We start from the raw sequence: 65,368 nt of genomic DNA on the forward strand, positions 1-65,368 counted from the left end.
AATAATAATAATAATAATAATAATAATAATAATAATAATAATAATAATAATACAATTTTTAAGAGGCTAGGTGTAGAGTACTTGCATCATGTGTGAGGTCCTAGGTTCAATTACCAGAACAGCTAAAAGAAAGGAATAAGCAAATCACAACAAAAAGCAACAGAACACCAATTTATGTTTACAGAATTGGAAGAGTTGAATGGATATAAAACATTAGCCAATAAACAGCGCATCAGCTGAGAACAAGTTGTCAGAGTAAGGCATTCACAGTCTTTGCAGTTCCCAAAGGAACCTAAACATTAATTATCTTTAGCCTTTGAAGTAATAATAGATTACATAACTTCCATATAGACATGGAATATAAACATGGAAGTTATACTTTTTTCAAAATTTTTTGTTTGTTTGTTTTTGGAAACAAAACAGGGTTTCTCTGTGTAGCCCTGGCTGTCCTTGACTCGCTTTGTAGACAGGCTAGCCTAGAACTCACAGAGATCTGCCTGCCTCTGCCTCCCAAGTGCTCAGATTAAAGGCATAAACTACCATGCACAGCTTTAAAAAGATTTTCAACTTAGAATATAACTATATACAGATAAAAATCTTGTCCCAAGAAATCAAAGCGACACATATTTTCAAAGACAGGGGGGCCACTTAGAAAAACTGTTCAAATGGTAAACCAAAACCTAGGCAACAAGCTTCATGCCATAATCAGAGAAATCAGAGAACAAATTTTGTGGCAGCTTGCAAGCTTTACGCAAACAAACTGAAATCTGTATGTGTGCACATGTGCATGCTTGTTTGTATCTGTGAGTGCAGATGATGTGTGCTCAAGTGTGTGTGTAGGTCGGCAGAACCTCAGAGATTGGTCCTCACCTTTAACCTGTTTGAGACATTCTCATTTGCTACACACCCCCAGAAATACACACCAGTCAAGGTAAGTTCTATTATTAAACTTCTATTATTAAGTTCTATTATTTACAGGCAAGTTCTATTATTAAAGAGCAAATAATTTTACACTATGTCAATGTATAGGAAATTTTAAAAGCTTTCAGCAAGTTTGCACATACCTATTTCTTTAAGTGGCAGGACTTTTTCCGCTCTTGGAGTCTGAGAGCCCTGCCCTCCTTTCTGGACATCCGTAGAGTACAACTTGACTCGCTTTGAAATAGAAATATGTGGGTGACTGTTGGGAACCATGTATGTAATGCTCCCAAATGTCATTAAATTCTTCCATCCTAAAAGAAAAAAAAAAGTCATTTTAATTTCAAACATTTAACAAATCACATGCTTAAATTTCCTAATTTATATTGATATGGAAACTTTTTCCTAATTTATATTGATATGGAAAAATATATATGAGACCAAGCAAAACCCTTGATATTCAATTATTCCAAAAGGCATTTCACAGTACATAAGAGATATTCTTATTTTGTATGCTTGTTGCATTTAGGAAAAAAAGAGAGAGAAAAAAAGGCTGGTATAATATATTTTTAGAATAGTAGACTCTGAGTCAACTTTGGTCAGAAGGGATACTCGAAATTATCCCATGAGCTGAAGATTTAGTTCTTTCATATTACAATCAATAAATGATTCCTATTAGCAGTCAATCCTGTTGTCTCTGATTTTTAATCAGATAATTAGATCACAATTTGGTGAATGCCCCAGTATATGGAACTTTTAATTGAGAGAATAAAAGACACAAAGCACTTTAAGTATTGCATCTTGGTTGACAGTGGCTTTTAGACTGACACAGAAGGAAAAGGGACTCCATAATTAAACTGAAATGACAGAAAAAGTAGTGTCTACTCTCCTAATCTTTTATGTATTACTGTGTATTCTCAAAATTCCAGTTTTTCAAAGAACTCAAGAACTATTTAGATAAAATTTATACTTTCTAAGGTTTTATATGAAACCAACTATGTCATTAGAGATAATCCAGTTTTTCCAAGAGTGAGTGAGTGGGCACTGAAGAGCTGACACTTGGTCAGGAGACACAGCTCAGCCCTATGGGGTGTGGAGGCGCCAGTGTCTACCTGCTGACAACTGAATTTCCCAAACACAAACTGATTTATGCCATATGCATGAAGAAGGCTTGTAAAATAAAGTCTCTTCTTACGGTTCAGGGATTCTGGCAAGAAGAAGTCACTGTGAGCAGTGTAGGTAACTTGAAAGCACGAGGGATATGACGCATAAGCTCTCAGCCAAGCTATAGGCTGCTCATTTATTTTGGAGGGAAACTTTCTGATGTCCATTTATTCTTAGTTTATTTGGCAAATTGCTGAGGATCCGATGCGGTTTTGCTTATGAGTATCTATTTCTAAAAGCTAAGTGAGGAAAATAACAGAAGAGGGTTCCTACACATTGAGACATGTAATGGACCAACCTGTCTTCTTCACTGTGGCCACTGGTGTTCCTGAGGCAGAATAGGAAGACTAAGGAAATAGGAAGGGAAATTAAGGGTACAGGAGATCACACCACTGATTCCAGTACTTGGGGAGGCAGAGGCAGGTGGATCTCTGTAAGGTTGAGGACAGCCTGGTCTAAATACCAAATTCCAGGCCAGCCAAGGTTGCATACTGAAACCCTGTCCTAAAAATAATAGTAGTAGTCGTAATAACAACAATAATAAAATTAAGGGCTCATAAGGGACTAAAGCCCTGTACCCTGAGATCTACTTTGCCTTTCCTGCTGACTGAGAATTAAAAGAAAATTTTCAGCACAACTGATGTCAAAATTGCCTATAATTTGTGTTTACCTAAAAACATCTCAAAATACTAAAACAACAAAGTGCCTAAACACATTTCGGGCCAAATGTTTGTAACCTCAAGTTTTAGCACTCCTCTCATCCCTAAATCTGAACAGTAAACCTCAGCACCACTTAGGAAGGGAGGCTGACCCGAGAGGACAAGATGGCTCAACAGAGAAGAGCACTAAGAAGCATCGGCAGAGTGCTGTCCCCTAACCTCCGTGAGTGTGCCACGCATGCTCTGATATTTACACACGTCAGACACAGCCGCATGGGAACAGTAACAACACATAACTTTCTAAAAAAGAATTCTTTAACCAGTTGTCACAAACATAATTTTTTTATATGTGCATAGACCCAAACAAGGTCCATATACTGTGCCTGAGACCTCTCCTCTCTTGATCATTTTTAAAACTATTTTTTTAATTTAAATTCTTTAAATATTGAATAAACTAAGCTGTTCCTCTTTATTTCTGCCCTAGTAGTCTTCCTATCTTGACTTTATTAACTGAATTCCCATGGCAGTATTTAACTTATCCTATGTGTCCCGCAAGTGGGTGTGTGTAAAGGCTTTTTCTGAACTCAGCTGATGAGAACACCTTGGAGTGTTCGCTTATTCTGGACTGGGATTGTATCTCAGTAGCAGGGCTCTGGGCCCTGGGTTTGGTCACTAGCAGAGTTTAAACTCTAATTATCTATTTTTCTGTATTTATGACAATGTTTACTGTTGCTCAATGCTAGAGAGATTATTCATTAGGTAGTTTTAAAACTGGAGCATTCTGATTTTATCACCTCTTCTCACAGTCGGAATACCTTCACAGAGATGATTCCCACTCTGTGGTCACTAGCAGTACAGCTGAAGTCAGCCTTGGAGCTTCATTCTCCCCTTTTATGCAGCAACTCTCAAAACAGTGAGTGTACTGCCTGGCATACTGCAGTGGTGGCACAGTTTTAGCTTGCGTGTATCATTACAATTCCAGATTTCAGTGAGATTTCAGTCACCGGCTTGAGTAACACTTAAACGGCCTTTTTTCTGGCCAGCAGAGGTCTCTTCAAACCCTTCTAACATTATACAGTTATCTTAGATAGCTCCTTTGCTAGCTGTCTGAAAACATTTAACATGTCAGGTACTAACAGCTTTCAGTACACCTTCAGCATTAACACACAACTGAAAACTGCTTACAGGTCCACATCTCACTCAAGAAAACCAATATAATACCTAACACAGCAACAAAAAAAAATATAATCAATCATCTCTAGCAGGCAAAAATAGAGTAAAACATATTCCTAATCTTAACACCCTTTCTTCAAGGTGACATCTAAAATTAGCTACAAATGGAATGTTAGTTTTTTGTTTGGCACTGACTGCTCTACCAGCCTGAATAGAGTTTCCTCATTGCTACACACCTAAGAGTTGTTTTCATCTAGGTTGTAGCTACTGGTATCTTCCCAGTTTAGTCACAACAGTCAGGAGCCTGGTCACAAGTGTGTCTTCACTTTGCTGTCACTGCTTGCCCTCTCTCAATCTAGTTTCTCATCTACTTATTTACTTTGGCTTTCAGAGAGAACATGACTTCCATTTGAGACTAAGAGCAACAAAAAGCAACTATTCTCTTCCCTGCAAACTTATAATGCAGTCTCTCTGATGTATGTTTCATCTGCACTAAAAGGATATCTTGTGGTTTGGGTTCATCTCTAGCTCATTTTAGGGCTTGAGTCAAGGTTGCAGCCCATTGACTATAGGTCAGTCTCCTTACCTAAGAGACTATTTCAGTACTTTCTTCCCTCCAAATTCTAAAGCACTGACATATCTAATTGCATGGCTGGAGGGATAGCTCCATGATTAAGAATACTAGCTGCTCCACAGAATCAACTGCCTCAAGGGATTTACAGAGATCAGGGAGCCTGCAGCAGTCTGACCTAGGTCCTCTACATATATATTATGGCTGAGTAGTTTGGTGTTCAGTGTGGGACTCCTAACATAGGAGCTGGGGCTGTCCCTGACTCTTTCTCCTGCTTGTGGAACCCTTTTCATCCTATTGGGTTGCCTCATCCAGCCTTGATGTGATGGTATGTGACTGATCTTATTGAAGCTTGTTGTGTCCTATTTGGTTGATGTCCATGGGAGGCCTGCTCTTTTCTGAGGGAATATGGAGGTAGGTGGATCTGGGGGAGAGAGGAAGTTGGGGGGGGGGAAGACTAGGGGGAGGAAAGGAAAGGATGTAATTTGAGAGAATTAAAAAAAAAAAAAAACCTTTGCTTGTCAGATGAGGAAAATTTTCCACCTTACAATGTTACATGAATAAGACTAACTCAATATGGTTTCAATCACTAAAAATGTACTTGGTAAACTACAGAAATTACATTTAATTTTTATACTACTTTCTCCTTTTCTATATTTTAAAAATTTGCACAATAGGCTAGGTGTGGTGGTGCATGCCTGTTATCCCAACACTTGGGGAGGCAGAAGCAGGCAGATCTCTATGAGTTCAAGGCCAGTGTGGTCTACAAAGTGACTTCCAGGACAGCCAAGACTATGTAGAGAGTCCCTACCTTGAAAAATCTTTTTTTTTTTTTAACTTTTAGCTTTATTTATTTAGTTGTTCCCTTTATATCCTAATCATAGCCCCCATCTTCCTCTCCTCCTGGTCCCACCGGGGGAGGGGGAGGGTCTTAAAGGGGATGAAGAGTGGGTCAGTGGTTAGGAGCACTTACAGAGGACTGGGGTTAATTCTCAGCATCCACATGGCAGCTAACAATCTCTGCAACTCCAATTCCAGAGCATCTCATATCCTCTTCCAGCTTCCATGAGCATTGCACACATGATGCACAGACATACAGGCAGGCAAAACATTCATATACATGAAACTTTAAAAATAATGATTTATGGGGCTGGAGAGATGGTTCAGTGATTAAGAGCACTGCCTGCTCTTCCAAAGGACCTGAGTTCAATTCCCAGCACCCACATGGCAGCTTGTAACTGTCTATAACTCGAGTGCTAGGGGATCTGACAACCTCACATCAATTCATAGAAAATGAAATTAAATAAATTATCAAAAAATAATGGATTTATTTTAGAAAAGATCTTATTAACAGCACTGTCAATTTGTGACAGTTGGTGTAATATCACACTCACCAATCCTAGTTTACTTGTATCCTTTTTGCTAAGCAACACTGTAGGAAAATTCTGCCTACTCATCTAGCAAGCAAAGGTATGAGTAAGGCAGAGTAGCCCAACCCAGGAGGATGTGACTGATACGGTTTTAGTACACAGTACAAAAAAGGCCACCCTTTACTTTTTTTTTTTTTTTTTTTTTTTTGTAAAGCAACAAAAGCACACACAGACAACTCCCTGCATTACATCTTAGATTTTATCTCTACTATCATACTTAATTACTTCAACATTTGCTAAGAAAAAGTAAAAACAGCCTGCAACCCCAAGACTTGGGGATAGAGACAGAAGGATCACAAGTTTGAGGTCAGCCTAGGTTGAGAACCCATCACAACAAATACTATACAAATACTATAACTACAAGTAAGTTTGTAATTGATTAGTATAGTAACAAACTGAGATACACACAATTCTGCTGCCAATCAGTACGAAAATCTTAAGAGGCTGAAAATAAGGCTCAGCAGCTTAGTACTGCATATGCCAATAATCCCAGTTCCATGTGATTCAATGCCCTCTGTCGGCTTCATGTGCACAAATACCAGCAAATACATGGGCATATACTTATGAACACACACATAAACAAACAAAATCATTAAACAAAAAATGAGAAAACTTAGCCAATGCAAGATAGGCAGTGAGCAGTGAAGTCCTTTAAACATACATAACTATACTTTTTCATGTTTGTACAACATTTCTGCACCTCTGTATGCTATTCAACCGTCAATCATTTTCTTGGCCCATTATTGTATTGCTATGTATGCTATCCAATAGTCATATTGATGGGCTGTGTGACTACACACTGGATTCTGCAGACAACACAAAATGGGAAAAAGCTTAATATTAAAAAAATATTAAGAATATTAAAATATTGTAGGTTAATAATATTGATCTATTGTTACTTTTTAAAATATGGCTACCGCATAATGCAAAACTACACTATATATTTTGACTCTTGAATACTGTTTTTTTTTTCTTTGCCTTCACAGAGATTTCTAATTTTTAAGTATTTATAACAGTCAATGTTCTCCTCTTCTGTTTATTCTCTTTTGTTGTTTTGTTTTTCAAGATAGGGTTTTCCTGTGAAGCCCTGGCTGTCCTGGAACTCACTCTGTAGAGAGCAGACTGGTCTCAAACTCAGAGATCCTCCTGCCTCTGCTGGGACCACCATGCCTGGCTTCCTCTCTTTATCCTTTAGAAGCCTTAACTAGACAGGTAAGCGTTCTAGAAGCAGAAACTAAACTTTATTTCTTCTCAAAGAAAATTATCTGGTCTTGGATCCCTGCTCCCCCTCCTCCAAACAAAACAAAACAAAACAAAACAAAACAACACAACAAAGCAAAACAAAAAAAAGAGCTTCAAATAGTTTTTCTTGTAGCATGCAACTTAAATAGCACACTTCCTCCAAAAGAGTTCTAAATTTAACCATAGTTTTGATTGCTCTTTCAAATACTGCAACAAAACTTCCACAAAGAAGGTGACTTTTGAAATCTAGAAGGGTTTTAAGGGTAAAAACATTCAATTTTTTTTTTTTTTGTAGTAACAAACATCCTAAAGAACTCTGCAAAGTAATCCTAAATGGAGAGATAGGTAATTATTATCTGTGTTGCACAGATGAGACAAAGAACATATCATATTTGGCACGGTGACAGGAACACAGAATAAGAATTACAAATTACACTACTTCAACTCATTTTACCAACACTGAAAGTGCAGTCTGGACAACCTTCAACAACCACCCTGTGAACTTCGGTGTAATATGCCAAAGTTTACTTGGGGGTTTTAGAATAGAGTATATAAACAGGCGATTCATTCTGTTCATGATACATAAGATAACCAGGCATACTGCCAATATGGGAAAACTCCATAGCTAGTTTTCTGTCACTAACGAAAAAAAAAAGAAAGAGAGAAAAGAAAAACAAAACAAAACAAAACAAAAAACCTGTAACAGTGTTATTGCAATAAATTCATTTGCAATCTTAAGAGCCAGCTTTTATATTTATTACAAGATATGAATATATTCTACTTTTATCTGTACAGCACAGCAGTCTGTTACAGCTTTTACCACTCAAAAGCCTGAATGGCTGCAGCTTTCGACTTCCACTCAAAAGTTTCTGAAGCCTGAATGTTTGAGAAACGTTTCCGTGAACACTCCTGGCAACTCCCAAGAATCTGGGGGGGGATTTAGTTATTAGTGGATTTGGTCCTGTTCTCTCCTGAGCTGTGCTATGACATGCCAAGCTATGGCAACAGGAGAGGTAGGTAAACAAGAAGACAGCCTACAGGTTTCGTGCTATTTCAGAAATTCTCCAACCACTTTGACTAAGGAATGGTGAAGGTGAAGAAAACTGTCAATTATCGTTCCGCCCAGTTTCAGGAAACCCTTTTTTTTTTTTTTTTTTCACAACTAGAGAATTCAATGAAACTGCAAAGTTCTTTGGGCTTCCAGTCCCCACACTAGGCTCCTCTGGTAACTGTGAAAAGCCCTCAACCTAAGCAGCAGGTAGAACTGCGAAAGGGAGTTCAAGCGAGCCTCGAAACTGGTGGACTCTGTCATTTCCCACGGCCTGTTTGGGTCACCGTGATGGACGCTCAGACCTCCGGGTCTGGTGGTCCGCCTCAGGGTGTCCCCACGCCTGCTGGCCCCCGAGGGGACTCTGTTGCGGCCGCCGCTGGCGGGGACGCCGTATGGGGACCCTGCGAGACCGGCAGGCTCGGGGCTGGGGAAGGGCAAGCTGGCCAACTGCCGAGGCCAGGCGCGGCCTCCGCCGCTCGGTCACTCACCCTGGCTGCGGCCACGGGCCGCCGCCCGGCCGCCACCGAGCCTGCCCAGCGCCGCCCGGCTGCACCTGTGCGCCGCGACGGCGGCGGCCAAGCCCGGAAACATCCTAGCGGGGCCCAGGCCCCCACTGGGACACCGCCTCCTGCCTCCGAGCCTCCGGCCGCGCCAACTGACTCCATAGACTGGATCCCAGCGAACACGGCTGTGTGCGCCGCGGCCGGCGGCCTCGGCGACCCGGAAGTCGGGGCGCGTCGGCGGAAGTGACGGAATACGGCCGCTGGGTCGGGGTGCCGCGGGCGGCCGGGTTCGGGTGGCCGCCGTGCGCTCTCCTGCCTGTGGTCGGAAGTCTGCGTCCCGCTGTTGGCGGGAGAAACAGTCTTCCGCCGAGCTGCCCGACCCCGCGGCGAGGGGAGCGGGAGGAGAAGTGTGGGTCTAAGTTTCTGCCCCCGTGCCTTCTGAACCCGCGGCGCCGCGCCTACCGGTACTGCGGCCGCCTCGCCGATCCCCCCCCCCCCCCCCAACCTCCGCTTCTCCGCTGTGCTATAACGAAATTAGAGGCGTGTGTAAAATGAGAGATCCTGAGACTGTGGGTACTCGAAGATGGGGCAATTTTGAAACGGCCTGGTGTCAGAAAGGAAGAAACCCGAACGCCGTTCGCGTGTTTTAACTATTCCCATGTCAATCAAGTTCATTCGGGTCTTAGTTTAAGCCTTTGACCACTCTAAATATTAAATTAGCGTGGTTATTTTATTCTAAGGCGTTGCCCTGTATACTTTTCTTCAGAACACCACTACCGAAATTACTGTCCCTCGGAATAGAGACTATGTATGTGGATACTACAGCCTGTGCAGTTTTACACCACTATATTCCAGGGGCTCAGGCAATACCTGCCCGACCAATTAAACAGAATGGGATACATGTCCATTTGTTTTAAAGATTATTAACCTAAGTCGCTTAATTAAAGTGCTACAAAATCAAATTTAAATTGGAAATTAGTGCATTAATAATTTTAATTACTACTTTGTAATAGTAGCAAATAGTAAAGGGGGAAGCCAACCACTTTGATCCGGTTTGCGGGAATCCCTCACAGGGGGAAATCCACCTTTGATAAGGTTTAACAGATCAAAGGCCCATGGTATCAAGATCGGAGGCTCTAGTGAAAAACTATTTTGGATTGCAGCTGTGCAGGTAAATGGACAGGATATTCTGGTTAAATTGCCTTCTAAAATAAGTCTGTATGCCCACAGACTAGTACTACTGTCAGCGTTGAATAAAGCAGTTTTTTTTTTTTTCTTTTGCAATGGTCAATGCCATGGTGACTGCAGAAACTTGTAACTGATCAAATAACTGAGAATCAATGACTATTGAATGTGTAGCCATAGATTGAAACATGTGTATCACTCCTTCCAAGTCCCAGTGAACATTCTAGAAGAAAGGGTGGATTAAAGCTTCCTCCAGAAGAAGAGGGAAGCCGTGGGAAATCTTGACTTCCAGCATGACATTGTTGTTGCCCTCTTCAGCTCACACTTGGTGTGATTACTTGAACAAGACTGAGGCCCTCAACACCCTATCATGGAAGGAGAAGGAGCTCCTGGTGTCCTGCCCTTCCCTGAGAATTTATACACAGTGGTTGATGGGGGGGGGGGGAGGGCATTTGAAAGCAAACCTTCACCCAGGTACCTGTAAACAACCCTAAAGAGACTCATTAGATGCCATACATAGGCATAAGCACATGTAAGCAGAATGGAAAGCTCCGTGGAAAAGGGATTGGCGGCAGTGGGCAGAGGACACGACAGAGTACTAGGTATGTAAATATGATCGTAATACTCTATAAAAGTAAATATAAGACCCTGCATTATTAATGTGTGCTCATAAAGGCTAAATAATGAGAATCAGCATCAGCACACGGTTTTTGTTGTTTGGATTGGGGGTTTTGTTTTCAGACAGGATCTCACATTGTAGCCCAGGCTAGCTTGGCACTCACTGTGAACCTGGAGTCACTGCACCCTATGGTCCTTCTACCTTTCACTTTCTAGATCGGTGATTAACTCTTCTTTGGAAGAAAGTGTAAAGTATTTCAAAAGACATTGACATTGTAGTCTTTATTTTCTGGAATGTAAGTCACAAGTGAACATATTTCCCTCTAGATTATTTTTTTGACATTTTATGTGTGGTTATGATTTTAGACTAAATTAAGGATTTATAAGTTGATGCTTAAATGTGGACAACTATCATATCAGGTAGACAAAAATAGAAGTGGAAAATGATGAAGTGTCATTTCATGATTCTCACACACCATAATTCCTGCAAGGTTTTTCCATCGAAGTTCCTGGATTTATCAAACACTTTAAAATTGAGCTGGCTATTCTTGCTTTCATCCTCTCTAGTTCCGGGATAATAATGATTCATTAGACAAACCTAGCTAGCTATCTGGAAAATGGACTTAGATGACTCATTACAAAATAAAGGGTATGGTTCTACCCTGAGGCTTTCCAAGGCTATATATTTAATTCTGAGTACACATATATCTGCTGGAATTTTGTTCTTTTCCCCTTTAGGATTAGTGGTGAAGGACCTTACCCACCTGAACATCTTTTAAAGGCTTACACATGGCTATATAAAGAGAGCATCACACCACAGCCAAGGGTGTTGGTCTCCACTATACAACCACAGTCAGAGATAAAGTGGATCCGCAGACACATTTTATATGCCTAAGGTAAGTCTTTCTCAAATATGCAAAACTGTTCATATTGTTTCAGACCACATTGTTGCTACTTCTCCATTTTTTCAGAGCTGTTGAGACATTTGTCTCCATTCAGCACGAATGTGGTAGAACATGAAATCAGACTCTGGCCCCTCTCACTGCAAATATGTATGTTCTGAAAAGCATGTTGTAAGGCAGGGGAAATGCAAAGGGTGTATCATTCTGTGTACATTATTGATATGTATCACTATATGAGGAGACTAGACGTTGGTATCAGATGTCTTCCTCTGTGTCTACTTTTTATGTAAAATCACATTTATTTATTTCATTCCTGGGCTCACACATATAGGCAAGTACATGGTACAGCGTGCCTTTGGAAGACAGAAGATAACTTGTGCATGTCAGTTCTCTTTCCACAAGGTTCGTTCCAGGACCTGAACTCAGGCCATTTCATTCATAGGTGTGGTGACAAGTGCCTTATCTACAGAACCAGCTTTCTAGCCCCTCTTAGTTTTAAAGTTTTAAATTTTAGTGTGCATGTGTGTGTGTTGTGTTCATGATGGGAGGAGCATGTGCCATTTCACCGTGGAGGTCAGAAGACAACTTTGTGGAGTCGGTTATCTCCTGCCTTGATGTGGGAGCTGAGTATCAAACTCAGGTCTTCAACCTTATGCAGCAAGCAGTTTTACCTGCTGAGCCATCTCCAGAGACTAGATTGGGTTATTCTTACGCATTTTGACTCCATTTATTACAGTTGCTTGTGGGGTATTTTGGTCACAGGTGTTTTGTTTCATAAACGGTTTTAATGTAGCATTTGTAAAAATATGGAACAAAAATCTAGTCTGACCAGATGATAGGAAGTTTTTGAACTAAATTTGAGGTTTTAAATAAGGACTAAAATTATATGCCTAGAATGAAAATTTTAATTACTAAAGGAGCTTAAATTTGAAAAAGGATAGGTGTAGAAAAGGGGAGGCTTCCTGCTTGTATCCTGAAAGTCTCAATCAGGTTAGAGCAGGTTAGAGCTTTGTCTCACCTGATGCACTGAAAACATCTTTAGACTGGGATCGTTTTCCTTATCTTCTTATACACAGGATTTATAGTAAACCCTGTGTATTTACCGTATTTTATAGCATGAGGCATAGATTGTGTGTAGTGAATAAAATAATGGAAATTTAAAACAATACAATTTTAGTTCTCCTTTAATAGCCAATCTTTTATTGAGAAGGATAAAGATGAAATATCTAGGAAATCTCTCCAACTTCTACGCCAGACAGTGAATGTTAATGAACTTCCTCATTTTCTGGTCAACTTCCCTTTATTCTTAATATAAATAAATCCCCTAGGATCCACTTTGCTCTCCACCTTTTTTATTTTCCCCTCCCCTTTTTCTTTCTTTTGTTCATTAGGGCTGGCTTTGAACTGGCAGGAACTCCTGATCTCAGCTTTCTGACTGCTGGGATGATTTCAACAATATAAACAAATTCCTTAGTGTTTTACTTTTTCCTAACACCTCAAACATTCTTTTTCTTGTCTTTGGGAAACTTGCAGGAAATGTTCGTCTGACATCACACATTAGCCTATCGGTTTAAAAAAAGTAGTTGAAATTATGCCAATATTAGTGCTAATTTTAACCATGCTTTGTCTACTTTTGGACATAAGTACCTCTAGAGAAATTGAAGTAAGAAGAAAATCCTGTTCCTGCCCTGTTTTCTGTGAAGGAAGAAGCAGATACTGCAGAAAGGAGTACAAAGCATGGTCTGGTTTTGCCTTTAGAAGATGAGGCCTCAGCTATGCCTGGGAAACTGAAAACAAGCCTGACCACATGTTTGGCTTCATTACAATAAGGAACAAATTCACTGAAGCACAACAAAAGGAAACTTTCAGGAGCCAAAAGATTTCCTAAAGAATTGAGGCACAGGGATGAGGTTAATAAACAGAAACAAACAAAAGGGAAGTTTAAAATTAGGAACTAGAGTTCTTTTTTAAAATTACAAATATAAATTATCAAAGAATTATTACTAAACCCCACATACATGTCTTTGACAAGTTAATTGCAATCAGAGGCCAGAGTACAAAAAATAATTATTAATCTGAATGGTAGCAAGGGGTGTATGTTCTAACAATTAACCTCTACCCCTGGCCAAGTTATACCAAGTCCATAATACAGGCTATACTTCAGGTTAAGGGGCTAGGCTATTATTTACTAGGTCAAACAAAAATTAGACACTCTTAGATGCACAGAAGCATTGTAGATCTTTACCCCTACCTCACTGAGAGGGTAGGAGGAAGTAGCTGGAGGCCTGAGGCGAGTGCAGCAGTCCCAGCAACAGATGGCAATCAGAGGGGACTTGTAGGCTACTGCAAAGGATCCAATACTGGAAGCACTAAAGATTTTTGTGCTGAGAAGACTTGTTGGGAGGATTCAGCAGATCAATGGTTTCTACATCAAAAACAAACAAACAAATAGTATAAAGGGGTAGGCAAAGGCAGAAGCAAGAGGGGTAAAGAAGCTGCTGTTAATAGTCTAGGTAAGAGATGAATGCATTTTCTGTTCATGTGCTAACCGAGGCTGGTGAAAACACTGTCTGATGCTGGGTTTATTTGAAACTATACCTGGCAAACTGGGGACAGAGTACTTTTGAGACATTTTAATAACTTATGTTTCTGACAACATGTTTGAGTTGAGGCATTACTGGTGTATAAGACCTTCCACGTTGATAGTTTTACAGTTCACACTACCTGATATGGAACACGCTATAGTATCACTACTATGCAGAAACTATTTAATATTAGGGAAGGAGGTGGCTCGGTGGGTAAAGTGCTTGCCACACCAGTGTGAAGAACTGAGTTCAAATTCCTCAAACCCACTTAAAAAGTGGGTGTGGTAGAACACATCTATAATTCCAGCATCTCTGTGGTGAGACAGGAAGTAGAGATGGGTGAGTCCTTGGAAGCTCATGGACCTATAACCCTGGACACCTTGTTTTCAACAAGGTGCAAGGGGAGGATCCACACTAAGGTTGTCCTCTGGTCTCTGCATGTACACCACAGTATGCTTGAGCCACGAATTTTGATTGCCAGCTATGCCCAAGTCATGGTGGACTAGAGTTTACAAAGACAGTGTTAAAAGAGGTGAGGATAGTGTCCTAAACACAGACCTGGAGGCCTTACAAGAGGTACAAGCAGTCACACTGCCTGAAATTTGTTTAAAAACAAGAACAACCTCAGAAAGGAACTTTGATTTTGAACTTCCCAGGGCTTCAGAAAGAGAGTATGAACTTCTTAAAGCCGCCCAGTCTGTAAGATTTCGCTATGGTCATTCCAGCTAATTTTGTTAGAAAAATGTCATTTAATCTGCAGCAACACAGTCTTTAATTGGCCAAGTTAACACAAAAAAATCCAAGAATGTTTAATCATAATTTCACATTGAGGTCACATTGTCTAGCCACAAAGTTCACAAACAGTAGTCACTGATTTTACATATTTAGCCATTCCTTCAGTTCCATTCAGAGCCATGAGGTCCTGGGCTCTGGGGAGCAATGTGTGGTGATATGACAGTCAGCAGTCTCTCCAAAAAGGCCTTTCATATAGAACGCAACATTAAGAATAACATGGTGTTTGTGTGTGTGTGTATGACTCAAGATGAGAATTAGCTTGTCTATCAGTTATTGATATGATTTGATTATGTTGGATTAAATTGAGTTAAAATTAACTTTATCAATGTTTTTATTATATTTATATATAAATAAATATATTTATTAATATATTTATATATAATATATTTATTTATATTTAATATATATATATATTTATGGTGCTGGGATAGACCCCAAGATTTTTTTTACATAGTAATACAAAGCACAGACTACCACTGACTTACACCCCAAGTCCCTTTTTATTTATTGTTTTTAATGTGGCTAGCAGAACACCTAACATTACCTACATAGCTGGCATTGCATTTCTACTAAACACATACATACCCCCTAAGTCTCGGTCATTTTCTTTTCTTTTTCTTCGAGACATGGTTTCTCTGTGTAGCCCTGGCTGTCCTGGACTCACTTTGTAGACCAGGCTGGCCTCGAACTCACAGAGATCTGCCTGCCTCTGCCTCCTGAGTTGCTGGGATTACAGGTGTGTGCCACCACACCTGCCTAGTCCAGGTGGTCTTGAGGTACTCCTTCCTTCAAATGCCAGCTAAGTTCTTTTCTAAGTCATCTTCAGATAAAGCAATCTGTCCTCCAACTGGTTTTATGTGTCTGTGCAGTGGTGGCAGTGGCGACGGGGTGGTGGCAGTGGCGACGGGGTGGTGGCAGTAATGCACATATGTGCATGCCCACATGCATGTGCAGGCTCCAAGGGGGCAAAATACGCTCTGCTCCTTACTATTCCCTTGAGACAGGTTCTCTCACTGTTCCTAATGCTACTTATATCCTTGCTTCCCACAGTGCTAGGGTTACGGTGGGTGCATGTGACCTTAGCCAGCTTTTCAATGTGAATTCTGGGGATCTGAAATCAGGTCCTAATGTTTACACAGCATGCACTAGTACCGGATGGGGCATCTCCCCTGCCCTGTTTAACTCTTTATGGAGCCTACAGCAGTTAAGACTTTTCTCATTTCACTGAATACCTTTTTCTCCATCACCTTAGGTACCATTGCTTTTAAAACCATCCTTCTATTACATTAACCTTTAGAGATTCAACACCCTAAAAACGGGTCAGACAGCAAAACCATATCAGTATCACATACTTTAATATTTAGTCCTATATTCCTTTTTTTTCCAAGATGTTTCCAAGAGAAACATGTTTCAAGCAATTAAATATCTTCCCTAAGGTCACAAGCTATCTAAGATATTTAGTGCTGAAATATGGGTTCCTATGACACTTTTATCATTATATCACAGTATGTTTGCAAGCTCCAAAAATTTTCTGCTTGTTTTGTTTTTTTGAGATCAGGTTTCTCTGTATGGCCTTGGCTGTCCTGAATTTGTTTTGTAGACCAGGCTGGCTTGAAATTCACAGAGATCTGCCTTCCTCTGCCTCCCCGGGTACTGGGATTGCTGGCGGGCTCAGTGGTGCAGGGCTGTAAACTCCAAAATTTAAGTTTAAAATTTAAAATTTTTACAACCGGAATAGGTAAAACTATATGTACCCATCATGACAACAATCACCTATTACTATGTAGAACTATGATTGGTTTTTTTGACTGGGTTAAACGTACACAGGAAATTATGTTAGTTTATCCAATGAAGCAATCTTCATAATTGTTCTAAATTATAGAATACAGTGAGAATGACAGACAAAATTTACTGAGTTCCTGTATGCAAAGCACTGTTAAAATTGTTTGACTCAATTTATCATCTCACAAAATATGAAGTGTTACCATCATGCCAATTTATAGAGATACAGGCACACAATTAAAATGCAACTGAAAGCAATCCTATCTGACTTCAGATCCCTTGACTGTGGCCAGATAACATGGCCTCCCAATGCTGTGAAGCTTTTGATGTCTTCCTAAGGCAGCCAGAAAAATGTAACTCACATACACACTCTGCATGTTACAGATGCACTGAGCTTTGAGCATCTCATAAGCTACTTTTGCATCCTATTCATGTATTCATTGGGGATAATTTGGAAGAATGATGTCTTTTAATCGTTTGCTGATTTTAAAGATGTTATTTCTGCAAAGAGCTCTTCCAGTTAGACAGGTGTGAAGTTTTGCTAAGCAACCACACTTCTAGCTTCTACCTTCTGCATCAAGCTCTGGAATTGGAGGGCTAAAACATTCTCCTGTTGACAGTCTTTGTACTTGAATGGGGAAATTTTTTGAGTAGATCGAAAGTTTAGTTTCCTTTTTTTACTTGTCTGCTGGAGATTAAACCCAGAGTTTTACAAATGCTCAACCCAAATTCTGCCACTGGGCTACATGCCCAGCCCTGAGTTTCACTTTTCTATTATTGTCTTAAAACACAAAGGTCACAAAAATTAAGCAATACTGCTTCATCAAGCAGTCTCCTGAGAGCAGTTCCTTGCAAATCCCAGGAGCTCTGGCCTCTCTAGAGGTAAGCCAGAGGTAAACCAAGGGATAGTCTTAAGTATGACTTTTGTGGAAAAAATTCCACCATCTGTAAATACTTTTCACATATGGCACATCAAGCAATCTTCAGTTTTTTTCTACACGTTTTATAAACGAAGAAATTTAGGCCCAGAAAAACAATAATGTCCAAACACTGGAATTATGATTTCTGACAGACATTTTTATTTTTGAGACAGAGTTTCACATAGTCTGGGATAGCCACAAACTTGCTATGTGACTAAGGATTGTCTTGAACTCCAGATCCTTCTATCTCCATCTCTCAAATGTTGGGATTATTGACCTGTGCTACCATGCCTAATTTCTGACACACAACTCCTGGTTGTGTGTGTATAACTTCTTTATTTAGCATTCGGTTGCTAAATTAGATCTACAGTGTGTGATCGGCAGTATTTTGATATTTGGGGGTTGGATGTTGGTACTGAGAAATCAACCCCAGAACCACCTTCATGCTAAGCGAACGCAACACCACTGAGCTGTACCTGCCAGGCCTAAAATTTGCATGCCTTTATGTTAAACATGTATTCTGTTCAATCCAGTCTTCCCACTTCTGTGCTAGTGTGTGCCCATGTGCGAAGTCCAGGGGACATCAGATGTCCTCCTCTTACTGCTTTTTCATTGAAACTGGGTTCATAGTATTTTTTTCAGCTACACTCCTGGCCAGTAAGCTTCAGCAATTGACCTGTCTCCACTTTCTGAGAGACAGGTCAATTATGGGCGGTGGGTTATGGGCGATGGAGACTACACTTGCCTTTTTAAGTGGATGCTAGGAGTTCAAACTCAGGTCTTTCCACTTGCAAAACAAGCAAGCTCACCCACAGCCATCTCTCTAACCACTTGCTGCTAGTAAGCCAAGTAGCTGGCTAGTTATTCTTAGGACTCCTAATCAACATTCAATAGTAATAAAAGTATTAGTATTAAAAAACTGTCCAAGTCTGTGCCTTGACTTCCATCCATACTTGCTGGTTAATCATTTTTTTTTCCTGTTTTGTTGTCTTTGAGACAAGGTCTCACTCATACAAGAAGCTGATTTCAAACTTGCAGTAAGCTTCCTTTCTCTCAACTGATATGATTGCAAACATGTATCACCAAACCTGGCAAGATAATTATTTTAATATTAAATCCTTTAGCTCCAAATTACCCCCCCTGTTTGGATGTCAGCATTCTCTTCATCTGTAGGACTTCCTCCTATTGTTTTTGGTGAGGCTGGAAAAGAAAACATCACACTTGGTCCAGCAAGATGGCTCAGTGGTGGGTAAAGGCACCACCTGCTAATTCTGACAAAGCTTGATTCCTGGGGCCCACACGGTGGAAAGAGAGAACCAATTCCGAAAGTTGTCATCAAACCTTCACAGGCACAAGCTTGTGTGCCTGCTTGCATGGACACACCACACACATACAAAATAAACCTTTCTAAACCCGTCACATTTTCAAGGAAACGTGAGAATGACGTTATAGCACTTGTGATCCTAATACTTGTGAGGTGGTGGCAAAATCAGCAGTTCAAGCTTGAACTACAGCAAACAGTACAGTAGGGGAGAATTAAATAAAAAGCAATCATCCATTCTAATCACTTCCCCAAGGGGGCAGAGCTGCTGTCTCTATCTTGCTCTGAGGGTAGTAGAGGGAAAAAACCAAGCCCTTCTTTAGCTAAGACATAGCAGCATTTCCCTTTCCCTTCATAATATTCATCTGTCTTAGTTAAGGTTTCTGTTGCTTTGATTAGACACCATTACCAAAGGCAACTTGGGGAAGGAGAGGGTTCACTTACATTTACAGCTCTCCAGTCACACTCCATCTGTTCAAGGCAGGAACCTGAAGGCAAGAACCAAAGGAGGTGTGTTGCTTACTGCCTCTCACCCCATGGCTTGCCCTGAGTGCTTTCAATAACCCAGGACACCCGCCCAGGGGTGGCACCACCCAGTGAGCTGGGCCCTTCTACATCAATTATTAATTAAGAAAATGTCCCACAGGCCTGCCTTCAATCTGATAAAGGCAAAATTTGAGGTTAAAAAAAATTTGAAGTTCTTCTTCTAAGTAAGTCTAGGTTTGTGTTAAACTGACACACACACACACAAACAGCCAGCATAATTAACCTCGTGTCAACTTGACACACAAACACACCATCAACCATCTTTTCTCATTTGTTCCTAAGCTGTCATTAGTATCACAATATAAAATATAACTTAAAAAAAAAATCCCAGTCTTTAAAAAGTTCAAACACTTTTAAAAGTTTGGTGTCTTTTAAGTGCCCATAAAATCAAGAATAAGTTACATACTTCCTTACTCCAAGAAAGAAAATCAAAGGCACGGTTACATTCAAATAAAAACAAAACCAAAGTCCAACAGCTGAAAGCTCAGAGTTACATATCTGGGACTCCTGATCCTCCAGGCTCCTAAGGGCTTGAACATCCACAGCAGACACCGCTTGTCTCCCGGGCTCAGGCCTGCTCCACATCACAGCTACTGCTGTCCTTGGTAGTTGGCCCACAGTACTGGCATCTCCAAAATGCTTGAGCCTCTTGCAACTGGGCTGCACCTTCACCAACAGCCTTTTCTGAGCTCTCTTTGGGGATTCTGACCTTATCACATGGTGCCAAGCTTCAACTTCTATGACCCCTTCAATTCCAGGGCTCTACTGCAGCGGAGCCTGTATGTTTACCAATGGCCTCTCATGGTGCAAAGTCTCTGCTGCTCTCCATGACCTTTCATGCCTTCAAAACAATACCACCTGGTAGACTTACATACTGCCAAGGTCAGCTGTCAGTACATGGTATATTGCCTTGCCCTCTCCAGACCACAATTTGTGTGCTGACCCTGAGGAAATACTTCATGTTAGTGGCTCAGGTTTCTGGTTAATCAGTCTATTCTTCAGGCCCAGCTGACCAGAACCACAGATTCCCAATTCAAAATACTGAATGTTCCAACTAAGACTTTAAAGAGAGTCTCACGGGGCATAGAGGGACACACCTACAATCCCAGCACGCATGGAGGCAGAGGCAGGTGGATTGCTGTGAGTTTGAGGCCATCCTGGTCTACAAAGGAAGTCCAGAACAGCCAGGACTACACAGAGAAACCCTGTCTCAAAGAAAACCAAACCAAGACTCTAAGGGATTCTCAAACTTCCCTCTGAAACGTCACAAGCCAGCTTCCATTGTCTACATTGTTCTCATCATAACTTAGGTTCTCACAATAATAGCTCATTAAACTCTCAGTTCTTAACGGCTTTTCCAGCTCAAAGTTGCAAAGTTTCTCCAACAATCCTCCTAAAGAAAATATGTCCAGGTCTATCAAAGCAATACTCCACTCCTGGTACCAATTTCAGTCTTAATTAGGGTTTCTACTGTGGTGATAAAAATATTACCAACCTTTTCTTGAGAAAGAAAAGGTTTACCTTAACTTTCAACTCTCAGGTCTCACTCCATCACTGAGGGAATTCAAGGCAGGAACCTAGAGGCAAAACTGAAGGAGAAGCCATGGCAGAACAATGCCTCCTGGCCTGTACCTCATGGCTTGCTCAACTCCTGCCCAGAGGTGGCACCACCCACAGGGGGCTAGGACCCCTCCACATCAATTATTAATCAAGAAAATACCCCACAACCACTCTGGAGGCATTCTCTTTTCTTTTCTTTTTTTTGAGATAGGGTTTCTTTGTGTAGCTTTGGCTGTTCTGGACTCGCTTTGTAGACCAGGCTGGCCAGAAACAGCCTGCCTCTGCTTCCCCAAGTGGTAGGATCACAGTTGTATGCCACTGAGCCCAGCCGGAGGCATTTTCTTAATTGAGGTTCCTCTTCCTTTTTAAGTCTACGTTTGTGTTAAGCTGACAAAAACAAACAAACAAACAAAACCAGCAAGCATAACATTGTTAAAGTCAGAAGCTTTATTTCTATCAACCAACTTAAAATATCTATGTGAATTACTTAGGTATTTTATGCTGGTCTTAAAAGATGCTCTTTTAAAGATACATAATGAAATTTTTTTACTGAGTAATATAATGTAAAATTATTAAACCAGGAGACAGGAAAGTAAATGGGTAACAGGCCATAGTAGAGGGATTTGAGTTCTGTGTAATAAGACTTGGGACACTTTTCACTGCATCTGTCAACTTTCAGGTATGTTTAAAATTTGCACTAAGATAAACGTGTGTGTGGTAGATGAGTGGTATGTGCACACACATGGAAGCCAGACGTAGATGTCAGGAGTCCTGCCCTATTTTTTTCTACCTTATTTCCTCAAGACAGAGTAACTGAGCTTGAAGAAAGCTGGTGGCTGGAGAGTCCTGTGTTTTCTTATCTCCACTCCTCATAGTGCGAGGGTTAGCTGCAAATGTGCAACCCCTTACCCAGCTGTTCACATGGACTCTTCAGATTTGAATGAAGGTTGTTCTGCTTGCGGAGTTAGTGCTCTCATCAGGAGCCACCTCCCCAGCCCTGAGGTAAGCTTTAACAGGATTCTACTGCCACATCTGTTGTTCTCTAGGATCTCAGCAGTCTCCATTCAAGCAGGAAATGAGTGGAATTTGCCTTCCCAGTGTTCAGAATTATGGAGCTGGGTGTAGTTGCACAGGTCTTTAATCTCAGCACTTGGGAAGTAGAGGGAGGCAGATCTCTACGAGTTTGAGCAGCCAGCCTGGTCTACATAGTGAGTTCCAGGACAGCCAGGGTTATGTAGAGAAAGGCTGCTTAAAAAAAAAAAAAAAATTCAGAATTATGGTATAATAAACTCCAAAGAAGCCAAGCACGCTGGCACATGCCTGTCATCCCAGCACTCTAGGAGGCAGAGGTGGTAAAATCTCTGTAAGTTAGAGGTCTACAAAGTTAAGTCTAAAGAGAAACCCTGTCTTGAAAAAACCAAACAAAAACAACCAACAAAAAAGAAAATCCAAAGAGTTCACTTTGTTTAAAAAAAAAAAACAAAAACAAAAACCAAAGAAACCTACCTATATTATGAGCCAGTGTGTATGTCTCAGAAATAATCTATCATATAATCTTTAGGAAGGGACTGGAGAGTTAGTTCAGTAGTTAAAGAGTATTGGCTTCTCTTACAGAGGACATGATTTCAGTTCCCAGCACCCACATGGCAGCTTACAATTATCTATAACTTCAGTTCCAGGGGATCTGATGCCTTCTTCTGACCTTCACAGGTACCAGACACAAATATGGCACACATACATACACATGTGCAAAATATGCACACACAAGAAGAAATACATTTTTAAAAACCTTTAGGAAATCAAATTTTCTTAACTTCCATGTAATGCTGAAGCTCAAATCTAGGGTCTGACTTGTGCATGCTAGAGAATAAAGCGTTACCACTGAGCTACCAAACACTCTTATTTCCTGGGTTACCAAACATTTTTCTGCTTATATAGATAACTCTAGTTGCCTTTGGTCTTTTCTGCAATTTTGTCGTGCCCAGCCCTGCTCCTGCCTGTTCAGGGCTGAGGATCAAACTCAGGGCTGTGAGATTGTACCAATGAGCTAAACCCTCAACACCATATATGGATAGCTAATTCATCTACTACTTTCTACCTATAAGAATTACCTTTATATAAAACTGCTCTTTATAATGTCTTCTGTATTGCATTTTTGAAGTGAACAAGGATTTATATAATTGGCTTGTATAACTGACTTACAAAGGACCTGCTGTTCAACCAACACAGAAAACACCGCTTCTAGATACCTAGAAGGAAATGTACTTCTGTTATCTGGTGTTAGCTCTGACTGGGTGCACCTGGATGTGCACTGCGAGTCATTTTAAGGTTACTTATAATGCAGTTTTCCCATTTAACATCAGTCTTCAACAGCACGGTATCTTGTTTGTAATGTTTGTAATGGGATGAGGACAACAGAAGCATTCAGACTCAACTTCTATCAATAGGCGATTAGGAACAAAGAAAAGCTGAATTCTTACTGTAAGTGTACTTGTGCAACATAGCATTTCTAAACCTGCTTAAATCCAGGAAGACTTTTATTACACAATTTGACTTTACATCAATAAAATGTTAGTTATAACATTATAGATGAAGGAAGAACAATTTAATTTGTATTGAAATAAATACTAGACATACAAAGCACATACAGTGAAAAGGAGTCACAATAAATTACAGGTGGAGACATGACTTTGCTCAGTCACCAAAGAAAGCCCTTGATACTTCCAATTTCACACCATCAAATTTATCATTCTTGCTGATTTAAGCAGAACACAAAACAAGTACGGATCCTAGGGCTTACTTTCATAGGTACCAGCATGGATAATTTACTACAGTGATCCAATTTGAAAATCAGCAGGGACCAGTAAATCGCTGCATAGAAGAAAGAGCGAATGAGGCCCTTTTTCCTTGGTGTCAGCAGGCTCTGATTATTATGTTTATTACATTTTCCTGAAAGGACTTCACATTTTCTCAAATATGCAGGAGAACTGTATTTCCCCTCTGAGCCCTACATTAGCATTATATGCTTTGGTCTTGAATACAAGAGAATGATGAATTTTTCAATTTATTTTATAAATTTATAGCTTGGATAATATTGGCTTGCAGAGTATATAACTCCCCAAACTGTACAATATATTAAAAATGGACTCAAGAGACGTTAGTAAGAAATGCTGACATACTGTTCATAGAAATTTTTTAGTTCAATATATCCAATTTTTATTAAGCACCAGAAGCGATGCATTTATAAATCAAGCGGTTCTTATAACTATTTCTAATCTCTGCAATCCTTGTATATCTGTTCCAATATATACACATCGTAAGTGTTCCCTGCCCAAGCTTTTGCTCTTTCAGTCTCAACTTACAGATACATGTAGACAAAAACTACTGTCAAAAGGAATTGTTCCCAAAGTTACAAAAAAGAACAGTAAACATTTGGAATTAAATGTTATGCTCAACAAGGTTAGTTTCAAAAAATGATAAGACTGTTTTTAAAATACCGCTTTAGAAAACCAGAAAGGATGGGAGGCAGAAGCAGGAGTATCCCTGAGTTCAAGGACAGCTAGTCTACACATAGAAACCCTGTCTTGGGGATGGAAGGGAAGAAGGAAGGAAAGAAGAGAGAGGGAGAGAGGAAAAAAATGAAATGATTCTTGGGCCCGTCATTCCTCTATAAAAGCTAACTGTTAGAAGACTGGCAAACACAGCTGTCAGTCATCTTTTCCCAATGGTTTTCTAAGGAGAAAAAAAAAAGGTCCATTTCAGATACAAAGAATACTGCATTTTGTCTTGTCACTACCAACTCAAAACTAAACATGGGCCAGTTACATGGCATGTACAGCACTAAAAGGAAGACCATAGAGAATCCTTCACCCAAGAATGAGTCCATTCTCAATAAGCCACTTAAGTGCCATCTCAAATCACAAAAATCTCATTGATTAAATAATTACAGGAAACCTTCCAAATTCCCAGCAGCTCCGCTGACATTCTTGACACAGCTCCAAGAATGGCTTTGCAGCCAAACTATAAAAGACGGTGTGCATTAAAGAACTGCTGAGCAACAATTCCTAAAGGTATGCGGTGCCCATAGTACACTGTCTGCTAAGCTACACCACGCTGCCAGTGCTGAACTACCCCGATGCTGGGAATCTTCTAGCAGTGGTAAGAAAAACTTGTCTTTATAAACTACAGCTGATTTTCAAAACCAGGTAGCACTCCTGCTAATAGAATCCAAACTGTTAGCTGCTTTCATATTACAGGGAAAATCTCAATTGTAGTTAACCTGATTCTACCTTAATGTACCTACAAAAAAATCATGAAAAAAAATCCCATCTCTCTATGTAAGATGAAAAAAAAAAACCTATCAATTTCTCTACACATTTGAAAAAGGGAGAGAATAATCTTTATGCAGTCAGGTGACTGAGGCTAAAAATAAAAAGATGAGACAATAACATGCATGCCACTCCCAACTGTGTCCCATTTTACTGGCTCATATTAACAGTGTACTTCTTTTGAATATTTTATTATTATAAAACGGTACTCATAAACTGGGAATATAGCTCAGTGGTAGAACAAGAGGCCCTGGGTTCAATCTCCAGTCCCACCTCCCAGCATTCACAATAAATACTTACCAAGTATTCATCTACTATTGAATTAATGTGGTCATGAAATTAAGATACTTAGTGTTCTGTCAGCTAAGCACTTTCAGTAGCACAGCATCTAACCTTCTAACATCATCTGTGAAAATGGGCACTACTCACAGAGAGTGACACCCACTGATTGCCATAACTGTCCATAGCTATATTTTTCCCTGGGTCAATAAAAATTCCAATACAACAATAGTTAAGTGTTTGTTTGTTTTAACCATAATCTTTTACCACTTTCTCATCTGAAATGCTTTTAGAGAAGTCAACCTAAGTTCTATTTGTCTTTCATTTTCCTCTCCAGGATCTAGGATATTCACTAAACTTACAAACCTAACTCAATTTTTTTTGTCTACATCTTTAGATATACTGAGAGCTTTGCAATTCTTTTTTTTTTTTTTTTTTCCAAGACAGGGTTTCTCTGTGTAGCCCTGGCTGTTTTGGACTTACTTTGTAGACCAGGCTCACCTCAAAATCAGAGAGATCTGCCTGCCTCTGCCTCCCAGAGTGCTGGGATTACAGGCTGTGCCACCGTGCTTGCAATTCTTACTTAACAGAATCCTTTAGTTTTCCAGAACTTATTTGTTAGCAGCTTGCTTTGACATTCTCTGTAAGGGATATATGTAAGTATCTAAATTTAATTTTTAAAATTAGCTTTCTTGTTTTTTTTCCAAAAGCATCTCCCTTAGTAAAATGTTATTTCAAGGCAGCTTAAATATAAACTGTACTTAAGAAAGTGCTCTGTGGCTTAATATGAAAATACAGCAACTCAGTGAGAGATGAAGTATATAACAGAAATATAGAATGCTCACTAGAAATCAAAAGGATTTATATGAAGCTTCCGTCTGTCTAATGGGGCTTAATAAGCAACAGCACTATTCCTAAAGGACTAGATATTCTGGGTGAAAAATTCAACTTCCTTTAGACTGTTTAGTTATGCAAAAAGTGTTGTGTCTCCTGCTACATCTACTTTATGCACAATTACATTTCCTATATTTTGATAGGTGCATATGGAAACACTAATTTCAGATTCAAGACCAGCCAATTGTACATATTCACAGAAGTGATTATTTCTAACTATAACTTCATGCAAACTAACATCTATCTAGCAATGTTCAAGTTATAAAATATTATAAAGAACAAAAAGTCACTAGTATACCTTGAAACATAAAAGGCAATCTAGGTTCAAATGCAACATACATATAAAACAAATGGAAAAATTGATGAAATCCAAATAAACCTTGTACTTTAGTTAATCCAGTTATTATCTTACTTTGCATAAATGTCCCACCAAAAGAAGATGCTAATATAAAAACAGATAGGTATAAAAGGTACATGGAAACTCTCAGCACTATTTCTGAACCACTTATAAATTTAAAATATTCCAAAAAAATGTAGGAGAAAAAAACATTTCAAAGTAAATATGCCTTTAGCTGCCAGCACTTGATGTCAAGACACTGTTTTAAAACATCTTTAGAAATCAGTTACATTTACATAACATTACAATCATTTTATTGCTCTACAAAGTTGTATTTTTTAAAATCATCAAATTACATATATAGTGATAAGGAGGCTAGATACACACATAGAAAAAAACAACTGGCTGTTATGAGGTTGCTTCTACAACTTTTTGGTGGATAAATATTACAAAAATATAAAAGTAGCTGATTATAGCTAAGCTATCAAGTTGTATTTTCTGAAATCTACCCTAAAACAATCACCTTTCTATAGATTAAGAACTTAAACAAAAAGAAAACTGATGTTGCTAATGAATGTATTTGAGAAGTCCAAATTACATGCAGATAGAAGAGAACTGAGTACAAAAAAAGCCACATTACATTTCTCTATATTAAAATTGTGCAGTTTTAAGTATTTCCAATCATGCAACTGTAATAAGGATCAGAATGACTTTTACAAAGGAATTGATGAGAACTCAATTAAAAGAATTGAACATATTATACAGCCCCCATCACAGATGCCTTGTACATCTAAATCCCCCCAAACCAGGAAGAAATACCCATTATTTCCCCTCAACTGCTCCCCAGACCCATTCTCCATTAATTACCTTACCCATAAACCTTTCCATTTAACCTTTTCAATAATATTTGCTGCATAAACATGTAATCTACAGAACAGTCTTCATTATTTCAGAACATACAAGTGTAATCACATGCTTAGTCTTCGACCACATCCTTTCAAAGGCATCTGAACTGCTGCATATGGCTAGGAAGTGTCAAGCCTAAGAAACCAAGAAAACTAGAGTCAAGAATCTAGAACTTTGTAATTCTACAAACTATAGCAACACTGATAATTTATCTGACGACATTTGTAAAAGTTACTCAGTCTCTGAAAGGAACTCTGTGTCACTACTACCTTCTATAGTAAATGGTTATATGACCCCAAAGATCTAATCCAAAACAGGTTTACAGTTTTCAAACACTATTCAAAGTCACAGATGTGTTAGTGGAAATGAATGCTTGACAGGTCTTAAAATGCATACAGAAATTTCCCTTGTGATAGTAAAAGCTAAACACACCAGTCCTAGCAAAGCAACAGAAGATCAGCAAAATATGAAATGAAACTGCAGGGGGATGTGTTTCTGTTAAAATATCAATCAAAGTCACTGAATAGAAAAATACTGTCTCAAAATATACTAAACCCATTACTACCATAATGAACTCATTCCAGACATAACCTGGGTTAATAGTTATGGTGAAACAAATTTCAGAATTCGTTTTAAAAGAAAAAGATGTATTTCATGATGTAGACATAGCAGCATCTAAAACAATTTAGTAACATTTATCACTAAATACACACTTATATAACCACAAACAATAATGTACAATAAAATTTTCTCAGAAAGTGTTAAAGGCTTGATTTAACATGCCAGGAAAATTATTATTTTTCAGAGATGCATGTATGTAAGTCACGTAACTTGGACTGAGGTCAGTGTTAGACCTGTAATGTGAGACCACTATCTGCATTACCAGCTATCTCCTACACACAGCTCAACTAGATGTTAAACTACGCAACTGTTGGTGCCAGTCTGCTAATGAAGGCAATGCTCTGGAGACACAATCTTCTCACAAACAGTGGGCAGGAGGGTTTCATTATAATGTGCTCAACAACAATCCTCAGTTCATTGAACAAGTTCCTGTAAGATAAAATGAGTTCCATTCAGAAACACAACAAAAGGCAATGAATACAAACAATGCTGAGAAAATGCTGAGGAAAAAATTGACCAAAAAGAATTTAAAGAAGTAGCCCAGTCTAGTAGCTCACACCTTTAGTACCAGCACTTGAGAGGCAGAGAGGCAGGTAGATCTCTGAGTTTGAGGCCAGCCTGGTCTACATTCTAAGTTTCAGGACAGCCAAAGCTACACAGTGAGACCTTGCCTTGAAACGAACCAACCAACCAACCAAACCACCCAGCCACCCCAAACCATTTTGGTGAACCTAGAATACACTGCAGGGAATATACAAAGGTGAACGCATGCACACCTATCAGTGCTAGCCCTCAGTTGCTAATGCAGGAGGTGGGGAGTCTAGGATTTCAAAGCCAGTCAGGGGAGCAGGAGCGCCCAACTCATCACAAACAACATTCTCAAAATTCACAAGAGTGTCTTTTTAGTAAAGAAGTAATAAAAACATTTTTTAAAAGTATTGTTATATCTAAAAAGGATTATTTACTTTTTTCTTAGTCAATTTTTGCATTTTAAAGAGAACCTCAACTCATTTTTTAAAAGATCAAAAAATTACATAATACAGGCAATCCACACAGTGTTTCTTTAAAAGAATGTTTTCTCTAGGAGCTTTTCTGACACTAGGAGTTTCAGTGTTGCGGTGAAGTTAATGTAGACAACAGTGAACACATTCAATGAATGCTACTTATAATCTGGATACTGAGCAAACTAGCTGTTTTTACATGAAAACCTACCCAAGAGCTCACACAATCTGGTCTTGATCTAAGATCTTGCTCTGTTTCCCGCTGCAGCTTTCTGACAGTGCTGTCTTGCTTTATGTTTGTTCCCAGGCTAAGAGGCCTTCCTTGCCTGACCTAGACTACCCACAAAGTACCCTTCATTACACACTATCCCCGCACACATGCATACACACCATATACAAAGTGGTGTATGCTGTACTACAAGTCAATCTGGTGGATCCTCAAGGATAATTCTTCCTCACATTTTCACCTTGCCTGACTCACTGTGCCTAACTTGGGATCCTCCTGAGGGCAGAGAATGCCTTTGGACTCCAGAGCACTGATGTTACAGATGTGTGACACCTTGCCTGGCTATGAGCTTTTTAGGCCTCATGTAACAGGAAGCTACAGTGCACATAAGGAGAGACTATTACATATTGATTTGTTACTTTAAATATCATTGTCTTTGTTTTAACTAAGGAAGACCTTAAGAATGGGCCATCCCTAACCATTAGTAGCACCTTCAAAGAAAATCAAGATAATGCTAGCCTGCATTTCTGGAAATAAACAGAAGGCCCCACCCTTGAAGTGCACTTCAGACTTCAGTCTTTTGTGCACTAGCGCCATGCTGCACAGGTCTCTACTGCAGTACTGTGAGAAGAGTGCGTGCGCTGCAGCTCTGGCGACAAGGGCATTCTATGAAGCCCTGTGCTGCTAAGCTGCTTGCAGGGCTAGGTGTAGTAACTGCAGTCTAACTTATGAATGACTCATCACGGTAGAAACCTCTCAGTCAAGAATTAGCTGTAAGACTATGTTTTCCCTAACTCCAGCTACTTTTAAAGCCTAAACTTAAATTGAAAAGATACTCCTTCCTTCTAAATTCTAAACTGTTAGTTAAGAAATTTCCACGAGTTATAAATACTACTAAACAGAATAGATTTAAGACAGTCACCAGTGCCAGACCTTGGTGGCACTTGCCTGTAATCCCAGGACTCTGAGAGGGAGAGACAGGCTGTGAGTTCAAGACCAGACTAGTCTACAAAGTGAGTCCAAGACAGCAAAGGCCACACAGAGAAACCCTGTCATGAAAAACAAAACAACAACAAAAAAAGATAATCACCAGCTTACCGACAATATGGATTTCTCCTAGAGGAATATCGAAGAGTAAGAAATCTGTAGTATATAAAAGGTTGAAGCAAACTTCCTTGGCCACTGAAATAAACAAATACAAGGGTGATGAATACACATTACTCATTCTACATATATTAAAAAATTACAGGCAATTTAAAAGGAAAATATATGTCTTCATCAAATTGTCAGTAACAATTACTTTACCTAGGCACAAATTATTCTTAAAAAGGAAACAGAATATAGAGGACTAAAAAAAAAAACAAAAACAGCAAAATGCTTTTTATCAAATTTCAATACTAAAACTCAGAAAATATTGGATATTATTTCTATAATTATTAGGGACAATTGATAAAAATCAAAAGTTGTGGGGGGTATTTTTTAAATTGTTCATTATTTGAGTTGTAGTGTGTGTGTTGTATGCCGTGTTCTTGAGTGAGTGTGCACACATGATATTGGGTGATAATGTGGGCAAATGCCAGGCGCACACAAGGCTCTGGCAAGGAAGGAAGGAGGATGAGCTATGTATACAACAAACAGCCAGTTTGGGTGGACACAGTGAGGCAATAGGTTAGTAAATTATATTGTATTTAGTAATTTAAAAATCTTGGTTATGAATAATACAAAGTGGACAGTCAGACATGGTGGAGTACACCCATAATCCCAGGACTTGAAAGATGGAGGCAGACAGTTATTTTTAGCTACACTGAGTTTGAGGACAGCTTGCCTACATGGGACTCCGTCTTAAAAAAGAGGAAAGAAAAGGAAAAACCCAGAGAGCAGCTTTGAAAAAAAGCAGAATGTGAGGCAGAGCAATGGCTCAGCCGATAAGGTGCTGCTTTCAGGCATGATAACTGAGATACAATCCTGGAACCCACGTGAAAGGAGAGAACTGACTCCTGGAAGTTGTCTATGACCTCTATAAATGTGCTACACACTCACAGAAAAAACTAAATGGAATAGGAAAAAAAAAACAAAACAAAACTTTTTTAAAGCCAGATTTAGTGGCTCATGGCTTTAATCTAAGCACTCAGGAGGCAGAGGCAGGTGGATTTCTGTGAATTCTAGGCCAGCCTGGTCTACATGGTGAATTCCAAGATAGCCACAGCCTCATAGTGAGACCCTATCTCAGAAAACAAAAACAAACAAACAAAATGGAGAGATGGCTCAGAGGTTAAGAGCACTGGCTGTACTTCTAAAGGTCCTAAGTTCAATTCTCAGCAACCACATGGTGGATCACAACTATTTATAATGAGAGCTGGTGCCCTCTTCTGGCATGCACTGTATAAATAATAAAAAAATAAAATGTTTTTTTAAAAATTAAAAAGCAGAATATAAAACTATATACACTATGTTAGCTCTTAAGTCAGTATTTATAACCTTCTAATTTATACAATTTTATAATAAAAATAATGTACATGATTACAAGTATATTACATACATTTTGCTCAACAAATAATGACATAATTTTCAGCTTTTCTTTCTTTCTTTCTTTTTTTTTTTTTTTTTTTTGACACAGGATGTCTGTGTAGCTTTGGCTGTCCTAGAGTTGGTTTGTAGACCAGAGTGGCCTAAAACTCATAGCAATCCTAGTGCTGAGATTAAAAGCATGCAACACCATGACCATCAATTTTCAACTTTCTAAAATGAAAATTTTAAAAGAGAAAATATCAAAAGCATTAATTGAAAATCAAGCTTCCCACTATTCAAGTGAGCCCTTTATGAAATGCACAATTCACTCTCCACAATCTATCCTTTTAGGAACACATGTACACAAGTGCACAAAATGCCTAAAGTAACCAATGTTCTTTATATAATAATTCACTAATTACTAGCTCTAGAGAGCTTGACACAACTACGAATGTACTTATCCTTGCACGTCCCCCCAAAAGTAAGTGGAGAATACACTATATACTGTTAACCACTTTAACTCAGATAAACATGTAATATACACGACAACATGCCAATAATCCTATTCCTTTTACAGGTTCAAGCATTCTGAAATCTTATGCTCTTAATGTGTACCAAGCTTCCCTTTAGACTGGCTCTATACAGGAAGAAATGAAACTATAGCTGAGGGAGTAGCTTGGTACCACCTGCTTGTCATGTAAACCATCCTATAAGCAATCATAGTTTGTGTTTGTTTTCAGAGGGTTTAATCCTCAGAACACACCCACAAAAGGGTGCCTGTAGCCCCAGATCCTAGTACTCAAGAACTAGAAGTGGAAGGATTGCTTTAATTTCAGCCTAGGCTATAAAACAAGGCCTTGTCTCAAAAACACAAAACATGGAAGGAAGGGAAACAAGCAAGGAAGCAGAAAGAAAGGAAAAGGGAGAGTGAGGAACTAAAAAAAAAAATGTAGAAAGAAGGAAAAAAGTAAAATTTACATGATCATCTTTCCTTGCACATATGTGCATGCATATTCAAGATAAACTCAAGACTGTAGGTTTATCTTTAAATACAGAGCGCTAAGAAATACAGCCTCTCCTATTCATAGAGTGTATCTGTCATGAAGCCAGCATATACAGACCAGTGATAGAATGGTTGTTTTAATTTTATGGTTGGGGTAATATTTAAGTTACATACTTAAATTAAGTATTCTACATACAACATACTATTGCACATGGAAAGTTGAGGAAACAGCTCAGTAGTAGCATAGAGCTACCTGCCTAGCACGCTGACTTGATTCCCAGAGATAAAATAAACTTTATAAGCTGAATTTATTAAAGTAATTAAAATTACAAAATACTAATGAATGACATTAAATACACACAAAACCAGAAAAGTCTCCCATGTTTATGCACTGAAAAAATACTGTTGAAATATCATGTTACTCAAAGCAGTTTAAGATTCATCCATCAGAAGTGCAACTATGAAAACAGGCGGAAAAAAAAAAAAAAAGGCCAGCACTGGTAAGGATACAGAGATAAAAATGAATGCATGCATAGATGGTGGCAATGTAACATTATGGAAAAGGGTAAAGAAGAAATAGTGTAATGACCTCGTGACCCAATTATCCCACTTCTGGGGATGAATCCAAAGGAAATGAGATCAGCATTATCAATGTGATCTGGGCACTCTCTGTTTACTTCATCACTACTCAACACAGGAAAGATATGCAATCAAATGAAGATTGAACAGCAGATGAACAAATAAAGAAATGTACGACATATTCCTAAGTATACACACAAGGTTGGATGATAGTCTGTCCTAAGAGGATGAAATACTGTCATCTGTAGTGAAAAAGGAAAAAGGGATGAAACTGGAAAGGCTATGAGATGGCAAGTGTGTAGCTGGGGAAGGGGCTCAGCAGATAGAAGCTCTTGCTCCTCTTGTAGAACATGCAGGCTTGGTTCCTAGCACCCACATGGCAGCTCACAACCATCTCTAAGTCTAGTTCTAGGGTCTCTTCTGGCCTCTGTGAGTACCACGCATGTATGTGATACACATAAAATTAAGCACATAAACCTGAGATAGAAAGATTAAACATGCACTCAAAGGCAGTGGCTAGCAATGCTGATTTCAAGGAAGAGAGTAAAATAGTTATGACCAGAAGTTAGGAGGGAAGAGGAACACAAACAAGCTGAGTGTCAAAAGTGTAACAGACCAGTGGCTATGGTACCCGCTGCACATGGAGAAGGACCTGAGTTCACACGCGCCGGTTCAGTGAGAGACTCTGGAGCGTAACAATGGAACACATCCAGTGTCAACCTCTCGTATCTATACACACACACTAGTTCATTAAAGGAATACATTCTAGTAAAGAAATTAACTTTAAAAATGTTTCTGGTAGAAGCAGGAGAGAAGGCTCAGAGGTTAAAAGCACTGGCTGTTCTTCCAAAGGTCCTAAGTTCAATTCCCAGCAACCATAGGGTGGCTCATAACCATCTATAATGAGATCTGGTGCCCTCTTCTGGCTTGTATACATAATACTGCATACATTATAAATAAATAAATCTTTAAAAAATGTTTCTGGTAAACTCTACTCTTGAAAATTCAGATGCTGACAATTTGTCCATATTGTTAAATAAATGCTTAATGAACTCAATTGAGTTAAGTCTGAATGAAGTCAAAACCTACTATAATTCTAAAATAAGGTTTCATGTTAATGTGCTAAATTTTAGGGTATAAGCTTTGGAGCTAAATAATTTATAAATGGAGCTGCATCAAATCCTGTATTAAACATTTAGGAAATGAAGTTTAAGCTATTTATTTCAATTAACATTTTTTCAGTGCTAGAGATTAAACACAAAGCCTTATATATGCTAGTTAGTATTTTCTTTTAAGTGAGAAAATTCAAGGCTCAGAAACATGTTAAAAGTCTTACCAACTAAAGTCCAGGCCCAGAACATCTATTATAAATATTTTTATAGCCAGGTTAGTGGCATACACCTTTAATCTCAGCACTCAGGGAAGCAGAGGTAGAAGGATCTCTGTGAGTTCAGGAAGGCCCAGTCTAATACATACAAAGCTCTAGGATAGCCTGGCCTACATGGAGAGTCTGTCTCAAACGAACAAACAAATGAAAAAATTTTATGTGTATCATTCTAGAGCCCCACAACTTGAGCAGCATATAAACAACCCCAAAGTTTACAGAGAAAAGTATAACTTAGAAAAATGAAAAAGATGAGTTTAAAAGAAAAATCTGTAAAACCTATGAAGAGAGATGAAGTCAGCTAGTTATTCAGAGGGATGATCCAGGATTGCAAGCTCCAGGCCAGCCTAGGCAATTTAGTGAGACCTTATTTCAAAAATAAGAAAATAAGAAAGAAAGAAAGAAAGAAAGAAAAAAAAAAAAAAAAAAAACAGGCAAAATGGACTATGGCTGTTACAGCTCAAAAGCAGACTTCTTAATATGCAGTGCCAGGCCCTGGGTTCAATCCTCAATACAAGAATAAAAAGAATGAAAAAAAAGAAAAACAACAAAACCCACAGTCAACTGTCAGGTATATAAAAACTTCAACAAACATTAAAAGGAATAAAGTTTTATGCTTAGTAACAATCACTTGCACAAATAAGCAAAATTATGGAAACCAAGTATACAGACTTTTTTCTCTAGACAAGAATCTTACGATGCAGGCTAAGCTTGCCTTGAACTTGAAATCTCATGCCTTACCCTTCCCAGTGCTGGGATTACAGGCCTGTGGCTGGAAAAGCACATAGACATTTTAAAGAACATTTTGACACAGTCTATAAAATACAAAGTGCATTTAGCTTAAAGATAGAAATATTAATTCTGATATGTATGTTGAAGAAACCACTGTTGGTAAACAAGTATAAGCAAGCTAAGAAAGTTATCAATATTTAGAAAACTAAAAATGCAAACAACTATCCATCATCAAGGTAATAAAATGAAACACACTAATCCAAAAGAACAATGTGTACCATTAAATTTACAAAGGTTAACTCTAAAATGTCAACACAGAGAGATCACAAAAATACACCATGACTGGAAAAACAAGCTGCAAATAATCCATGAATTATGGTAACTGTATAGTAAAAACAATAAATAAAGTTATACCCCCAAAATATGCTTTCTACAGACACATATTTTCTAAATGGACTATACATACACAATGGTTTTCTAAATGGACTGCTTATGAACAAGTTAAACTCCTTACTCTGGAACAGAGAAGACAGAACCGAGACTAGAATGTATCATAAAATGCTTTTTACTAGAGAAGTGTGTTCACCCGGGAGCCCGTGAGGCCATATGCTGCACAACACAGCTAAAATTCCAATCCCATGTAAAAGAGTAAGCTTATTTAAAATATCGTGCAGGGTTCTTTCTTTGCCATATTCTGAACTTTGTAGATGACATCACAGCCCAGAGAAGCCAATAGGTTAGACAGCCCTATTAGCTTATCTACAATGCCCTACTCCTTAGAAAACTAAAATTTAAAAAGCAGGCCATCCAGGTTAAAATTAAAAGCAAAAGTATCAATAAAGAGATCAATACTGCTGTGATGTTCTACCTCTTGAAAGAAAACTTTCTTTATTCATCCATTATTTCTAGATTCTAAACAAAATATGTTAACAACTGTAGGCAATTGTTACCGTAAAATGTTTTTTAAGAACGTTTTTAAAAATGTTTTTTAAAAATGTTTCCTTTTAGTTTAAGAAACAAATACTAATGGCAAGAATGAACCGAATTAGACTTCAAGACTGTGCTGGCTAGTTTTATGTCAACTTGACACAAACTGTAGTCATTGGAGAGGAGGAAACTTCAGCTGAGAAAATGCGTCCACAAGAACTGGCTATAGGCAAGCCTATACAGCATTTTCTTAATTAGTGATTGATGGAAGGAGGAGGGCCCAACCACAGTGGGTGGTGCTATTCCCTGGGCTGGTGGTCCTGGGTCCTGTAAGAAAGCAGGCTGAGGAAGCCCTGAGGAGCAAGCCATGAGTAGCACTCCTCCATGGCCTCTGCATCCTGCTTCTAGGTTCCTGCCTAAACTTCTTGTGATGACAAACTGTGATGTGAAATCATATGCCAAATAATCCCTTTCCTCCCCAAGTTGCTTTCTTTTTATTCATGGTATTTCATCACAGCAATAGTAACCCTAACTAGGACTAAAACAACAATAACAAAACAAACAAAACAAAAAATACTCTTCTAAATGTGGTATTTTAAAACTTTTCAAAAGTTAAAATTAATTTGCAAGGCTCAAGTTTCACACGGTGTATAAGACAATTCCCTGTCCCTGGCTACTCATTGATGCTGAGGAAAAAAGAGTCATTGTCTTCAGTCTTACACTCACTGGTGAGCCCACTGGGCTCCAGAGGATAGTTCCACAGCGCTGGCCACACAGATGGCCCTGGTTTAACTCAGTGAGTAACAAAACAAATAAATAAGAAAAGAACTTGTAGGAAGCAACAGGATTGAAAACGACAAGAGGGAAATACAAGTGGCTAGGGAGAATTACATGTATTTAGTTGTTAAGAAAATAAGTATATGTAATAATCAAGTGTTTGTGGGCAGCTCGTTGGGAAGAAGAGAAAAGAGGAGAGAGTGATGGGGGTGGCAGAATGGTAAAAATGACCAACACACAGTATATACATGTATGAAAATGTCAAATAGTAATTTTAAAAGCCTGTTAAAGCATGGGGTGTGGGGTGTGTATGGGGGGACAAATCCCTGGGTTTTTCAGTCTCAATGCTTCTACTGAAGCAGATGCTGCTCTACCTAAGGATACATGCTGATGCCTGCTCTGATCCAAGCAGGATGAAAACTGAGTGAGTATCTTTATGTTCACTTATCTAATCAATCTTTCAAAACAAGCATGTTCAAATTCTTACCTAAAGAGCATAAAAACTGTAGCAGGCATCAAGAATATTTCATTACAAGCAATGAATTTCAGAATATTTTGTTGGTTAGTACTTAATTTATCCAAGAATGATCTCAACAGAGGTAAGCTATTTGAACCCTTTGCCTAAAACAAAAGAAAACAAGCATTAGAAATTACAAGGACTCTTTAACAACTCAATCAGTCACCCTAATACTAAAATAGGTGGATGCTCAGACTCTTTAAAATGGCATCATAGTACATATAACTCACTCATCTTCTATACTTTAACTTCTCTCTCCATCACTTACACTCTAGTACAACACAAGAGCTATGCAGTTGTCTCACTGTATTGTTTAGGAAAGGCCAAAATAGGCCTGTTCAGTCAATAGTTTTTGGAAAATACTTTTGATTTATAGTTGGCTAAACTGCGGCCGACTGTCATTAGCTCAGTAGCATATTTAACAGGTAATACAATCCAGGGCCAATTATTTCCAAACTTACAAACTAAGAACTTACTCGGTGTACTCTCCTGCTTTATTCTGTTTCTGAAGAGAACCCAAAACACATTATTAAAATTTTTCATTGTTACCTTATTTCCCATAAGAAAAGTTAAATTCCACCCTCCCCACAAAAAACAGTGGTTATTTCTCTCCAATTGTAACAAAGACCTGACTATTCAGCAATTGTCAAAATACTTGTGACACCTTAGATAACTAGCACTACAGATTATGAAACCTTAAGCGCCATGTGGCTAGAGATAGAAGGATATAAATTAAATGCCAATAAAAAACACAAACTTGGGCCATGCATGGTGGTGCACTCACCTTTAACCCCAGCACCTGAGAGGCAGAGGCAGTGGATCTCTGTGAATTCAAAACCAGCCTGTCTTACCTAGGGAGTTCCTGGCCAGCCAGGGCTATATAAAGAAACTGTATCAAAAAAATAAAATAAAACCCACACACATACAAACAAACAAAAGACTCAAACTTGGGATTTTCATTCAAATTTAAGTATATATACAGCATATCTGCTTAATGTTCCAGCCCAGAAAAAAAGAAAAATCAGGAAAGCATCTCTTAATGTTACTATACAGACACTGAGCATGGCTCTACCTCCTTAGTAAGTTAGAGTGACAGTGATGGAAGGCAAGATCGCTACCAACTCATCAAACTTAACACATTTTTAAATGAAGATATATAAACGTCAGGGAATTTGAAGGAAATTTTAACCCTTTCTCCACAAAATACACTGTTTTATGACATTTCAACAATATAACCTTCAAATTTAAAACTTTCAAATCACTTTAAAAAAATGTTTAACAAGCTTGTGGGAATACAGGGACTTTTGGTGAAAAATGCCTGAAACTCAAAGTCATAGCAACCATCTAAAATCTACAAGGCAAAGAAAAGATAATTTTACTTACATCAAGGACCTTCTTAGTGTATGTGGCAGCATGAAGCAAAGAAAATAACAAGACTGGGAAAATACTCACTGGAGAAAGCAATTAAGGAAAGCCTGGAAGTCACTGAGCACTGTGCACACACATACACAACTATGCATTCTGTGTAAAGCAGAGCTGAAGCAACAGAGTTGACAGTTGAGTTCAGTGGGATGGCTTTTCTACTATCTGTTTGGAATGTCGAAACTGTTTTAATAAAGCACCACAAACAGCTGCTAAATAAAACAAAAATGTAGGCGATCCCAAATAACTGAATATAGTTTTTACCCCACAACGACCATTTTGTTTTCTTAGGCCTTATTTATTAGTTTTAGTTATGTGTGTATGCCTGCATGACTGTATGTTTACCACACACATGCAGGTGTCCCTGAGGCCAGTGGGTACTGGATCCCTTGGAACTGGAAGTATAGGCAGTTGTGAGTTGCCTGATGTGAGTGCTGGGAACCAAACCTGGATCTTCTGCAAGGGCAGTAAGAGCTCTTAACTGCTGAGCCATCTCTCCAGGGCACCAATTTGGTCTTAAACACAGAAAGTCTTCCACAGTGCTTTCACAAGTTTATACTGCTTAAATCCTATTACTTTGAGAAACTATACTTCAAAAAAATTCTCAATTTGTAAAAAAGACTGTACATTTGAGCTTACAAAAAATTTATCACGTCCTATCAATTTAATTACAAATATAAACAAGGAATTTTTATATTAAGCCCAATAGTTCGGCCTCATATTACGGGTAAATACATAATAATTTTCATTCAATTTTTCAAAAGAAAAAATAGAAATGGATACATTCCAATTTTGGCCAGGTTGATAATAAAAATCTTGTCACGTATTTACATAAAATGACAGACCATCAATGATGAACAGCAAAAACACTAGCCTTGAGATGTCAGCTATAATAACACCAGCACTAGAAATGAATCATTCTATTTTTCTGTGCTAGGTAAAGATAGGGCATGAATGGAAACTGCTGAAGACTGATAATCTGAGCATCAAAATTATAACTTTCTCTCACTTAGCACCCAAAAGCGCATTCCAACCAGTGAACATCTATGCCCAAACATCAGGAGAACCTAAACACCAACACGTGTCTTTCCCTGTAGCCTAAGCTCGCCTCAAACTCTTGTTCCTCTGTGCCTCTGCCTCCCAGGTGCTGGGACTGCTGGCATATACTACCAGGTTTGGCCCTGGGTTTAAAACTTTTTAGTGAATCAGACTCCTTTAAAACTTCTCATGTTTAAGGCCTCTGTGAAACTCAGCAGAAGTTTAAATAATTCAGTTTAAACTCTGACATGACCAGACTTGAAGTCTAATTCAGAAACAAAGGCAATGGCAAAGCATAACCTTCAACTAGGTGGCAAGGTATTTGGGTTCCAGTCCTGGCTGCCTCACAAACCTTAATCTCCTAGGCCAAGTTTCATACTATCAAATGACAACATAGAGATCAAAGAGATTTGTAATGAGGACTTTATCTCTGTCTACAGTTCACAAATTAGTTTAGCTTTTGATGTCACTTCTCCCCCCCTCCCCAACTTTTGGTTTTGGAGACAGGGTGTCATGGAAGCCCAGGCTAACCTTGACTTCCTACCCTCACTTTCCAAGTACTGGGATTACAGGCATGAGATTACATGCCTGGTTCAATGTCACTTTTGAATTATTTAGAAAAGATAAGGGGTGAAAAGGCTACCATTTATTCTTCAGTGCCAGTCACTGACAGCAAGGACAATATACCACAGTAAGAACAAAGGCCGATATCTATTTGTAGTATTACTTTGGGCCACCTTTGCATATTACTGTAATTCCCAGTTTCTTCAAGAATTAGATTAGCACTTTTAAACATTTGCTAGTTTATGTTCTTGCCACTGCTCCCTACTTCCCTTCTCCTAACTCATAAGAACTAACCTGATAAGCCAACCTGCTAGCTTGGTTTTTTGTTTTTGTTTTTTGAGACAAGGTCTCACTTTGAACCCTGGCTGGCCTAAAACCAGGCATGTAAACAAGGCCAGCTTTACAGCGCCTGTGCTTCCCAGTGCTAGGAGGACAGGTGCATACCACCACACCTGGCTCATGTCCTTACTTTCTATTTTATGTACAGCAAATTACCTTCACTTTATTTTACTAAGCCATTTCTGGACAATTTTGTTGTTGTTTTTCCTAGCTTATTGAAAGCTGGGGGAACAAAGTTTTTTTTTTTTTTTTCTTGTTGTTGTTTTTAAAAGTAACACATTAGTAGGGATGGAGAGATGGCTTGGGGGTTAAAAACACTAGCTGCTGTTGCAGAGGACCTGAGTCCATTTTCCATCACCCATACGGTGGCTCAAAACTGTCTGAAATTGCAATTGTAGAGGTTTTAACATCCTCTTCTGGTCTCCCCAAGCATCAGGCACACATGTGGTACATATACATATATGCAGGCAAAACACAAATACCCGTAAACAAACTATGCATATTTACCCTGATAAGTATAAAAAGCCAATGAAATAAAACTTTAAATATTGAATTTATGTATTAATTTGTGCTTTGAGTGTTAATTGTTAAATATCTGCTAAGCTGACAAAAGGTAAGAACATTGAAATACAAAGTTAAAATTCTCAAAACAGCTCTCCAGAGTTTAGATTTCAAATTCTCAGGACAGAAATGTTTGCATTAATGTATCTTCATACAAATGACAGACTAAAAGCAAAACAAACAAGCTTTATGAAATATCACTGCTGTCTCCTTCCAATAGAAAACAATCAAGACATCTCCCACATGCCTAACTGGTAATTTCATTGTCAAAGATATGAAAAGGATACTTGTAACGGGGTAGGAATTGACGAAAATGAGTGAATACAACAGGTAGTGGCAGCTGTCCTCTAACAAAGCCTGAGCCAGGAATGCTCTGCTTAACTGAAAGTGCGGTAATCTTTGGTGCAACCTCAGAGCACTGGTGAGAGCATTTGCCAGCAAAGCACGCTGGTAAAAGCTTGCTGCTTCATGCAACCTGCAAATTACCAGAGGAAAAGTTATCATGAGACACCAGCAGCTATTACATTTCTTCCTCCTTTGTGAATTGCATCATAATTGCACAACACCTAAATCATTTAATTGTCAACAGAAAACAAATTACAAGAATGTACTCTACATTCTGGGAAGTATGTATCACATATCCAAGTGAAATAAAGCAGTCATTCTTATGTCAATTTACAAAGAAATGCAAAAACCATGAGCTTCTCAACCCCCGAATATCTATTTTTCCTCAGATTTACAATGAGCAGTCACACAAACAACAAGAAATAGAACATCCCAATCGGTATTAACAGATTTAATGTTGATTTTAAGTGGGGTTTGTATTAACTAGTCTTATCCCATTTATTTTAACAATTCTTAATGCTAAAAAGTGTTTCATAAATGCTGATTGAACAACTTTCTGCATCAGAAATATGATAATACATACCCAAGAAGAGGCAGAACAAACAAGGCGGAGCAATAAACTGTGAACAAGCGAGAAAGCCACATTGCTGTGTCCAGTTTATTGGTCATCATGAATTGCTAGATTAAAAAAAGAAAAATTATGGTAAACTAAGCCTGAAAATTATGTTAAGGACAATCATGCACTTTTATTCCTATGAAGACTATTTAAACACCTTGTAACGTTTGTTTTTTAGGTCATTAAGTGGAAACTCACGGTATTTAACTGCTTCTTCACATAGACACTGTGGAAGGCATAAGGAGCACTTTGAGAAAAAATCCAGACAGTAAAATTTTCTGTGCTATTTCAACATTTATAATAACGACTCCATCTATCATAATATGTTAAGGAAGAACTAATGGCTCTCAAGAGGACTATAATGTCTATTCTTAGAAGAAAAAAAAAATCTCAAACCTAAATAGTCAGGCCTCAGGACTGAGTAAGGCATCAAATATTAGGTTTGGATTGAATAACCCATTAAAAAGAGAAAGGTAAAATCACTGCAGTAGTTAGTGCTGAACTCATTAGTCTGTAGACCATTTGTCTATGTACATGCAGAAGGGCCTAGCAAACCCGAAGGCACTCCAAACAAGCCTGTCAAGTGTGAAATGCTATCTACTTCTTAGATCACATTACTTTCTGCATTCCCTACAGGCTCCCACACAAGTTTTACACCAGTATCAGTGGGCCTACATTAAGCTTATCCTGAAAACAAGAACTTAATCTGCTTTATCACTAACATGCACCTCATACCAATTTCTAAAGAGGCTTTCATATTTTTAACTACAATGCTCAAAATACTGTTAATACTAAGATGCGAACATATTTGGGTACATAAAGAAAACACAAGTTTCATTATATCATTAAATGTGATGGAATTTTGTTTCTAGTTGGCACTTGCAATAACTGATTTTAAAGCACATTCATGTATCAAAACACATTCCTGCAAAGGCAAATTACAAGCCTTTTAGTTACTACTAGCAACTGCAAGAATATAAAATATGCCATTAGCTTATTCTATCTAGACCCAGCTATCATACTGTGATGTCCCTAAATTTAATTGATTATAGCAGCAGTCAAATGCAGGGATAAATCTAGATTACTGTGCTTAGTTTGTTTAGAGCATTCTCTTTAAAATCCATTTGTTGAGCCATAAAGGCAATTCAGCAGTAATGGTACATGCCGCTAAGACTGATGACTGAGGCTTGAACTCAGAGACCACCATGGAAGCAGAGAACTGATTCTCAGAGGTTTTTCCTCAACCTCTACATGACACCCCCAATAAAAACATTTGTGTAGGGTTTTCATTCTTCAGTGAGTCACTGAATTATTTATTTCAGACATCTTAAAAAAACAGATTTTATTTTATTATTACCTTTTTTTGTTTTGTTTTCTTGAGACAGGGTTTCTCTGTGTAGCCTTGGCTGTCCTGGACTCGCTTTGTAGACCAGGCTGGCCTCAAACTCTAAGAGATCCGCCTGCTTCTGCCTCCCTGAGTGCTGGGATTACAGCCATGCACTATTGTGCCTGATTTTATTATTTTTAATTGTTTGTGTGTGGTGAATACAGTAACCTATAGAGAACAGAGGTTCCCCCTGGAGCTAGAGTTACAGGTAGGTGTAAGCCCCACAATGTGGGTGTTGGGAACTGAACTAGGGTCCTCTGCAAATGCAACACTCACTTTTAAACACTAAGCCCATCTATCCAGCCTCTCATGTGGGTCTTTTTTATGTATATACATGCTATTATACAACAAAAAAGCTTAAAAGGGATATGTTAGTTTAAGTTTTAAAGAGTGAACTGCGTAATATATACAGTTTCAGTTTCCTCCAAAAATTATCTTAATGGATCTTTGGTTTGAACATTTGAGGTCAAATTATTCATAGTTAGTTTCAAAGTATTAGACCAGACAACGTTTTCATTACAAAGGGGAAAAATTGAATTACAAATCCGTTGATTGCACCTTAAATATCACACCTGAATTCCTCAAAGCATAAGAAAATAAATGAGAAGGACATAATCAGTCATGTAACTTCAATTCTTGGATTGTTCAGCAAAACTAATCTAGATTTTTTTGAAACTAGCTGTGTCTTCAAAGCCCAAAGAGGGAGAACAGAGGTATTTCCATTGCCTGAATGAGAGTAAGGAGATTAAGACTAATAAATGCAACAGTTTCATTCTAAGGAGGGGAAGTGACAACCAACATCATTCTAAGGAGGGGAAGTGACAACCAACAATTAAAGAAATCTGAACATAAACTACGTGTTAGCTTAATATACATCAATGTCAAATTTCCCAAACGTAACGAAGTGTGAAATACTATTTAAGTACTTGTGGGTTAACAAGAATTCCAAATGCGTCAGCAAAATAAGTGTGTGTATACAGAGGTGCTGTAAAATGATAATCAGAATTTCAGTTTATTAACTAAAGAACAAAAATGCCTCAGACAGAGCTGTAGAACAACGAAGTTTACAAAAGGGTAGTTATTCCTCCTATTAAGCGACCAACCTAAGACAGACACCACTCTCTCCCCTGCGAAATTTCTTAAAAGGCTTGAAAGTAGGTACAAAGGGCAATACTACGCGCACCACGAGGCGTGTGGGTGGAAGCCTCTGCCTCAGAAGGCATCTCCAACCTTGGGGCCGAAGACAATCGGAGGCCGAAATGTGGGAAGGAGCAAGGAGGCCCAACATCCCCAGCAGACAGGAGACGGCCACCTGCTCCGGGACTCCCTGGAGTCGCTTTTGAAACAAACTTGGAGCTCCTCTCTACCCGCACCCCACTCCCTAACCCAGTCCGCCAGGCAGCGGCTTCTAGAACGCTCTGGCCCTCTCAACACTTCCTTCTCCTCGCCCACTCTTGCTGATGGAGCCGGTAGCTCAGGCCGCTCACTCACCACAGCGCCCGCCCCTGGGGGGCCGTTCGGGGTCGTATCCGCCATGGGAGACACACAGGATCCCAGGACGCTGCGACAGCGGAGAAAAGAGGAGCAAAACGTCAGTGGAGGGCGACGACACTCCGACCTGCTTCCAGAGTCGGCCGGGAGTCCAAACCCCCAGAGAAACAGGCTCTCCCAGCCCCGTGCAGCACAGGGCCACCGAGGTCACCTACGGCGGCCGGGTAATACCTGTCCCGCACGGTCCTGATCAAAGCTGCCTTTCCAGAAAGACCCAGGAGAAGGCGGAGCTTCCGAGAAAGGCCCTATAATAGGCCGATTAACGCCGCCGGCTGCAGTGGGTCGCAAAACCGGAAGTGGCGCTTTCTCTTCCGTGTGAGTGAGGCGGGGACGTTGAGAGTGACTTTCCAGAGGCATGACGGGAAATGCAGTTTTTCTTCTTGTTTTGGTTCCACCTGTCCTACTGGCCAATGGGCGTAGAGCTCTGAGAAGCGAAACCAGTGGAGCAATTTCTGTTTTATCAAGGACTCAGGCAATTCTCCTTGATGGCTACCAAACATCAAAAAAAATCTCTACTTCTGTATACAGAAGCTTTAGAATTATCTATGATCTCTTCAGACAGGGAGTCACTAAACCCAGTGATTTAATTTGATTATTTCAAGCACTAGTGAAATCGGCTATGTGACAGACAGACATTGCGCTTGTCAGGGAGAATAAGATGAACACAACATGATCTCCTGAGACAGTAGAGTAAATGGAAATCACAGCAAAAACGTATATAAAATATGGCCTTAAGTTGTGATAATGAGGGGGTTCCTGGAAAAGGTAATTCTGACCCTAAATCTTGAAGGGAGCAGTTACGTGAAAGGGGAAGGAGCTTCCAAAAAAAAGGAAACATAGCATGTAATGTAACACAACAGTCAGAGGACAGTTCGGTATGAGCAGACTGAATGTCGAATGGGCCTGGGGAATGAAAGATTTGGACTACAGAGAGGCAGAATGTGCTAACAGCACCACGTGGGAGTGGGAGGGATTGGAAGGAAAGGGAAGGGGAGAAATGATGAAATTATATTATATGTATATATAAAAGCATCTGAATTTAACCTGCAATCTAGAGAGTTAGACTACAGCTTTAAACTGTAGTATGACATCAGAGTTAGAAAGATCATAGAGGGGCCCAGGGCACACAATTATGGAGAGAAACGATGAAATCCTGGATTGTGGTGATGGTGTGGGAGAAAAAGAGAAGACTTGAATGTGGCTTCCGCCATTTCCTGACTGGCTAAATAAAGGTATGCAGGAGAGGGGTGATCATCTGATGAGAACTAGAGAAGAGACACAGAGAAAAATGAAAAAGGAGAGCAAAGGATGGAGAATAAAGCATGCAGAGACTGAGGAGAGGGAGCCGGCTAAAGATCTAGAGAACTTTGGAACCACGTTTCTCTATGCTCCCACTCTCTCAGAAGTATAATTGTCTTCATGATTCATAGCAGCCCAGGTGCCAGTCAGCTGCTGCCCAGGAGTCAAAGGGTGCTCAGAAGAAATGCTGTAAACATTTTTCCTAAGGCCATAGTCCATATTCGGGCTCCAGAACCTCAAGCATAGATTACCTACCCTCCCAGCTCAGCTAACGTGTTATCTTCTCTGCATTGCTCACGTATCATTTGTCCCTTATTTTATATTTATCATTGTCTAGAATTTCTTCTTCATTATTTGTCTAACTAGCCTCTCCCACCCACCCTCTCTCTCTCTCTCTCTCTCTCTCTCTCTCTCTGTGTGTGTGTGTATACCCATGTATCTTGGTTCACTCAAGGTGTCAAAACAAATACAACAGACTGAGTACTTTAAACAACACCACTTCTTTTTCCTCACACTTCTGGATTCAGGAAAATCCTAAATCATTTTATCAACAAGATAGGTTTCACTCTAAGACTTAGTGTTGCTGACTGAATCTGTGATCTTATTAAACTTAGTGGCTGAGTTTGATTTCCCTCAGCTTCTTCTGTATTCTCAGATTTCCTGAATACAAGTAACTAGTACACAAGTAGATAACAGTGTATCTGATTTATACTAAAGTTATACCTTCAGTCTTCCCACTCTTAGTAAGAGCTACATTTTTTTTTTCTGGTGTTCTTGTTTCCTCTCAAATATAGAAATCTCAAAGGCAAATGATGTCTATTTCTAAGTCCTTTCCCTAGCTTAGATCAAAACTGTAAGAGCTGATGTTACTATAATACAGTTTTGGGCCATTTAGGGACCAGAGAAAATACACTTAAGTTCGCAGTTGGAGCTGAAGCTGCTCTGCTGAGACACTAGAACAAAGATTCTGCCAAGAGAGTATTTTCATCTGTTTTCCTGATCTCTCTCTCTCTTCATCTCTCTCTGTGTCTCTTTCTCTCTCCTTCTCTCTCTCATCCTCATCCCCCTCCAGCTTTAAAATTACTTTAATCACATTTTTTTTTTTTTTTTTGTGGCTAAGGGCAGGTATGCCATAGCATGTGGATGAAGGTCAGAGGACACCTTGTATACATCTTAAGCATAGTAATTAAAACCTTAAATGTAATGTTAACCATCACATTATCTGAGTCTGAATCGAGGATTCTTATGGAAGGAGATCACCACCTGTACACACACACACACACATACACACACACACACACACACACACACACACACACATTTATTTATATATGCCTCTAGCTCGTTAACCCCTACCTTGTACAGTACCCTGTCAGCCCATTTCGCCTTTTTCCCAGACCCTGAAAATTATTCTTAAATTGATCTGCTATAATTTGCTGTCCCTGCAAGATAATAGGTCATACGAGCAACTGCTTTTTCTGCCTTAGTAGTCAAACTCTGCTTAGAAAGATGACCAGGACAACTGAAAGACATGTTAAAATAAGACCCTGCCTACACCAGGTCAAAATACATATGGGTTTTGCCTTTATAAGCCCTGGGCTTAGAGGGCTCAGTGCTGCATCTTGCTCAGTTGCAACCCTGGTGCTGGATTGAGGCGCCAGTACCTAAAGAAAAAGCCTCCTATTATTAAAATGTATTCATGGTCACGGTGAATGTCTGAGCAACCCCAGACACATAGCAGTAGTCAGGCTTGGCAACGAGTGCCTTCACCGCTAAGCCATCTTGCTGGCCCAAGGTGTATTTTAAAATACACCTCGTTGTCTTGGAACTCTCCTGATCACCAGTGCAGTATTGTCCCCTCATCCAAGCTTTCACTCAGTGAAGCTGCAAGTTAATTTGTAATCAACCATGGTGAAAAACATGATAAGTAAACTCCAGAAGAATCTGGGTGTGGTGGTACACATCTGTAATTCCTGTTCCCAAGAAATGGGAGGAGAATTAGGCATTTAATAAGGTCATCTTCAGCTACATAGTGAGTTGGAACCCAGCCTGGGCTGTGCTGGATTTTGTTTTTAAAGAGGAAGAGAAAATCTTCTGGGGAAAAATGGTAATTTTCTTTCAATTGTATGCTGTTTTGAGTGGCATGGTCAAGCTTTATGGCACCTCACTTTAAAACAAAGTACAGTGTCCTCCTGTCATATTGCCAGATCATTAATAGCCTAATACTATATCGCAAAACCTATGTCATTCACCACACACACACACACACACACACACACACACACACACACACACACAGAGGCAGAACCTCTCTTTCTCTCCAAGGTTTTACTCTGTAGCCCTAGCTAGCCTGGGACTCATAAAAATCCACCTGCTTTTGCTTCCCAAGTGCTGAGATTAGAGGCATAGCTCACCACACTGGGCCTAGCTTTGTTTCATCCTCATGGCACATGAGACATAAGTACAGTACAGTAGGATATTTTGAGAGAACACACACATACAGCACATGAAGTATATCATTGTGATTTTTTTTCTATTTTAACCTCAGTATTTTACTATGCCTGCTTTATAAATTAAACTTCGTTATAGGGATGTATGTCCAGGTTAAGAAATACAGCATATACAGGATTAATAATTTTAGTTCTAGGCCTCCACTGAGAGCCTATAGGGATCTATGTCCAGGTTAAGAAATACAGCATATACAGGATTAATAATTTTAGTTCTAGCCCTCCACTGAGAGCCTTGGAATGTCCCCCCATGGGCAAGAAGGAAAATTACTGCAACAAAGAAGATTTCAGTATCAGAAATTAAACCTAAACCAACACATGAGAAATCAAAGGCTCCATGACAGAGCAACTGTGAGACAAAATAGAGGCAGATGAGCCCTTCTTGAGTCACAACTAGATTCCAGAGTTCAAATAACATCAAAGGAAACCATTCTCCTCTCTGCTTCTCCCTAAACTGATTTCCTTGTCAAACTGGTTTCTCCCACATGTTTAGCCCATGCTCCAGCCCAGCAAAGACCAGCTCACACAAAGTGCCCTTGCCCATTGCTTTCACATGACCATCCAGGTTTCATTCTCACGGTATCAAATTTATTCCTGCAAAATTCCTAAGCCAGCCATTTGTCCCAAAATACAGTCAACAAAGTTTGGGTCATTCACCCACCAAAGAGGAATGAGTGGCGTTATTCTCACCTGAAACTCAAGAAAAAAAAAAAGAGAGAGAGAGAGAGAAGGCAAAAATGACACATTCTTTTTACTTTTAGCTTATACTTTTTTATACCCACAGGCTCAGAGTCAATTCCTAAGGGTTACACCCAGCTTACTTACAACCGTAAGAAAATCTTGGTGTAACACACCTCACAAACCAAAACAGTTGTTTCACAACAGGCCTAGAAACTGGCTTAGGGACCAAGAATTGATTCCAGAGTTATTGAGGATTTGGCTTTCTCCCGTTTTCAGGGGAGGGGGGTCTGCTGGAAAAGTCAAGTCATCATTTCTACTCCCAGCAGTGATGAGCAACACTGCGCAGAGCAGAGCCTCTGCTGAGTGCTGAGCCATCCGCCTCACTGGCGTGCAGTCTCTCTTCTGTAGCAGCCTGAAAAAGTAAGGCCACAAAGGGTCTGCACAGGCAGCTTGATATGGGAGTATTAATAAATGAGGTCTACTGCCACTTTTAAAAGCATGCATTCAGCGGGATGCTGAAGCCAGACATGGTAGCTCAGGCCTTTAATCCCAGCACTCAGGAGACAGGGGCAGGCGGATCTCTGTGAGTTCCAGGACAACCAGGGCTACATAGAGAAACCCTGTCTTGAAAATAAAATAAGACAAATCAATGGGATACTGAGGCTCTGGGCCTTCTTCTGGTGTTATATTTAAACTCCAAGTTGCAGGCAACTAAATCTCTGTTGCGTTAGTGTCCTGTTTTTGCTGTTAAAACAAATTTGGTGGCTTCAAACAATCTATTTATTACTAATGTAATGCAGGAGATCAGGAATCCTATACAGCGCTTGATAGGCTGGAGTCTTGATTTCTGCAGAGCTCCGTTTCCTTCTGGATACTCCAGCAGAGAATTTACTCCCCCACCTTTTCTGGTTGTCACTGTCTACTTTCTTGGATCTTAGAAGATCCAAGTTTAATCCAAGTTTAAGATCCAAGATCAAGATCCAAGATTTCTCCATCTTCTAAACTGGCAGTGCTCCACCGTTCTAAAGTTCCCCTGTGATCACACCGAGCTGGCCTGAGTGGTCCATGATACTCTCCCGCTCATGAAGTCCGATGAAGAGTCGATCTTCATCTCCTCAGGAGCTATTAGTCCTCTGTGTGGTGTAACCCTCAGGTGTAATCCCAGGTTCTGAGGGCGAGGGGAAAAGTGACATTACTCTGCTTACAACATCTGTAAGCATGCAAATGAATTTTGCCTGATTGAGGACTCTATTGAATTCTCTACCTACCTATTCTTGCATAAAAATCCTGTTTGTTTCAATTTGTAAATTCACTTGAATATTACTTCATTTAGTAATTACTTATTTATTTTCAGATTTTCAAGACAGGGTTTCTCTGTACAGCCCTGACTGTCTTGGAACTCACTCTGTAGACAGGCTGGCCTCAAACCCTGAGATCCACCTACCTCTCTGCCTCCTGAGTACTGGGACTAAAGGTGTGTGCCATCACCACCTGGCTTAATATGACTTTATCCATATAAAATTTCATCCTTAGACTCCTCATTTCATTCAGTTCTAGCAGCTTCCCCGATTGTCTCATTAATTACTGAGCTACATAAAATCCCTGTCGTGGGCGTACACACCCCTCCCCCACCCCCACCCCCACCCTCACAAACACACGATATATTCTGATGCTTCTAAAATTAAAAATCATCCTCATCTCTTCTACCTTTGCATAAATTTCAGCCTGTGTAGAGGATGGCCCTGGCAGGAAACGGGCTGTAATGGCTGACGGCTGAAAGTTAGAGGTTGGGTTACTGCGCCCTGATCCTCGCCTTCATGCCACAATCAATTTAAGGGAATTAAAAGCAAAACAAAACTACTGCCCATTGCCTTATCTGGAACCCATAAAAGCCTTACAATCACCTTCCTAAAAAGAAACCTGGTGACTACTACCTGCCACTGATACACAAATGATACTCTATAGGATTAAGTAAAAATCAAGCCTATCTGTTCAAAAGTGTAAAAATATCCAATTATTCTTGCCAAGACCATTGGAAAGTTCTTCATTCCGACGAGCGGCAGCTACCCAACTCTGTCCTCCTTCACGTCAAACAACTCCAACACAATAATTGGCTGTGAACTTTAGCCTAGCGAGTGAAATACAATCTCCTAAAATATAAAAGTTCCCAGTAATCACATAGCCAGCAGGATCTAGGGGATGATGAATTTGACACATTACTATTCACAAACCCTTTGTCATTTTATCATGGGAAACTGGATAACAACTTTAAAGACCAAGATCATGAAATAAAAGGGGGGGGGCAGGCAAGCATGATGGTACAAGCCTTCAATACCAACACTCAGGAGGTGAAAGGGAGAGGATAAGGAGTTCAAGACCAACCTCAGCTGCATGTTGACCCTGTGTCAATGAACAAAAACAAAATAAAACATGGTATATAGCAGGATAAAAATATGGATTAAAGCCTGGAGGTGGTAACACACACTTTTAATCTGAGCACTTGGGAGGCAGAGGCAGGTAGATTTCTGTGAGTTTGAGGGCAGCCTGGTCTACAGACTGAGTTCCAGGACAGCCAGGGCTACACAGAAAAACCTTGTCTCAAAAAACCCATAAAATGAAAGAAAGAAAGGAAATAAAGAAAGAAGAAGGGAGGGAAGGAAGGAAGGAAGGAAGGAAGGAAGGAAGGAAGGAAGCAAAGAAAGAAGGAAGGAAAGAAGAAAGGGAATTTAGATACTGCATTTAACAAAATATTATCAATACTGGTATGTAATCAATATCACCAAGCATTGTCAAAGTGTTTTTGAGACAAAGTCTTTCTCTTTTTCCCAGGCTGGACTCAAGCTCATAGCAAGCGACCAAGCACTGGCATTATGGGTATGAGCCACCATACTTGGCCATTATGATTTTTGCATAGTTGCCTTGCAAGCATTTCCACAGAGTGAGCCATCTTCCCAGCCCCCTCTTTTCTATTATTTTTACGGTGGCTCATTGCTTTGGGTTTCTGCAAACACAAATACAGAGTGATACACTTAACAGAAATCAGAATTTATGTCCTATCACCAAAAGAACTATATTTCTAAGGGAAAGCATTGTTACTTAGACATTGGTTCCTGAAAATGAATGCAAGAGTGATCAAGAACAGGGATGTGGATTTCATTACTTCAAAGTTACAGGGTGAATCAGTACTCTTAATCTCTGAGCCACCTCTCCAGATCCAAATATTTTTTAAAATTTGCTAGTAAAATAATTATAAATTGAATCATGCCTTTTTGTTTTCTTCCTTCTTTCCTTTTTTTAAAGATAGGGTGTCACTATGTAACCCTTGCTGGCCTAAAACTCACTATGTAGTTCAGGCTGACCTTGAACTCACAGAGCTTCTCTTGACCTTACCTCCTGAGTGCCAGGATTAAAGGAGCAGACTACCATGACCATCACTTTCAAATATATATATATATATTCAAACTCTAACTCCCAATATTTCAGAATGAGACAGGACTTGAAAATAGGGTCATTGCCAATGTAATTAGTCAGTAGGAAGTCACAGTGGACAGGGTAGACCCTTAATCCAACATGGCTGGGCTCCCTATAGGGAGATGGCCATGTGAAGACAGAAAAATGTTGAGATGTGTCTACAAAGTAAGATGTGTCAAAGATTGCTGAGAAACTACCAAAAGCCAGGAAGAGGTAAGAAGGAAGACTTTCTAGGTTTCAGAGAGAGAGAGAGAGAGAGAGAGAGAGAGAGTGAGAAAGCAGCCTACTGGCACCTGATTTTAGCATTACAGTTTCTAGAGCTGAGAGACAATTCATCCCCGCGCGAGCTAAGCTGCCCTGTTTTCAATGCCTTGTCACAGCAGTCCTCAGAAATGACTTTCATTGTCTATCTTCTGGAGCTTTATAAGATGCTTCCAGGCATTTTTAAAAATTTTTATTTTTTACAATTTATTCATTTTCTATCCTGATTATAGCCCCCTCCCTCATCTCCTCCTGGTCTCACCCTCTCTCCCTCTTCCCCCTTATCCTCTTTCCCTAGTCCACCGAAAGGGGGAGTTCTCCTTCCCTGCCATCTGACCCTAGCTTATCAAGTCTTATCAGGACTGTCTGGATCTTCTTCCTCTGTGGCCTGGCAAGGCCGCATCACCAGGGAGAAGTGATCAAAGAGTAGACAACTGAGCTCATGACAGAGACAGCCCTTACTCCCCTTACGTGTGGACCCACTTGGAGACTGAGCTGCCTATCAGCTACATCTGAGCAGGGGGTCTAGGTCCTCTCCATGCTTGGTCCTTGGTTGATGCATCAGTCTCTGCAGGACCCCTCTGGACCCAGATTTTTTGGCTTTGTTGGTCTCCTTGTGGAGCTCCTGTCCTCTCCTCAGCTATTAAAAACAAGGAAATTTGCAGGCAAATGGATGGAATGAGAAAAGATCATCCTGAGTGAAGTAACCCAGAACCAGAAAGACATGCATGGTAAATACTCACTTATAAGTGGATATTAGCCATATGATATAGGACAGCCATACTAAAAATCTGCAGACCTAAAGAAGCTAAACAACAAGGAGGACCCTAGGGCAGTTGCTTAATCTCATTCAGAATGGCAAAGAGGATAGACACCAGAAGTAGTGGAAGAGAGGAAAAGAATGGGAGCCTAACAAAGAGGTACTCAGAAAGGCTCCACCCAGTGGAGTATGGAAGCAGCTGCTGAGACTCATAGCCAAATTTTGGGCAGAGTGCAGGGAGTTTTATAGAAGAAGGAGGATAGAAAAACCTGGAAGGGACAGGAGATTTCAGGCATTTTATATTCTTTTTTTTCCCCTCTCATTTATTTTATTCCCTTTACATTCTTGTAGCCCCTTCCCTGCTCTCCTCCCAGTCCCACCCTCTCCCCCTTCCCTACCCCTCCTTTTCCTCAGAAAGAGGAGCTCTCTCTCCTAACCACCCCAACTCATCAAGTTGCATCAGGACTGAATGTGTCCTCTTCCTCTGTGGCCTGTCAAGGCAGTCTGGCTGGGGAAAATGATCTAAAAGCTAGCAAGTGAGTCCCCACTTGAAGCCTTAGCTGCCCATCTGCTACATCTTTGTAGGGGGCCTAGGTCTAGTTCATGCATGGTCCTTGGATGATGCTTCAGTCTCAGCAAACCCCTCTGGGCCCTGGTTAGTTGGCTGTGTTGTTTTTCTTGTGGAGCTCCTGTCACTTCTGGGTCCTTTTCTCTTTCTTCCTACTCTTCCTCAAGACTACCCTAAGCGTTGACCAATGTTTGGCTGTGAGTCTCAAGGTATTTTATATTCTCAAGTTTGCATTCATTCTTTTCTTTTTCCTTTTTCACATATGGTGAGAAAACAAAAGGTCATCAGAATTTATTATTTATTTTTAAAATTCACTTTGCTGGCAAAATGAGTTACAGCAAGTAAAATACAAACAAAGACAGAGATAAATACATTGTTTTATTTAATCCTAGAAGATAAAGAAATTATTTGCTATATAATGTGGCTTATTGCCAGAGGAGTTGTTTGGAAAACAATTATAAGTACATTAAAAATGACATTTACAGAATCAACTATCAAATTATTTGCAGAATACATTTAAAATTAAATTTTCCTTCCCAAGTCCAATATCAAAGAACATCATTAATATTGTTTACAATATTAATTATGCAAAGTAGGTACAAGATGGCAGACTCACAAATAAATTGACAATTTAGATAGAAACTATTCACTCCGAAAGGCCTTAGCAGTATCTTTGAAATACTGCTTCAACTACAGAGATGATATTCGAGGACCATAGAAGTTTCAAAAGCCCTATTCATTACTGAAATCACTCTCAAGAGTAAAACATTGCTTCACATACTGTCATATCATAAAACAAGCCCTACCCTTCATTGACTTATACGCAGAAATTTAAGAATGCCTAACCCATTTCCCTTGGCCAATAAGTAACTTTTCTGTAAATGGAAAGTCCTCATGGGATACAGGATGCACAGAATCAGTGTGACCTCACTGAGGTCAGGCTCACAGGTTAGCCCTCGCTCATCTAGAAACCAAAAGCAATGCAGGGCTGAGGAGGTGTCTCAGCTGGTGTATTAGCTACTTTTCTTGTTGCTGAGATAAAACACCATGATTGATCATGGCAACCCATAGAAGGTTGAGTCTACTTGGGCTTAAGTTTCCAGAAGATAAGAGTTCTGAACCCTCTGTCTTAGTCCTCCTCAGCCTAGAGCACAAGGTGCAAATAGTGCTGACGTGATTTAGGAAACGGAGAGGGTAACAACATTTGCAGAGTCTCTGCAAGATCTCTTGGACCCTATATGAAAAGAAGGCCCGATGCTCATATTCCAGTATTTCCTTCCTCTACATGAGATTTTTAGTTGTAAACAGGGGATTTCAAATTTGACTGTTTTCAGGAGAAAAAAAAAATTTTTTAAGACTGTTGAGCCAGGTGTAGTGACACATAATTGTAATCTCGGCACTTAGGAGGCCAAGGCAGGATGATCACAAGTTTAAGGGGTGCCTGCCAAGCCCTGAGAGATGAAGGGAGGGAAAGCACAAACATGGAACAGCTCACCAGGAGACTCAGGCTGGAGGACCGCACAGACAGCATGATGACCAGCTGTGGTCTGTATTCGGTCCTCTGACGTGCCGTTCATCCTTGGTTCATATAATTCAGCTTGCTCCACCTCCACCACCCCTCAATCATGGGGTCCTTGCATGATAACCGCCAGCTCGGGTCTCCATTCGGTGTTTCTGTGGCTCTATTCTTTCTACCCAAGAGTCTCCTTAGGCAGAGCACCCATCCGTGCCTGGTCCTGGCTGCAAAGAGCACCGAGGAGGTGAGTCACTGATGTTTTCGGGTTCCAGAGTAGTATCCAGGGCAAGAAAGACTCCATCAAGGAAGGGGCATACAGAGCATCGGCAGTGTCCTCCCTCACTGCCTAAACACAATCCTGTCACAGTGCCTTGATGAAGAAGCACGAGTTAGGAATAGACACAAGACTTCTCTACAAAATGCAGTGAAGTGAGCCAGCTTTGAAGGAGAGGCCCCTGCTCTCCCTTAAGCAGCTATGTCAGACATGGCTCGGCTCTGTCCGGTTCCAGGAAGGGCATATCCGTTTTCAAACCATAACACTTCCTTTTTTCTTTTGTAATTCTGAGCCTCAAACCCAGGACCTCACACGTGCTAGCCAAGACCCTTGCCACCGAGCCGTGCCCCCACCCTCAGGATGAGTAGTTTGTATCTAAAGCGTCTGGTTTGTTTGTGAATCTGTCCTCTGCCTACACTGAACAGTTAAAAGCACTAGTAGTAAAAATGTTTTTCATACTGGAACGGAGAATGAAAACATTATTTTAAATGTCTCTAACATATATTTTGATAGTAGCTTGTTATTTGAGCCTAATTCCCTTTTGGTGCTTCCACATTCTGAACCGCTGTGACGAGTTGTCAGCATCTCAGAATCTGCAGGGGAAGTCAGGGCAGGAACTGAAGCAGGGGCCGTGGAGGAGTGCTGCTTGCTGGCTTGTTTTCCACGGCTTGCTCAGGTTGTGTTTTTTGTATAACCGGGGACCAACTGCCCAAGGATGGCTCCACACACAATGGGCTGGGCCCTCCCACATCAATCATTAGTCAAGAAACCCCACAGACTTGCTTATAGTAGGCCAATCTTTTTTTTTTTTTTTTTTTTTTTTTTAATAATCTTTTTCTGTTTGTTTTTGAGACAGGGTTTCTCTGTATTTCTCTAGGCTGTCCTGGCTCACTTTGTAGACCAGCCTGGCCTTGAACTCACAGTGATCCACCTGCCTCTGCCTCCCCAAGTGCTGGAATTAAAGGTATGTATTATTATGCCTGGCTGGTAGGCCAATCTTATGGAGGCATCTTCTCTACTAAGGTTACCTCTTAGCTATGTCAAGTTGACAAAACAAAGAAACAAAACCAAACCAAAAACAAACAAACAACAACAACAACACCCCTATCATAGTGTATGGGTGTTAGAAAATGGTTACAAAAGGGTTAAAGAAGCTATGGAATTCAAAGCTTCTTGACTGGAGGCCGAAGCAGATACAGATTGCAAAGACAGCCACTGTAGTGCTTGAGTGAGACATTAAGGAACCCAGCTAGAGCTGCTGGAGTCTCAGAGCTAGGTTCAGGGTTACAGAGGCAGGTCACAGGAGTTAGTCAAGCTATGAAGGGGCAGGGTGGTGGAGGTGAGGTGCAAGACCAGGATGGGCAGATGGATAGACAGCAATTTGAACAGGTCCTTCGAATAGAGGGGATGGAGCTAAGCTGAAGGCCTGGGCATTACTGGGAAGTCTCTGCCGGTAGGTATGTGAACATGCACACGCACACACACACACACACACACACACACACAATCACACCAGGTAGTCAGATGACAGATTGGTGGAGCCTTTGGTATCTCAGTATTAGGTGGTCTCAATTTCTTCTTTTAAAGACAAGGTTTTGTTAGGGGTTGGTCTGGTGTGCTGTGTATTCAGATACTGACTGGTTACAGTACAGACATGGGCATTGTCATCTTCATTGATCAATGTTGTGTAAACTTTGCTCCCTAAAAATCTCTGACTGGTTAATAAAGCTGCTGAGAGCCTGTAGCTGGACAAGAGAGAATAGGAGGGACTTCTGTTCCCAGACTTGGGGGCTCAGGTAGGGACCATGAGGTGGGGGAGAGAAAAAAAAAGAGGTACACAAAGGACATGGCCATGAAGATTGACCTGATGGAGCAGAAGCAACCCAGACAGGACCAATTAGCAAGTCTGGGTGTGTGGCTGGGACATAGCCAGACTAACATAATGAATTAGAATAGATCATGTCTGCTCAGTTATAGAGACTAAAGCTTATAAAGAAATCTAGCAGGTCTCTGTGTCATTTATTTGGGAGTTAGAACAGGTGATAAGAAAAGGCCCAACGAATTATAACCTATCTTTACAAGGTTTCACTAGGTAGCCCTGGCTGGAACCTCCTGTCTACACTGGGTTGGCCTGGAACTCCCAGAGATCCACCTGCCTCTGCTTCTCAAGTAACAGGATTAAAGGTGTTCACTACCTCACCCCAATGTGTCCTGTGTAGGAGGTCCAGGTTATATTTTCCCTTGGTCTGTTGTTTTCTTTAAGCTCTTGTGCCTGGTTCTTCTGCTTTAGCTGTAATATGCTCAAGGACTTATATGTTTCCAATTTGACAGACTCATACTGAACCTTTTAAAAGTACCTTTTTCATCTAGGAGTAAGTTATCTGTCAGTTTTTGCCTCAGTCTGTGCAGTCATCCTGCCTCCACATTTGCACTCAAAAATGAGGACAAGAATTCCTTGCAAAATGGAGTCACTGAGGGCAAGGCACGGTCTAAAGACCTGTTTTGCACATATAAAGGCATACTCAGAGAAGTGCATGGCCTGATGGACACATCTGTTTTGGGCTGGGTCTGGCTGTGATACAACTTTGCCACAGTGTATCTCCTTCGTCATTCTCTTCCAGGTGACCGATGGAGTGGCTACTTAAGAAAAAGAGTGGTTTGTGGGACCCTTCTGTTAAGGTCAAATCTGGCATTTCTGGATAGCCTCTGAGGTCAGTACAAGATGACAGACTCCTTTTCTCAGCTAGGTTTCCTCTCCACCTGATCTGGGGAAGCCCAGATCCTCTGAGGAACATCACATAGCCCTCCCAGAGACTAAAAGCCCAACTCTTTCCTGATAAGAAACCCATTCACTGTGCACCTGGGGATTCCTGGAAGCACCCATCCTTTGTAATGAGATGTCTTGGCTTTCAACCAATGACCTTTAACCATACCTGGAGCTCTTCCCCCATCAATAGGATAATTAAGTTGTGCTTTCCCCCTCTTATGACAAGACTGTTCTGTTGCATTTAACAGAGGGATCCCTGACACCTCTAGCCCTATCGAATCAAACACATTTACCCTTAAAACCCTTCCCACTGCCCCAAGATTTATTAAGTTCCTGTTTCACACGAAGTCAAGGGACCAGCTTCATCTATTTCACCATGATGGGCTGAGACTGGTCATTTATTCTGAGGACAGGCTCCCTTCCTCCCCTAAATTCATTGCTGGAGCCCTGGGCCTTCACTTCTGGCCAGGCAGCCACGAACTGCTGGCCTCTGAGAGCTTCCGCCATTCAGCCATTCACTAGTGTGTCATCAGATCGCTGCCATCATCTTTTCTAGCGCTGCTCCGCCCACTGCAGTGCCCTCTGTGGGAGCAAACAGCCAGCCGTTTCCAAAGCAGCGATTTTGTGCGTCAGGACAAAACCCGTCTCCTGCCTAAGCCTCTCTCTGTTTCAAAGCCTCCGTTATTGGTTGCTCAATCCACTCAGGACAGGCCTTCGTTGCCACCTGGGTTAGGTTTCTTTGACCCTTGCTTCACCCTTTTCTGCGGGAGAGAGTGCACTTCCGGTTTCAGGCTGGTCCAGCCCCAGGAGAGTACCAGGCTCCTGCTGGATGCAGAATGACAATGATTTATTCAAACTTGAGCTGAATTAATCTCAACAAGATGAGGGAAATGCCCTTCATCAATGTGGAGGCAATCTGGAAGTTCAGATATGGTGAGTATTACAGTCAAATAAAAAGTGTTATATTTACAAATTCACTACAAATTTACTGTCTGAGTCACTGTTCTAGTGCTGTGAAGAGACATCATGACCACAGTTACTCTTCTAAAAGAAATTGTTCTGCCCAGTTCACGAACCCCAAAAGACCAGTTATAAACATGAGGTTCTTTTTATTGTGAATTACAAGCTGCAGCTTGGACCCACAAGCGCCCCGCACCCAGGTTAGTTGGGTGATTTAAAGATTCTGGTCCCTCCCAGCATGCCCAAGGCAGGGGTGATTCCTGCCTGGCAAGCATCTATTGGTCAAAATGCTACATTTTGAATTGATTGGCTATAGGAAGGTCCCCAGACCATAATGACCTGGTGTCCCTCCCTAGGGGGATGGGCCAGTTTCCTAGCAACTGTATCTCTAGTGGGTGGGGAAAGAATGCAGTAAGGTGGTTCTTCCCCTCAGGGCATTACTAGACTTCTCCACCTACCTGGTTCAGGCCTTAATTAATAATAGCTGATAATTTTTAATCTTTTTGGTCCCTCAAAACTATTTAATTGGGACTTACTAAAGTTTCAGAGCTTGAGTCCATTGTCATCATGGCAGGGAGCATGGTGGCTGAGAGTTCTACATCTGGATCCCCAGGCAGCAGAGAGAGAAGGCTCTGGGCCTGGTTTGAGCTCTTGAAATCTCAAAGTCCACCTCCATTGACATACTTCCTCCTAGTCCATTTCAAATAGTGCCACTCCCTGGTGACTAAGCTTTTAAATATATAAGACTATGGGAGCCATTCTTATTCAAACCACCACAACTCCCCAAGGAGAAATATTCGCTACATTTGTTCAATGCTGTTTCCTGGGACAATCCCAGACAATGAAGCATAGCCACCGAGGGAGATGTCTGTCCCTTTATAGCCAGCAACTTCTCGTGTCCAGTGTTGGTAATAGCATCCAGAGCCTTGAGCATGCTACATAGGTGCTCTACAGCTCGGCTCCCAAGCAACTCTAATGCACATTAAATTTAAGGGACACATGCTGGAGCATTTTGAAGTGTCTCCTAAGACTCCATACCATTCACTGTCACAGTGCGTCATATTGATACCAGTGTTAATGGTCAATCGTCCCAATCCTGATTTTATCCTAAAATGGTCTATACTTTCTGTCTTGGTTTCTTACTTAAATGTTGGAGGGCAGGACTGGGGATGAGCCTGGTTGGGAGAATGTTTGCCTGGTATGCACAAAGCCCTGGGTTTGATCTTTAGCACCACATAGATTTGATATGGTTGTGCATGCTCATAATCTCAGCATTTAGAAGGTGGAAGCAAAAAGATCAGAAGTTCAAAGCCTTCCTCAGTTACTTAGTGAGGTTCAAGCCCAGCCTGGGACATATAAGACCCCGTTTCAAACGACAACCACACATCTTGATGTTTGGGTTCACGTGAACACTCTTAGAACCCGCTGACAACCTGGTCTTGGTCTAGACCCTTTTTATTCATATCCAATAAATCCTTGATACACAAAGAATATAGCCAGGCTAATATTACATCTACAGTCAGAACATAATGAGTTTTAAGTACTTTCCTTCTCAAGCATAGAGTCAAGCAACTAAAATACGTTTTCAACTAAACCTACAGTTACTTACTTAGAAAGAGCTTTGCTGTCAGTCCTGGATTAACGCAACTTCCAGAGAAGCATCTCACCAAGAAAGAAAAATAAATTCCCGATACCATGGCTGTAAACTCTGTCCTTGACTCAGTCAGTGCCTGGGGACAATAGCCATTTGGGAGTCCTTTTCAGCCTGGCTCTCCGTTTTCAGACGGTACTCTCTGCAGCACCGAGCCACTGAGCCACAATTGTATGTATAATTGTGTGGCATCTTAAAGGCATTTTCTGTGTAGTTTTTTATCCGAGAACAGCAGAAGATGACCAGAACCAAAAATACTTTTCTTTACATTGTGAGGCAGACTTTTCAAGCTTTTCATCCATTCCTCAGCAAATGAAAAGCTAATGCCATGTAATCACAATTTCCTGGGATTCTGTAAAACCATTAAAGAGGCACATTGATGCCCTCTGAATGGAGACACTGTAGCATGATTTGGATTGGCTCTGTTCTGGGGGTTCTTGACACTCATATGCTCAAATCAGACTTTTCAAAGGGTTCTTTTGTGTGCAAGACACCCAGACGGTCTGATTTCAACCATGGACTTCTGGGTGAATGCAGATGGCAGTGGGGTGGATATGGGGGTAGGAAAGAAACATCATTAAAGGCTGTATTAATTCAATCCGTGCTTCAGGCTTGACAGTGATTGGACATTCATTTTTCATATCAGTGTAAAGTGTCATGTTTTAAAGTTGTACTGTCAGCGGAAGGGCTTTCTTGTTTGTTTAAAATTGGGGGGGGGAGAGCCAAATACCAGCTAAATAAGGTTTCAGCAGACAGAAGAAAGGATAAGAAACACCCTGATGGGTTTAATAGTTAATCGAAAGAGAAAAACATATAGCAGAGAGTATTTTGAAACTATGTTAATCTTTTTAGGCCACCGAGGGAGCTTCTTCATCACATTTTGAAAAGTATTTCTGTGCTTGTAGGTAGGGTCTTTGTTTTTTTTATTTTGAGCAGGCTAATGTGCTGCAGGCTGGTCTTGAACTCACTGCACTGAAGGATGACCTTGGACTTCTGGTCCTCCCGCTTGGCTTGCTTACTCTGGCTTACACTTCACTAGCCAAGCGATAGGATTATAGGTGTATACTACCCTACCTGATCTATGTGGTGCTGGGAATTGAACCCAGGGGTTCATTCACCCATTCAGAACCGGCTCTCTACAGACTGAGCTGCTCTCCCAGCCCCGTGTGGATAGTCTTCAAACATTTCTCAAATTTAACTTTATTTCCAGTGTGTGTGTGTGTGTGTGTGTGTGTGTGTGTGTGTACATGCATGATGGCGTACGTATGTGAGGGCACTCACAAGTGTCACAATGGCCGACTTTCAGACTTTGTTCTGTCCTTCCATTATGTAGGTCCTCTGGATGGAACTCAGGTTGTCAGGTCTGGCGGCAAGCATCTTCATGGAGCCATCTCCCCAGTCAATGCAGGTAGGGTCTTAAAGCAGTTTCCAAGAGGCTTGGTGATTTCCCTGGAAAATATTTGTGTGTGTGTGTACGCATATATAATATATATGCAAATACATGTATATGTGTATATATATATAGATATGTATGATTTGTGTTGTATGTTCGGATATCGTTAACATCAACATCTTTTTGTTTGTTTCTTGAGACATGGTAGTCCTGGCTCTCCTGAAACTGACTCTGTGGACCAGGCTGACTCCAAACTCAGAGATCCTCCTGCCTCTGCCTCCTGAGTGCTGGAATTAAAGGCTTGTGCCACTGCTGCCCTGCTTGAGTTGAGTGATTTTTTTTTTTTCAATACACCTTTTGCAACCTTCATCAGGCCCGTTTTCAAGGAACCCCTTTAAGGGATTACATGTAGAAGTGTGGACCTGGTTCACGTGAACACAATCAGGACAGTTTGTGACAGAGAGATGAAAGCAGACCCGTGGCTTCCTTGACTTGGGAGAGCTTTGCAGTGAACCATATGCCATGAGTGTGTCCCAGCATGTAGCGTGTGCTGTTCTGAAGGGAAAGAGCCAAATACTTGTATTTTGATTGTGTAGGGTCCACCCTGGGTTTTGTGAAAAAGAAAGGAAAGCAAATAAGCCAGGAGCTGAGGTTTTTGGAAAACACAGGTACTCATCCAGCCTCACAGGTGAGAATCAGTTCTTATCATTTCTTCAGCGATCAAATGAGTGTGACGGTGGGGAAGATGGAGGGAGACACAGGAAAGGGTAGAGGGGAGGCTTGCTATAGGTAAATTCTGGTCTCCTATGAACAGACACTGATGGCATAGCCTGATTGGCCAGCAATCCTCCCAGGACAGGTCCCTCTGGAATCCTGCAGTGTTTGAGACTCGTGAGTGAAGACATTTAGCAAAGAGTCAAAGATATGCATTCCAGGACGCAATTACCCAGGCTTAACGTCCAGCGATGTCATTTCCTGATGTGACAGTTCTTGGTTTCTTCAGCTACAGAGTGACAGCTGCCAAGCCTGCCTAGGAGGGAAAGAGAAATTAGTTGCCCAAAGTACTTTGTGTATATTGTGTATGATTATTCCAAAAACAGCATTTTGCATCCATTTGTGTTTATTCCACCCCCTGGACTGATAATGTGAAAAGTGGTTGATCTTCAGAGACTGCATTAGTGTCTATGGGTGACCTATGGATGAGAACTCACAACTTCCCAATCACTACAGTCCAGTGAGAATTTCCTGTGCAAAGATGAATACCCTCCTAGGAGAGGATGTTCCAAAATACCTGGAGGGCCATTTGAGATGTATGTTAAAGGAATTTACATACTATAGATTCAACTTTTATCGTTCACTTGAATATAACTAAGATAATTAACACTTGTATCATAATTATTAATCACAATTAATATAATATAATATAATATAAGATAATATAACATAATCATATCATATCATATCATATCATATCATATCATATCATATCATAT

General features: G+C 40.2%; 2 protein-coding genes across 3 annotated transcripts in view; both read right to left on the bottom strand.

Annotated features, from left to right (window-relative positions):
- Slc30a9 (solute carrier family 30 member 9) overlaps window positions 1–8,920 on the bottom strand; it is a 53,350-nt gene extending 44,430 nt beyond the window's left edge. The window contains exons 1-2 of the mRNA XM_055629219.1: window positions 8,697–8,920; window positions 1,065–1,232 (exon numbers count right to left, since the gene is read on the bottom strand). Of these exons, the coding sequence (XP_055485194.1) occupies window positions 1,065–1,232; window positions 8,697–8,799 (271 nt within the window). The 5' untranslated portion in view covers window positions 8,800–8,920. The remainder of the gene's footprint in view (window positions 1–1,064; window positions 1,233–8,696) is intronic.
- Window positions 8,921–23,444: 14,524 nt separating this feature from the next.
- On the bottom strand, window positions 23,445–46,057 carry Tmem33 (transmembrane protein 33). Of its 2 annotated transcripts, none has more exons than XM_055629224.1 (8): window positions 45,939–46,057; window positions 45,708–45,777; window positions 42,797–42,891; window positions 42,156–42,343; window positions 39,328–39,395; window positions 37,915–38,048; window positions 30,616–30,699; window positions 23,445–28,719 (listed from the first exon to the last, which is right to left on the bottom strand). In XM_055629224.1, the coding sequence occupies exons 2-8, from the start codon at window positions 45,750–45,752 to the stop codon at window positions 28,590–28,592; spliced, it is 744 nt and encodes a 247-aa protein (XP_055485199.1). In that variant the 5' UTR covers window positions 45,753–45,777; window positions 45,939–46,057; the 3' UTR covers window positions 23,445–28,589. The 2 variants fall into 2 exon arrangements, with proteins under 2 accessions (XP_055485199.1, XP_055485200.1); XM_055629225.1 differs by lacking the exon at window positions 45,939–46,057 and having other exon boundaries at window positions 23,445–27,804; window positions 28,599–28,719; window positions 45,708–45,932.
- Between the last annotated feature and the right edge of the window lie 19,311 nt (window positions 46,058–65,368).

Source organism: Psammomys obesus, unplaced genomic scaffold, assembly GCF_907164565.1.
Source record: "Psammomys obesus unplaced genomic scaffold, mPsaObe1.curated_primary_1811, whole genome shotgun sequence".
Classification (NCBI taxonomy): domain Eukaryota; kingdom Metazoa; phylum Chordata; class Mammalia; order Rodentia; family Muridae; genus Psammomys; species Psammomys obesus.

Bases quoted from the DNA above. Each gene is read 5' to 3' on its own strand.
- Tmem33 (XM_055629224.1), bottom strand. From the start codon at position 45,752: ATGGCGGATACGACCCCGAACGGCCCCCCAGGGGCGGGCGCTGTG. The intron at 38,049-39,327 runs GTAAGTAAAATT...CTTTTGTTTTAG, and splicing joins ACACTAAGAAGGTCCTTGAT to GCAAAGGGTTCAAATAGCTT. The intron at 30,700-37,914 runs GTAAGAATTTGA...TGTTTATTTCAG, and splicing joins ACAGTTTTTATGCTCTTTAG to TGGCCAAGGAAGTTTGCTTC.